We start from the raw sequence: 72089 nt of genomic DNA on the forward strand, positions 1-72089 counted from the left end.
GAGGAGGATGGGGAGAAGGAGGAGGAGGAGGAGGGGGAGGGGGAGGAGGAGGAGGAGGAGAAGGAGGAGGAGAGGGGGAGGAGGGGGAGGGGGAGGAGGAGGAGGAGGATGGGGGAGAAGGAGGGGGAGGGGGAGGAGGAGGAGGGGGAGGGGAGGGAGAGGGGGACGGGGAGGAGGAGGAGGAGTTGGAGGAGGAGGAGGATGGGGGAGAAGGAGGAGGAGGGGGAGGGGAGGAGGAGGAGGAGAGGGGGAGGGGGAGGAGGAGGAGGGGGAGGAGGAGGAGGAGGAGGAGGAGGAGAGGGGGAGGGGGAGGAGGAGGAGGGGGAGGAGGAGAGGGGGAGAGGGAATGGGGGAGTTGGAGGAGGAGGAGGAGGATGGGGAGAAGGAGGAGGAGGAGGAGGGGGAGGGGGAGGGGGAGGGGGAGGGGAAGGGGAGGAGGAGGGGGAGGAGGGGGAGGAGGAGGGGGAGGAGGAGGAGAGGGTGAGGGTGAGGGGGAGGAGGAGGAGGGGGGAGGGGGAGGAGGAGGAGGAGGTGGAGGAGGAGGGGGGAGAGGGGGAGGTCGTTGGGTTGCGTATATTAAGTACATTAGATGAATTATTACTGTGCTGCTAATTAGTTGTCCCTGTTTTCATATATTAGGTATATTATATGATTGATTATTGTGCTGCTAACTAATCGTTTTGTTTACATATATGTACTATACAGCAGATTAAGGTGTTAATTAGTCATTTGGTTTACATGTATTACACTACCCTTGTATTAGTATTCGACCATTAGAGGATTTTATGTCATTTTTCAGCAGCTGTCTGTCCACCTGGGAGATGTACGTGTGAATATTGATGTAATAAAGAAATTTTAGTTTTACTAACCTGGTCTGTGGTACGTGGGTTATCATCTGGGGGTCGGGGTGAGCAACACTGAATATAAAAGTATCTGTGGAGAGAGTGAGACCAAAGTTAAAGGAAGAGCCAAGTTGTTTGGTGTTTTGTTGTTGTCCCTGGTGGTTCTCGACCATTTCAGTGCATATCGGTGCGTGACACTTGCTCTTTGTTGGTCTCCTGGTAGTGGGGTGACCAGAATTTACATTTTGGACTATATAACCAGCCTTTTTTTGGCCTGTTTGATTGTTTTCATCACACTGGTCTCTGTAGAGAGCACCTGAATGCTTCTGCTCTTGTGTATATGAAAATGAATGGTGGTCTTAAACTATACTGGGTTATTTATTATTATTATTATTTTTATTATTTATTTCTTAGCAGACGCCCTTATCCAGGGCGACTTACAATTGTTACAAGATATCACATTATTTTTACATACAATTACCCATTTTACAGTTGGGTTTTTACTGGAGCAATCTAGGTAAAGTACCTTGCTCAAGGGTACAGCAGCAGTGTCCCCACTGGGGATTGAACCCACAACCCCTCCGGTCAAGAGTCCAGAGCCCTAACCACTACTCCCAGTTATATTAGAAATTCTAATTTGATGTAATTGGATCTGTCCAAGAATTCTGAAATTCTTCATAAGATCTTTGTCATTTATTCATGCTTCAGTGAATTTGGTTTGGTGTCAGTCAGAAGAGTCTAACTTCACTCGCTGTCATGAATCAAAGTTTCTCTTTTTTCATTTCTACATGATTATTTTGAGGCAGGGTAAGTTGTTTATTTTATATTATTCTATTGTCCCTTGAGAACACTGAAGGCTTTGGGGTAGCAGCAAAAAAGGTTTGTATTGATATGTAAGTGGCAGGAACAATACATTTGAGTGGGAAACGGAGAACAGCAGTCGCTTGTACAAACAGTTAAGAGCAATGTATACAATATAATATGATATCTTAATGGAGATCTCAAAGCATATGACGTTTAGGTCATTATTCAATATATCTTTAAAGGTTCTGGAGAGGGCCCTGTTGAATTTATATATTCTGCAGATCAGATCAATTGAATATACCTGATTATTTTACATTCAGAGCTTAGAAAGGGGTCCTTTAGTGGTAGATAATAATCAATTAGCAGCACCTCAATACAGAGGGAATATTTACACACAGCCAGCATTAGTAAACATCAGCTTTTGATTCATGTTTGTACTGGATAAGTGTATTCATTCCTAAGGTTACCAGGTGATGCTACTGGATTATTTCATTTCAGATACAGCCAAGGCAAATGTGTTTTCAGGAATATAGTGTTTTTTATTTACACAAATTTGAGTCCAAGAGAAGTTACACCTTTGTAAGAGGTGCAAACCAATTTATTCAATTTAGTCAATGCAATGCCCATAAGTTTCAACAAGGTAATACAGTACAAAGGAGACATTGACTGTACAACAGAGCTCCGATCACCACACTTGTTTTGTGGCAAATGGCTCCTATTCCGCGACTGCCCACTCCTTTTATCCTTTGGCAGTGGTCACATGACCTAAGAGGTCAGGTCAATGAATAATTATTAAAAATAAACATTTCTAAATATAAATGGATGTTAACATATTTCCCCTTTGAACAACAACAAAAAAAAAAAAAACATAACATTGTTTTTAAATAATAATAAAAAAATAACCTCAAACAATAATGCATTTTAAACAACAAACCATGGAAAACAAAACATCCATATCTAACAAAATATAAGCCGTTCATTTTTTTTTTCATTATCACCAAGAAAACATCTTTTATATTCAAAACATATCATTTCTATTTCATTATTGACAGGTATTTTAAATAAATATTTTCTCTTTGAGCCAGGTTTCATCATGTGACCAAGCCTGACCCTCCAGCACAGTTTGGTCATATGACCACCAAGCCTGAACCACAGTTTGTCATAGTAGCAAATATTCAAGTGCAAAATACAAAAGGTAAGTATCTTTTCTATGACTCTCCTTTAACAAAAGTAACACAAAATAACCTTTAATGAAAACAAAGTTTAAACTGAAGTCAAAATTACTGTTGTTTTTATGCATTTGGTGGGAAATGTGCACTGAAGTGGTGAGTGGATAATATTGTGCCGGTGTAGGGCCAGAAAGTGGTATATCATCAGAATGTGGTATCCGGTATCCGGTTGAGTGTGTACAGGTGCAGGAGTGATTAACATAATTAACAGACAGAGAATTGTAATCAAGTTAGAAAGGGTTTTTAATTATAATCCTGGTCTGGTAACCAAACAATAACTGCAGGCAATACACAACAATGCATAATGCACTGGAAGAACTGTCAGGCCAGTCTGTCCAAGGTAGTCTGTTCTTGCTGCTTAGCGCCCTCACAGGTCGGGAGGGAGTTTTACTATCAAGAATCATTGTATTTCTTTCACAGGATGTAATAGGCAGAAATTAGTCACAAATGCATTTCGGCTGCCTTCCATCTAGACCAAAGGTGCACAAGCAAACTTTTATCACAGGCCGCATATCCAAAAAACTAGTTTAACCTAATGTGCATAGCAGGCCGCCCCTTTACTAAAGAATAATCCTAGTTTAACCCTTAGCTGCAATATACATAGGCATATACATATAGGCAATTTCCCTTAGAATTACTGTTAATTTTATTTAGTACTGCACGATACATATCACAAACAAAAAAATACAAAACAATGAAAAACAAAGCATTAACATTGTACTATTACCATATACACACACATTGCACAATAATACAAAGCAAATTAAATATCTACTTGCTGAAGCGGTTTTTATTTTAGCCTGTGAGCTGCTCAGTTGTAGCAGGCAGCAATGTAACAAAAGGCACAGGGCAGTGATGTCACCAATCTAGCAACAAGCCTCCTATGTTGGGAATGGGTTCTTTCAATGCATTTGAGAAAGGAGAGGAAGACTCGTGAAATTAGTTGGAGACAAGCGATGAGAAGCAATTACCCTCCGCAGTATGAATTAAAATGGTGTGCTGCTTTTTATGCGAAAAATTAGAAAAAGCAAGTCAACAAAGTTTAAAAAAATATTTACGATATATTCATAAGTGAAATGTAATTAATACACTGGGCCGCAGTCAGATGATAAACGGGCCTCATGCGGCCCACGGGCCGTGGGTTGAGTGTCCCTGATCTATACTCATTGTGGTTAATTACCTGCCCTATAAAACATTCTACACTCCAGAAAAAGGAACACTGACAAGAGAGGGAGAGGCGCTGGAAGGATAAAGAGAGGCGGTGGAACGATAGAGAGGTGGTGGAATGAGAGAGAAGCGCTGGTACGAGAGAGAGAGGCGGTGGAACGATAAAGAGAGGCGTTGAAACGGGAAAGAGAGGCACTGGAACGAGAAAGAGGCACTGGAACGATAAAGAGAGGCGGTGGAATGAGAGAGAGGCAGTGGAACGATAAAGAGAGGAGGTGGAATGATAAAGAGACTCTGGAACGAGAAACAAGTTTGTAAGGAGAAACAATCCTGGAGCGAGACAGAAGCTGCAGCAGGACGAGAAGCCGGAGAAAGGAACTGGGAAGCCAGGCACAGCAGAAGACTTGGGATGAGACTCTGAGTGAAAGGAGAAATAGACTAATTGAGTAGCGGGAGCTATTGCTACGCAGAGGGAAGTAAATGTTTTATTAAATTTGTGTAAACAGTGATTTAAAACAAAGTTACTGTTAGAAGCATTTAACTTTCGTTTCTGTTGGACGTGCTGTTGGAAGGTGCGCTTATAAAGCAGGAGGTTACAGAGACAGTACAGCATTTGTTTATGCTCAAAGTATACATAGGATTGTACGAAAACCCTTTTAATTGAGATTCAATGAATGGCTTAACACTGTGCTTTAACGTTGCTGTTATGTGTATTCGATTCTCTACAGGCACCCAGGACAGGCCCACGGAGGAGTTAGAGAGACGATTCTACATTGGGAGATTTCATGGATTACGCTACTCTCTATGAGTGATGGCCCCCTGCTGGACTGAGAGCTCCGAGTGGTCCTTGGTTTTGCCTGGGTGTGAAGACCTCTGGTCCTGGAGGACGAAACGGATTTGTAACCACTTTCTTGGCAAAGGTAACAGGCAGGATTTTATTTTAACAAACAAAAAATAGAACAGTCCAGCATTGCAGAAAATAAACAAGAAAACCACCTGGAATACCAGCAATGGTAAACTCAGGTTTCAAATAAAAAGAATAAACAAAAACGTCTTGTTACAAAACAACAACAAAGGAAGCACTGGGTTTCTCCGTGCTACTGCAGTGGGTTTCCTCTCATCGCCTCTTGGCTCCCTTCCACGGATTACTGGCTTGTCCTGGGCTTTCCTCACTGCGGCAATCCACCAAAGTTTCCCAAAGTTTCAAGCTTCTGTGAATTACAGCAGTTTAATAAAAACAAAACAACAAAGCATAGCGCATGTTTTCAGTTCAGGACAGGGAGCCGAATGGCAAAACCATACTGCTTAAATACTGCCAAGTCCCACCCCTGCAATCAGCACGCTGCCTCACGTCAGCCAATTGACGAGAACAGCACAGCTGATTGCAATGATGGGACCTGACGGCCGCATGATTCCAACTTGGAATCTGTATGGTCAGAGTTCAGCCTCCTGACCCAATCACGGTCAACCCTACACAGCGCTGCCGGTGGTCGGGAGGGCGAATTACAACAGGGACTCCTTTCAATCCTGTCACAATGTCTAATAAAATATTTGAACTTGCTCACTCGGTTTGTGGCACCTGTCCATTCATCCCGGGGGTCAGAGATGGTGACGCAGAATCCGAAGTTCTGGTGCAGAGAGAGAAGGACAAGTTTTAAATTAAGCAGTTAAGTTGTCTCTCGACCAGCGGATGTGGCATTTATTTACATGGTTTGCTATTGCATCTTAATAAATAAATTGCTGAAGAAGACACGCCTTACCACACAGAAATAGGCAGCATTTCTGTTCTAGCAGACCCACTGTTGTACAGCAGGCAGTTTTTATTTTAAAAAGAAAAGCTATTGTCTCTTTCGTTCAATCTGTGTTTGGGCCTCTTGGTAACTCTCATACATAATATATGCTGTACTGAACAAAAGGAGTGAGAACATGAAAAAAATGACAGTTGTATTCCCAAGGGAGGTATGTTTAAAACTCTCCAGAATCATCTTGGATGACCCGCCTGCTGCTGTTGGCAACAAAACCAGACATCATACTGACAATAAAACACAAACAAGCTAGATTCACAAAATTAGTCAGTAATTGGGTGCACTGTTACTGTGAGACATTTCTACTTGGGGTGGAAGAGGGAAAGGTGTGCTTCATGAATAGGCCAAGTCTTAAAGGGACCACCCAATGTTAAATATTCCGCTGGTGACCTGGCCCTTTAAATCTTTTTACTCAGGCACTGTGAGTGGCACCATATTAGGAGATAGCCTTGAATGCAAGTGTTTTGGAAAGTTACTGCTGCGCTGAAGACAGACCTACCTCAGTGCAGTAAACAAACATTTTCACACAAAATCTTTACAAAATAAGAGAAACAGCGACATCAAAGGCACAGGACCTATTTTCCGATAAATATATATAGTTTTTTTCATGTTTGTGGATCAGATGCACGAGACAAGCACTGTTAGCGTTATGTAGCCCTGGTAACCACCTTCCTGGCCATTCAAGCCACAGTGAACAGCCCCATCTTGTGCCACATGATCAGGGTGCCTGGGATGAATAATATGAATGGGGTTTTGTTTCTTTTTTTTTCTTTTTGTTTTTTTTTGCACATTTTCAATAAATCAGTTTTTTGGTTGCTTTTGGTCCCTTTTGTATATATGGCCATAATTCCTTTATTTTGTATCCAATTTGTTCAATTTTGTTCATGTTCACTACATGTTGAAGTTCCATTGTGCACTGTCAGATTTGGGCTGGCCATGCTAAAATATTTTTTTTACAAACAATAAATGTTTTTTTTTTTTCTAAAAAGCGTCTCTCTTTTTCTGTGGTTTTTGTTACATGTATTGCACAGGGTGAGTTTGAGACTATTTCATTTTTTTTTTGTGAAAGCCTAGTGTGTGCACATTCATTTCATGTATGACATGTACCTGTAACTTTTATAGTTAAATAGTTCACAAATCTAACAGTAAAACACAGGCGAAAATAGCTGGGACCCTAAAGGGTTAAGGAACCCTAAGTGGTACAGTCAGTGCTTGTAAAACTTCCAAACCGGTGCATAATAACAGACTAACTACTTTTATCTTTTTACTTTGGCAGCATGATATAGTGCTGTTGGGCTTTGGTTTGCTTTGCTAGGCCCTTGGGTATACGCTTGCCGATGTGTGAGCAGAACACAAGAAAAATAGTCCAATAACGCTGTAATAATGTAGTGCTACAAACATAGTTCTGAAAAGTATTTGAAAATGTCAGTCTGATACTCAGTGATAGCCAACAACAGTTAAACATAGTATCAGTTCTTTGATAAGAAGACAAAAACCCCAAAGGAATTTAATCATATCTAAAGCAACCAAAGCAAGGCCATTCATTTTCTTCAGGCTCATAAGATGCAATTTTCCAGTAATATGAAACCTCTAGAAGGGCTACACATAACCTTTACAGTTCTGTCACACTACCAAGGATGACAATTATCTTGTGCTTAGCAAACAATGTAATCCCATTAATAGTAAAAATGTCACCATAAGAACATTTTTTACAGCTAACAGACATCATTAATGTAGATGACTGTCATTTTTCAGACAGTCACTGAGACAGAGATGACTACCCCTGGTCCATCATAACTATTAAAAAAAAAAATTTAGTCATATATTACTTCATTCATATAGAGCAGAGGTGTCCAATTACAGTCACAGAGGGCTATTCCACTCCATGTTTAACAGGTAAAATTAGATAATTGCTAAAGAATGCATAGGTCTTTCCAATTTTGTTTAGAAATATTTGAATGTCATTACTAAGGGCACTCTCTCTCTTAACCCTGTTTACATGATTTTTGTTTTCTAGTAAGTTCTCCCTATTGAACTTAACTTTTCTATTACTATTTCTCTGAATCCTCTTTATCGAAGATTTATTAGTTGTGCAGATGACATATGTGGGTCCTGGTGCCCATATTAGTGGGTTTCAACAAAGGTGTATTTCAATTGATCCTTGATAGTTTAACTAATAGTAATCATATTCATTGCCTCTTGTATTGGTATGATCATATACTTATCTCACTTCAGCTGGCAGCAAGCAGAAGCATGGTTTATTTTATATTTTTTTGGCAACAGATAACTAGTAGATTCATGAGTCAACGTTGCTTGGAAATCCCTAAATACTGAACGAAACCAGCTTGCATCCGTAATCCGTTTTTAAGGAATATGCTACAGTACTGTATTATTAGATTTTATATTATTTTATATCATCAGTTGCTCTTGTAAGCTGTGCATTGCAGGATTTAGAATTAGCAAGTACACACACCCGCTAATAACAATATGAGGCTGGGAAGTTTATGTGCTGGTACTGGATATGTTTGGAGGTTTTTAATTGCAGGTAACATTTATTCTTTGTTCATTTTTATTATTTATTTTGTGTTCGGTAAGTGATTAGGAACTTTGTTTTTGAGCACAATTTCTGTTACTTATGCAGAATAACTTTATTATTGCTTTGTGCATCACATTCCGAGTAACTTTGTATTTTTACTTCACAGATTCTTGGGTTTGCTAGTGACTTCACTAAAAAATAAACTGAGTGCGTGTGTATGTATATATGTTAAGATGCATGTTCATTATTTTGATATTACAGGGACTAGCAAGAGATTATTTAGTGGTTCATTTCCCCAGGTTACTATAGCTCTGTGGTCTTTGTTAATGATGATTTATTTGATCAGGTTTTTATGTTTGGTAAGTTTAATCTTCATCAAGTTGAAGTTTGGCACTGTCATTTATTGATAGTGTTGTGCATTACAACCCCAGCGAATATATTTTTCTGTTTTGATTTCACAGGTTTCTTGTTATTCCGGAGCCAATGCGACACACCCTTCGGAATCCCCAGCAAAGACCAGTGACGTCTCACAGCCAGAACACAAACCTGCGCTCTGATAACTGTACTACTCCCCCTGCACACCTTGCGACCATACCTTTACCAGTGGAGACAATCGGTGACTCCTATGCTCCCCTGAATGTATGACTCCCCCTGCACACCACGTGGCCCACCCCCAGTGTATGGTACCTATAGGACACAATGTCTGGTATTATTAACTATAATACTCAGGGTCAATTGCAGCATACCAAATTTGGTCCACTTTATGTGTCTAACTAGCGGATTAAGAAGGATTAGTCAAACTTGATTGGACTAAAGTTAGTACACCTGCTAATCCTGATTGCAGTGTACCAGAAGTTAATCATCTCAGGTGAGCCATCTGTTAAATCAGACTAAACAAGATCCTGGTTGCAGTGTACCAAATCATATTCATGATGATCCTGTTTAAGTGGATTAACTTAGTACTGTAAAGGATACAAACTTAGTATGCTTGCTCATGCAAAGCATTTACTGCTTAAAATGTTTTGCAGAGCTGCATTTTTTTGTGGTTGGTAAACCATGTTTTAATCCTTGTAAAAATCTTTAACTAAAAAGACTAAAAAATGTATTCTACTGTTGCTTTACTCATTAAAATAGTTCATTGTTTTCATCATTGATTTTAACTGTCGTAGTCTTTTTCCCCAAAACTAAACGTCCTTCTTCTGTTCCGCTGGCTCTCGTTCCCTCCCTATTTATTCTTGTATGCTACTGGTTCAGACTTTCATGTTGGAGTTCACTCTTCTTTATTATTGGCCTTGCTCCCTGAATATTTTTATAGTCTTTTGTTTATTCCTAATTGTTTTTCTTGATGCATTCTTATGACTTGTATCTTCCACTGAATTCATTACCTCCCTCTCTATAAAGGTGTTGCTCACTGTCAGGGGCTCCCTTCTAAAAATCTTCTAAAAATCATTGCAGTGGAAGGACACATCTACAAATAATTAATTCAAGTACTAGTTGTCATTTTATGGGGGTGTTATGCAGGTCTCTGGCTGGCTCAGTTGGTAGAGCATTGGACTGATTTGCAGGCGTTGGTGACCAAAGCAGAGAAATAACCTTGATTTGTTGGCTTTGTGAGTCAAGTGAGCTCTATTAACACTTTCCTTTCCGTTCTGCAGAAGTGAACCTGGAAGGAGATAAAGTGGATTGAGAAAGGGGGCTCAAGATTCAAGGAAGGAATGGAAGAGTATCATGGAAAGCTACCCCTTTAGAGGGCAGCCATTATGATCAAGGACAGATAGAGGACGATGAAAAGGCTTAAAATGGCTTAAAGTTGTAGTTTAAAGTTTGACAAAATAAATTATATAATATGTTTCTGTATGTGTACCTGTGATTATTGCTTGGTTATGCAGAATAAATAGAATAAGCATGTTTGTGTGTGTCATTTTTTAAATATATATATACCCTTTTAGGGCTTGTTATTGTTATTGTTGTTATTACTGTTAGTGTTATATTAAACATAAATATTTAAAGAAATAGAAAATGTGTTCATTGCCTTTTATAGTTCTTAGTATTTGTTGAGAAAGGATGTATCATGTGGTTTGTCTTATCAAACATATACAATGCTCCAGTCCAAACTATTGAAGAATAGTCAGTAAATATTTAGCGTTATTATGAAATGGCGCCCTATTATTATTTTATTTCTTAGCAGACGCCCTTATCCAGGGCGACTTACAATCGCAAGCAAATACATTTTGAGTGTTACAATACAAGTAATACAATAATTTTTGTTCAAGTGTGACAAACCACAATTCAATAATACAGCAGATAGTGATAGTTACATCAGGATATGATTAAGTACAAAATACTACAGGTTAAACACTTGGCAGATTACAATATTATGAAGTACAGGATTAAATGCAGTAAAATAGAGGGCAGATAAGAGCAAAATAAAGCACATTTAAATGAAGGGTGATAGTGTCCCAGGATACAACAGAGGAGTTCTACAGGTGCTGTTTGAAGAGGTGAGTCTTAAGGAGGCGCCGGAATGTGGTCAGGGACTGGGCAGTCCTGACATCTGTAGGAAGGTCGTTCCACCACTGCGGAGCAAGGGTGGAGAAGGAGCGGGCTCTGGAGGCAGGGGAGCGTAGCGGAGGTAGAGCCAGTCTTCTAGTGCAGGCGGAGCGGAGAGGTCAAGTGGGGGTGTGCCAGAGTGGAGATGTGCTGGGAATAAGAGAGGCTGGGGTCCAGGGTTACTCTGAGGTTCTTAGCGGAGGAAGAGGGAGAGAGTGTGGTACAGAGATAGAGAGATCAGAGGAGGGGGAGGAGGAGGGAAAGAAAAGGAGGTCAGATTTAGAGAGGTTGAGTTTGAGGTGATGCGAGTGCATCCAGGAGGAAATAGCAGACAGACAGGTAGAGATACGGGAGGAGATGGTGGAGTCAGAGGTGGGGAAGGAGAGGAAAATCTGAGCATCATCAGCATAGAAATGGTATGAGAAACCATAGGATGCGATGAGGGGGCCCAGGGAGAGAGAGGTGTTGAGGAGTGAGGAGATGAAGGGAAGTAGAGCAGGAGCAGCAGCTTGAAGAGGTGAGTGGGGAGGGGGTCCAAGGCACACGTGGTGGGTTTGTGACCCTGGAGCAGGGAGGAGAGGTCAGGCTCTGAGAGGGGCAAGAAGGTGGAGAAGGAGGGCGAGTTAGTAGGGGATGTAGTGGGTGTAGGGGTTGGAGCAGGAGGGGGTGCGGGGGGAGCGAGAGGTGTTAAAGAGTTTGCGGATATCTGAGATTTTAGAAGAGAAGAAGGAGGCAAAGTCGTCAGGGGAGATAAGGAGGGAGGAGGAGGGGGGGGGGGGTTAGGAGGGAGGAGGAGGGGGGGGGTTAGGAGGGAGGAGAAGGTAGAGAATAGTTTACGTGGGTTGTTAGTGGAGGCTTCGATTACAGATTGGAAATAAGCACATTTAGCAGAGGAGAGAGGAGAGGAGAAGGAGGAGAGGAGAGTGCGGTAAAGGTCTAGGGCAGCAGGGAGTTTGGTTCTCTTCCATTTCTTTTCAGCAGATCGCAGTGTGATTCTTGCCGAGCAGAGCGCAGAGGAGAGCCAGGGATGGGGAGGGGAGGGGCGAGCAGGTCAGGAGGTGAGAGGACAGAGGGAGTCGAGGGAGGAGGTGAGTGAGGAGAAGAGGGTGGAGGTAGCAGAGTCTACGGAGAGTTGTGAAAAGGAGTTGATAGGAGGGAGGTGAGAGAGAGAGGAGTGGAGGCAAGGACAGAGGGGGAGAGAGATCGGAGGTTACGGCGAGAGGTGACAGTGGGGGTAGGAGGAGCAGGGAGAGGGGGTAGAGACAGAGAAAAAGAGATGAAATAGTGATCAGAGAGGTCCAGGGGGGTGACAGAGAGGGTGGAGGGGCAGAAGGCCCTGGAGAAGGTGAGGTCCAGTTGACGGCTAGCTTTGTGGGTAGGAGGGGACAGAGAGAGACAGAAGTCGAAGGAGTGAAGGAGAGGGAGGAATCCAGCAGAGTTGCTGGGGTTGGAGAGATGGATGTTGAAGTCACCCAACAGGACAGTCGGGGTAGACAGAGAGGGGAGGGAGGAGAGTAGATAGTCGAGCTCATCCAGAAAGTGAGTGAGAGGCCCAGGGGGGCGGTACAGAACAATGAGCAGGAGTTGACAGGGAGAGGTTAGTTGGACTGCATGAAATTCATCTGGTTAGAATCTTGGGCTGTTAAATCCTTTGCTCAGTGGGGGTGATGCTGCTAATACATTATTGTATCTGTGTTGCTGTGCTGCAGTTGGTATTGTGTGTGTGTGAATGTCTGTGTCCTGTATATGTGACATGTTTTTTATTTTTTATTTTTTATTCCTTAGCAACTGTAGATGATAGTTTTTCATTAGGTCTGGACTACTCGCATGACCCACCCACATACACAGGAGAGAAGGTTTGTGTCGTGTAGGAAGTTGTGATGGGGGCTTGATTAGAGTGGGGTTTGATAATTTAGCACCAGTCTCTCTGGTACTAAACTTTCAAAACAGTTTAGCACCAATTTTCTAAACAAATTGTTACCTCTGTTAGTATCTGCTAATTTGGTTGTGTTTTATCAAGTTGTCATTTTACAGACTGTACATTTATACCATCATTGAACGCTGTGCATGATTCAGTAATATTTTGCTTTATTAGGAAATATATTCATGAAGGAAGGTTTTATTTTTGTCTTTTAATGTGCTTAGATAAAAAAATAAGTGATGAAAGAGTTAAAATCAGAACTTGCATTTTACCAAGTAAAGCTTTATAGATCTACAGATACTGAAGGTCTTCAAACTGGTGAAAATACATGTTTTGAATTCATTCTTGTTGGTTTTATGAAGAGTTGTTTCATTCCTTTCAGGCAGACTTGACCTTCACTTGGGCCTTACACTTTCAAGTCAGAATGGAAATTGATGTAATAGAAAAGAAGGGTTTCTTCAGCATCCTTCTAAAAGGAAAAACAAGCTGTCCATGTAGATGGAGCCCCTTAGTTAACATTAACTAGCTGTATAACTTTTACTGTAAACTGGGCAAAGCTTCAGGAATCAGACCATATAGCTCTTACGGTACAGCCTTCAATAGTCTATACAAGAGCCTGTAAATAGGGCAGGGGTACATACCACTAGATGGGAGTGTTGGTTATATATGGAGAGTAAGGCAGTCAGTATGGGATGCATATATTCTATTGTATTTATTACCCAGGGAAAAGGAAAATGGTTTATTGGTTTAGTACAGAACACCATCATGGTTTTGAATGTTAGTTATATGAAACAGAGGGTGGAACTTACAACAAATTCATCTAAGTCTTACATTACAATTGCAGTTTGATATTATTATGTTACACACCCACTACACAGTATGCGTATATTGTGACAAAGGAAAATACTCCATGTGATTTTATTGCATTTTTATTACTCTATTATTTGTATTGCATGTAATGTTATTATATATTTTTTGTATATGATACATACCTCAGTGCTCGTTATAAGATGGTTCTTTACAGTGCAGACACGGTTAGCAGGGTTCTTGGTCATGGCTCCCATTTTCCCCATAATGCCTCTCCACTATTACTTGTATTCTCATTATGAGACAGAACACAATAGCACAGGGGTCAATTTTAATATATAATTTGTGGTGGAGCTAAATACAGCACTCTGAATTAATCCCAGGGGTGTGTCCCGTCCTGTCCTGAGGGGCAGTTTATTGACCCACTCAATAACATTACTACACTCAATAAAAAATAAACATTCTCATAACTATGACTCATAACTATAGTTTATACCTTCAATCCTATAATACAGGGTTGAAGGCAATATATAGTATATGTTACAGTTAATATTACATTGGATACATTTGTTTTTACTTATCCCCATGATTTCTTTAAAGGTCTGCATTTTAGCATTCCCAAGCTTGAAAATAAATAGCTTGGTGGCTCTTAGTGTCTCATTGTATCCTGACACTGACTGTACCAAGCTTTTCTCCACTGGTGATGTTGAAAAATGTTTTAATTTTCCTAGTCCTGTGAATTCGTAATACAATTTTCTCCGGCAGAGACTACTGTGGCACACACGTCAAGAACATGCTGCTAACCTCTTGAAACAAACAGAGGTCAATGGGAGAAGTAGCTTCCAACCTAATGATCTGAAACCTCAGTTAAATGAAGCATATTACTATTCAACAAAGTGTCCATTAATGACAGGGCATTAATGACCCACTACGTTTCCTCTTCTATGTGGCTCTCCTCTGCAACAGTCTCCCCCTCTTAGGGGTAAGTGAAGCTCACTTCCCAACCTTAGAAGCCCAGCCGCCGCTGGTTTCGTCCTCCGCGAGTCAAGGTGGAATCCTGGCCAAATTTAACTGTCACTGTCATCTTTCCATTCTCTCCTCTAGATCCCCCTTGGGGGAAGTATCGGTTCTTCCCAGCCTTGGAGACCGATCAGTTCGCTCTCACCTCCGCGAGGGTGGCTCTCTGCGAGCCAAGGGGAATCTCCTTACTCTTCTCTAAGTTATAAGCACATATCTTCTATTATCAATTCCTGAGGTCTCTTCCTCTATGCAGCCCTCGATCATGTTCAGTGAATCAAACAATGAAACAAACATTGTCAAAAGAACACAAAACTGAAGTTGGTATGTTTTATCAACCAGCTAAACTTTTTTTTTTTTTTTAAATATTAATCATTCTCTTAATAATAGATGTTTATTATTTTAATATACCAAGGGTCAGAAAAGGAAAAAAAAGTAACCAAACCAGAAATAACATTTAGCAGTCTTTGTCTCATTCATTTTATTATTGTAATTGCTGTTTTTTTCCTTTCTTAAATAAATCGGGACAAATTGGAGTAAAGAGCTAGAGATCCATTGTGTGCAGTACTCTTCTACTTTGTTGTCATATAGAAAATGCACTAAACCAGCCCTCAGGGATCAAATTATTTGTAGTTTTTTTTTATTTTTTAGTTTTTTCAGTAACTATGTCCGGTTTTAAGAACAAAGGCAGTTAGGAACAATAAATCATGCCTGCTGTGGTCTTGAATGAAACTGCCAGCATTTATTGCCATGTTATCTGTAACAGCTATCATTGATATGTTTAGTTTAGGACCCATCACTGAATTGATAACATAATAGGCCTCTAAAAGGAGGGAAGATGGCTACACCCTATAGATCACTGTCAGGTCCTGCAGTGTCGTCCTGTGATTATGCTTTTTGATCGCTGTTAGGTTTGCAGACTCATTTATATGTAATAATATCATGGGGCTGGCACAATCTTATAACATGAGAGAAGTTGCTCATCTTTCTTTCTTTATTTCATTTACACTAGGTAGCACAAGTATCGCAGATATTATTTTAATATAACTGACTGCCCAATCCACAATTTGACTTCAACAATACTGGTATGGTGCATTTGAATATCCCTGTTGTATAGCATCTCTCAATACACATTACACAAAATGGGCCAAACGATTTTTTAAATACATTCTGATTAATTTGAATGTTGCCTCACCCCTGCAACACACTCACCTATTAAAAGGACTGAAGATTGGCGGACACCCTCTGTTTCCACAGTCAAGCCAATCGCGTCTGTTCATCAACCAAACCAAAGCAATGAATGTTACCATGCTTCTCAACCCTGGAGGTAACATTTCCTGGACTCATCAGGTGCCTGACCAGTAGAGTCAGTGAACCATGATGAGAGGAACTAGTCCCAGCGGACTCAAGAGCAAAGGACAATGCAGCTCTGTCTGTGTGCCCCCTGCCAAGACTGACAAGTGAGATTTAAATGACTGCATTCATCTCACCCAAACGACAGTACCTGTTTGTGAAAACAATATGGTGGGAATCTCTAAAGTTTACTGCTCTTAAGTCATTTATATACTGTGAATAAACTCTGTGGTGCAATGCATGTCCTTAAAGTAAAGGGTAGTGCAAGACCTTACCGAAATTACTAGAGCACTGTAAGCTAATTTCAGTATTTTATATTTGATCATAAATAATTTATAATATTCAGCCTTAAAAGAGTTGTAAGAAAAAATAATATTGTAATGCATTGCCTGAGTAAATGACAAAACCCATTTTTGCCGCTAGACCAATCAGTGATAGTCAGAATGGGGCTTTTAGACCTTAGGAATCTTATTAACCTGTCTTTAATTGTCATAGGAGAGCTGGTTTTGATAGATGTGAAAATATCCACATTTTGAAGCAGTCTCCATCAGTACAAACTAAAAAAGGCATCCATACAAGAAAAAATTCTGCAGTAAACGTAAAGATACTGATAATAGAGAACACTGGTAACTTGAAACGAGAGGCATGCCATATATATACAGTATATATATATATATATATATATATATATATATATATTATACAGTGCCTTGCATAAGTATTCACCCCCCCTGGACTTTTCCACATTTTGTAGAGTTACAACCTTGAATTAAAATGGATTTAATTGGGATTTTTACCATTTGATTTACACATCCTTAACACTTTGAAGGTGCAAAATATTTTTCATTGTGACACAAAAGATAATTAAACAAAAAAAAGACATTTGGTGGTTGCATAAGTATTCACCCCCCTGAGACAATACTTGGTAGAAGCACCTTTGGCAGCAATTACAGCTGTGAGTCTTTTTGGTTAAGTCTCTACCAGCTTTGCACATCTGGGTCCTGCAAATTTTGCCCATTCTTCTTGGCAAAATTGCTCAAGCTCTGTCAAGTTGGATGGGGACCGTTGGTGAACAGCAATTTTCAAGTCTTGCCACAGATTCTCAATCGGATTGAGGTCTGGGCTTTGACTGGGCCATTCTAAGACATTCAGGTTCTTGTTTTTAAAACACTCCAGTGTAGCTTTGGCTGTGTGTTTAGGGTCATTGTCCTGCTGGAAGGTGAACCTCTGCCCCAGTCCCAGGTCTCTTACAGACTGAAACAGGTTTTCCTCTAGAATTTCCCTGTATTTGGCTCCATCCATCTTGCCCTCAATCCTGACCAGTTTCCCAGTCCCTGCCGATGAAAAGCATCCCCATAACATGATGCTGCCACCACCATGCTTCACCTTGGGGATGGTGTTCTCAGGGTGATGGGCAGTGTTGGCTTTGCGCCACACATAGCGTTTTGCGCTGCCAAAAAGTTCAATTTTGGTCTCATCAAACCAGAGAACCTTTTTCCCCATGTTTGCTGTGTCTCCCACATGCCTTTTGGCAAAATCCAAACAGGATTTGATATGGGTTTTTTTCAGCAATGGCTTTCTTCTCGCCACTCTTCCATAAAGCCCAGCTTTATGGAGCGTCCGGGTTATAGTTGTCCCATGGACGGTTTCTCCCATCTCAGCTGTGGATCTCTCCAGCTGCTTCAGAGTTACCATTGGCCTCTTGGTTGCTTCTCTGACTAATGCCCTCCTTACCTGGTCACTGAGTTTTGGTGGACGGCCTTCTCTAGGCAGAGTCGCGGTTGTGCCATATTCTTTCCATTTTTTAATAATGAATTTAACGGTTCTCCGGGGGATGTTCAAAGTTTGGGATATTTTTTTATAACCCAACCCTGATTGGTGCTTCTCCAGAACTTTATCCCAGACTTGTTTGATAGCTCCTTGGTCTTCATGATGCTGTTTGTTTAGATATGCTCTCTAACAAATTCTGGGGCCTTCCAGAAACAGGTGCATTTAATCTGAGATCTTGTGACACTTTAATTGCACACAGGTGGACTCCATTCAACTAATTATGTGACTTCTGAAGGCAATTGGTTGCACCAGAGCTTATTTAGGGGTGTCACAGCAAAGGGGGTGAATACTTATGCAATCAAGACTTTTCAGTTTTTTATTTGTAAATAATTTTGAAAAATATGTAGATTTTTTTCCCCACTTCGACATTATGGACTATTGTGTGGAGATCAGTGACAAAAAACCCTAATTAAATCCATTTTAATTCCAGGTTGTAACACTACAAAATGTGGAAAAGTCCAATGGGGGTGAATACTTATGCAAGGCACTGTATGTATTATAACCATGCTGGCTTCCATAGGAAAAGCTGTTTTTTATACTGTTGCCCTGGAATCTGAAGCTGTGCAGCAGACATAATTCCACATCTAGCAGGGCTGACTTTTTGCAACATTTCTTCGTGCTGAAACAGTAACCTTCATAACCCCTACTACCTCCACTTTTAATTCAGTATTACTGATGAAACAAAATGAGCGCCAATCCTTCATAAATAGGCAACATGCCTTAGCATTACCAGCAACCACTGGCGTTGGTAGCCAGAAGCAGAAAAATAACCTTTATTTGCTTTGCGTGAGTGAAGTGAGCTCTAGTAACACTTTCCTTTTTTTCTGCATAAGTGGACCAGGAAGGAGACAAAGGGGACAAAGGGGTCTCAATATTTGGGGAAAGGAAAAGGAAGATCATGGAAAGCTACCCCTTTAGAGGAAGTACAGCTGTTATGTTCATGGACAGGTGGAGGACCATGAAAATGCTTTCGATGGCTTAAAGTTGTAGTTTAAAGTTTGAAAAAAATGCAGCACCATAAATGCAACACTAATGTCTTTGTCGAGGCACAATGTGCTCCCTGCGAGTGTATATGGTGTAATTATAATGAAGCCAGGCGCAATACATGTGTCCTAGCCTTTTTGCCTTGTGACAGTTTTTCTATTATGCTTGAAGAACATGCCTGCTGTAATAGTAAATCTCAAAGACTGGTATTGGAATTTCATTGAATAACACCGGGTTGCGCCAGTTAGTAAATCAGCCACATATGTTTATTTTTTTTTGTGATGCGCTGTTGTGTAGATGTGACATTATGTTGTTCTTGTCTGGTATGTATGTGTCATTGTAGTGTGTGTGTGTGTTTGACAAGCCCTACATGGCGTATGTGCGACAGTGGTGAGACACTTTCCAAGTGAACTGGAGTATGTTTGGTTTCACATTGCAAAAAGTTGAAAAGAAATAAAAGTGGCAAACATACCAAGTCCACTTCCAACAGAACCGAGATCACCATTTCAAGCGATCTCGGTTAATTTGGTTTGATTTAACTTTAAGCAAATCAAATAGACTTTAATCCGCATCAAACGGTCAAACGAACTAGGTGTGAAAGTACCATAAAAGTATCCCTGTTTTGATAGTGTAATATACTTGGCATGAGTGGGGTCTATTATATTACCTCAGTGGTATACTGGTATTCTTTTCCATACATGTCTTTTATAAAGCTTCGTTCAGGGGCTGCTGATGTCAACATGTATTCTAAAATCCCACTCTACATTCTAACATTTGCTTAGAGATATACACTCCTAATCTACAGCACATCTTGCTCTGTGCTACACAACCCAAGCAGAAAACATCCACCTGGTGTCAAACAAACAAACAAAAGTTCAGTGTTTATAAATACTGTTGGTGAGAGAGAGAGAGAGAGAGAGAGAGAGAGAGAGAGAGAGAGAGAGAGAGAGAGAGAGAGAGAGAGATGGTAAGAGGTACTGATTTAAAACTAAAAAGAGAAAAAGGAAGACTTAAATACTGTGTATGACCATTATTTGCAGAAGATGAATAAACAAGATGATGTGGAAGCCTAATTGACAACCTTTGAAAGAACAGCAGAAAGGGAAAAATGGCCGAAAGCACAATGGGCTGGGTTGCTCGCACCATACTTGACAGGCGACGCTCAGAAAGCTTATTTTGATCTAGAGTTGATCGAATCCAATGACTGATAAATTGAAAAATGAAATTCTGACTAGACTTGGTGTTACTCCAACCGTGAGGGTTCATCGCTTGCACAACTGGATGTACCAACCCAGATTGCCACCCCAGACCCAGATGTTCGATCTGATCCACCTTGCCCGGAAGTGGCTACAACCAGAGACCAACACTGCTGCTGGTATTGTGGAGACAGTAGTACTGGACGTAGTCTATCCCAAGAAGTACGATGCTGGTAGGCCAGAATGAAGCACTCACCGCAGACAGCTTGGTCGGCATTGTGGAGCGATACTTCACAGCGAAATCAGGCGATCAACTACAAGGCGAAAGACCCCAGTTCCCCATGGCTTGGTGAACCAGCGGGCAGGGTAAGACTGTTCATAAGAATATTGGGGTAATCGAGCAGCCTAGGGCTGTAAAAACATCAAGAGACTGGGAATTTGATAAAAAGACGGCAGTAGAAAGTACAGGACAATGGCAGAGATATAACTCCCCCCCCCCCGACCACTCATTTGCTATAACTGTGATAAACCGGGACATATTGCTGCTCACTGTACGCTCAAAGAAGAGCCTATGCAGTGCAATGTGGGGAAGGTTGATACTGACAATGCTGTTCTGTATTCCTGTCCTGTAATAACTGCTCTTTCAGTGGGGGAAACTCCTGAAAACAAACATATGTGTAAAGGTTGATGAGACTGAGGTAATGGCTCTACTTGATTTGGGTAGCATGATCACTCTGCAAAATTAGTGCCAACCTCCAAGTTGGATGAGTCTCCGGGAATCAATATTACGTACATCCACGGTGCCACACGCCAGTACCCGACCTCTGTGGTAAACATACATACAGAAGTGGGAACACTTAATTACCAAGTTGCTGTTGTGTCAACGTTACCATATGATGTAATATTGGGACTCTCAAAGTTAGGCGCAAAATTGGGTTGTTTGGAACCACCCATTCAAATGTTAGAGGGAGGAGTCGTCCATCTCATCATCAGGTGTAAAACAGGGTGGGATTATTGTTGAATCACTTCTGAAGGTTTTACTGGGTGAGGATAATGAAGAACAAATGGAAGAGGTGAGGGAGTATCCCCAACCCAGTGTCAGTCAAGAACCAGAGTTAGAAAACGGTAACCAGTGAGGAACCCAGACCTAGTATTAGTACCGAATGGATTGAACCAGCTGAGTCTGTAAACCCAGAATTAGACTTGCCTGATTTAGAGGTTTCCCCCACTAATTTTGAACAGCACAAGTCCAAGACCCCACATTGTATCGCTCATGAGAAAACGGAAAAATGATTAACGGGAACCCTGTTCATAATGATAACATGCCAGTAGGTGTTCCCTGCTTCATGATGAAAAATGATTTACTTTATCAGGTTGATAAGTTGGGGGTAGACGTGATAGAGCAGTTGTTGGTGCCCACCAGTTTTAAACAGACAGTATTGGACTTGGCTCACAGTCACATTTTAGGGGGCCATCTAGGCAAGGAAAAGACTCGAGAGAGGGTGCTATGGAGGATTTACTGGCCAGGTGTATATGCTGATATTACTAACCATAGTAATTCATGTCTTGAATGCCAACACACTGCCCCCAAACCAGCCTTTAGAAAGGATTGCAATGGATTTGGTGGGACCCCTACCTAAGTCTGCAAGGGGGCATCAATCCATTTTAGTAGTGCTTGATTATGCCAGAAGATATCCTGAAGCTGTTCCACTATGGACCATGGCATCCAAGGGATTTGCAAAGGAACTTATGCTTATGTTTAGCCTGGTTGGATTCCCAAAATAAATACTCACTGACCAGGGAACCCCTTTTATGTCCAGGGTAACGGTAGACTTATGTCGCCATTTGAAAATTAAACATTTACGAACCTCTGTATACCACCGTGTGACAAAGATGGCTGCAGGGAGGAACTCAGACCAGAGAGAGAAACACACAGACAGAGACGGTGGTGATGCTGAGCTGAGTGCAATGGCTGCACTCAGCGTTTATTAACAAAATAAAAAGGTTTACCAAACAGAACACAAAACAGGACACGGCACTACACGCCAAAATAAACAGACAGACAAAACGAACTACACAGACAAACACGGTGAGCTTCTTTTACTATTATTACTTTTAAATACCCTCCGTCTCCTAACCCGTTCTCCACTCACCGAACACCAACCCCCAGTGAGTGAAAACATGCAGCTTTTATGCAGTTGTACCGAGATTCGATTGCTAGTCAATCATTCAATTGGAATCTCGGTACAACTGCACGTGAATTAATTACAGTGCAATTCCCCGTGCTCACATATTACTTTTTACTTGCACGTGATGTGATGTGCCATCCCCATGCCTAAATACAAATATACAATTTACACACACGTGAAACACAGACCGCTTATATCCCGTGTACCAATGCCTATACACCAACATTTACACACAACACGTAACATAACATACACAGGGGGGGCACTTTGCCACACACCCTCAGAATGACAGTCTTGTTGAGAGGTTCAACAAGACGCTCAAATCTATGCTTAGGAAAGCCATCGACAAAGATGCAAAAAATTGGAACTTTATGCTACCTTATCTAATGTTTGCCGTATGTGAGGTACCACAGACATCACTTGGTTTGTCACCTTTTGAATTACTGTATGGTAGGCACCCCCGGGGAATCCTTGACATTGCACGTGAATCCTGGGAACATGAAGCCACCCCTTTCAAAAGTGTAATTGAACATATCACCCAGATGCACGATAGGATAGTGGCAGAAATTCCCATAGTGACGGAGCACCTAAGAAAGGCACAAGAACACCAAAGGTTTACTTATAACAGGTCAGCCACTCTACAAATCTTTCAGCCTGGGGATAGGGTGTTGGTGTTAGTACCCACGGTGGAATGTAAACTACTAGCTACGTGGAAAGGCCCGTAGTAATAGAAAGGTAATAGAAAGGGTTGGTGAGGTGAATTACAGAATAAGACAACCAGGTCGCAGAAGGTTGGAACAAATATGTCATGTCAATTTATTGAAAGCATGGCGAGATAGAGAAGCCTTAGTATCCATTGAAACCTACTCTACTCTCCAATAGAGGCTCCAGAGGTGCACGTTCCAGACATACTGTCACCCATACAAAAACACGAAGTGACCGAGTTTGTACAGAAGAATAAGAAGGTATTTTCAGGTATACCGGGTAGGACACAGATGATAACACAAGGCATTGTCACAGCACCAGGAAAGAGGGTAAACATAAGACCGTATAGGATCCCTGAGGCACGTAGGGCAGCCATTAAGGAAGAGGTTGAGAAGATGTTGAGACTAGGGGTCATAGAAGAGTCCTCAAGTGAGTGGTCCAGACTTGATGGGTCTTGGATATTTTGCAATAGCTGCTCCTCTAACAGACATGACCAAGGGTAGAGGGCCAAATATGGTCAGGTGGACTGAAAGTGCTGAGGACGCTTTCACGATCTTACAAGGGATGCTGTGTAGTGACCCTGTTCTAGTGGTCCCAGATTTGGATAAGGAATTTATAGTGCAAATGGTTGCCTCCGAGGATGGGCTAGGGGCCGTTTTGTCCCAACGAGTGGATGGTGTCGAACACCAGGTTTTGTTTTTGAGCAGGAAGCTGGAAGACAGAGAAAATAATTATGCAATTGTGGAGAAAGAGTGCCTTGCGATACGTGAATGGGCACTTGAATCTTTGAAATATTATTTGTTGGGTAGATCTTTCACCCTGGTGAGTGATCACGCCCCACTCACGTGGATGCATCATGAAAAATATACTGATTTAAAAATAGTAAATTATACTGATTTAAATATAGTTATATATAACTTATTAGTGTGGTGAGCTATTCCAAAATTTCAATTTCTTTGAACCATCTGTTTTTTTAATAATACAAGTACAAAAAGGGATGTGCACAGTATTGACATGCTAATTTAAAAACAGTATTATTATGATATATAACATTCAATGAGGCTAAGCAGCAATCATTATAATTATAACCTTTGACATGACTGCAGTCTTTACAACACTGGGAGAAATAATACTGCACTGCTAATTATACTGCCCAAGTTAGCCTCAGGATAAATAGTAATGAAGCAGGCAACTACTAATATTATATTTTACCTGAGAAAGTAACCTGCAAAGTTCATTGTATAAACACCAGCAATACTAATTAGCTGTGCTTCCTGTGAGTACAATTTCAAATGCTCAGTGTGTAATTTAAACATGTAAGAAAAAAACAACTAAAAAGTAAAACATAAAAGTTTAAACAAATGTATAAACAAAGACAAGCAGACTGGATATGAATATTGTTTGATGACTTTAATTAAAATAATAGTTGAGTGTTTTTGATACCGCTACCATTTCACCTAGAAAGGTAACTGACACTTAAAACAGAACTCATGTGGAGGCTGTGTGGTCCAGTGGTTAAAGAAAAGGGCTTGTAACCAGGAGATTCCTAGTTCAAATCCCACCTCAGCCACTGACTTATTGTGTGACCCTGAGCAAGTCACTTATTCTCCTTGTGCTCCGTCTTTCGGGTGAGACGTAATTGTAAGTGACTCTACAGCTGATGCATAGTTCACACACCCTAGTCTCTGTAAGTCACCTTGGATAAAGGTGTCTGCTAAATAAACAAATAATAATAATAATGTGCAGAATAACAAGGCCTCAGGTTTTCCATATATAGTGAAACCCCTCTATAAATGCCAGTCAAGAGAACAACAAAATAGGGGCTAGACCTTATGACAAAAGCCTATTTCTTGTAACAAATTAATCATAGGATTTTCACTATTGAAAAAGTTTAGCCTGTTTATTTAACACTTTATTGAACAGTTTAACCATCGATCTAATTCACTGTGTTCTAATTTAGTTTGAAAAATATATGTTAAACTACCCAAAAGGTTGGTAGGTTACACCATGATAGTCTCATAAGAGAGTTAATTTAAAAGATGCTTGGTATGTTGGGAATGAAAATGGTGGCCTTAATGTTGGAAGTGTCTTTGGTGCCTTAATTGGTGTATTATTGGTTGGTTGATAAAGCAGGTTTCAGGATTAAATGTTCACAACCTTTTTAATTATTCTGGAAGGCTGAACACATTCCTTGTGTGGTTGCCTGCTTCTAATTCTTTGCACTAACTATTAATTACCAAATTGATTTTTATCCCTCAAAACACCTTCCAGAACCTTGTGGAGCCACATTGTGTCAATGCTGTGATCAGGGTAGACCAAGGGTGTCCAATCACAGACCTGGATGGAGGTTTAATTGATTCAATTAGAACAGGGCTGGAACAAAGACCAGGAGTGGAAGGGCTAATTTTGGCCACCCCTTGGGTAGACGGTGATCCAACTGGATATTACGTACAGGTCCTAAAAAGTAGTCTGGCAAAGTAGTTTTAAAAAACTGTAGTGTTTGAAAAACATATAGTCTTTTGAAAAGTAAGTACAGCCCTGCTAGTGCAAATTGAGCTTTCTGGGTGGTGGATGGTTTATAACAAAAGATTGCAGAAATTTAGAAAAACAGAGGTTAGAATCCATTGACATATACTTATAGTCTCAGCGGTCCCATTCGAGCTGCATAAAAGAACAGAGTAAGAACTGAATGACAATGAGCAGCAGGATGTCGGGTTGTGCGTTCATGCATGGCTGTGACTGGCTTTGTGGGTTTTTCTGCACATAAATAACCAACCAGACTGTGCAGCACATTACAGCATCAATTAAAAATAACTCAATTGATTTTCAAAGGCAGTGCATTAAACATGTTTTTTTTTATTGTCACATTAAATAAAACCGGTATTAAGAAACAATATACATTTTATAAATAAGAGAAAGTAACCTAAAATATCATTTTAATTGCCTTTTTTTAAATGGGTCTTATAATTTTCCTTTTATTCTGAGCGGTTTGGGTTTTTTCCTACAATATTAAAGTTGTATTATTGTTTCTCAAAATAATAATAATAATAATAATAATAATAAAGTATATTGGAACAGCAACATGCATAACCACCATGAATGGTTGCAAACAGTATAAGATAGTAAAGGAAACAACTAAAATTAATTTAAATCCAGCACATTTGCAATACAATGTAATCCTTACTGATAAACACATACATCAAACCACTAGATTTATATAAATTACTTAAATATTTTTAAATATATTTATACTATACTTACAATAATTCAATATGTATTTAAATTGTATTTAATTATACCTATTAGACCTATTGAATCTGAAAGAACTCAAATGTCTAAACATTAGCCTAATTTTAGTACTACATTTTGAAATTTAAAAAGTGTTTTCTGTCCATATTGCCACACTATTAAATGTGTTCCGAAAGCAGAACCAAGATGTACATTTTGTCCTATCATACACCAGTTTATAATTGAGTTCTTCTTTCAAGTTCTGTAACAGTCTGTTGATGGGGTGGGTAGCTTCCATCAGCGTGCTCGGCCACTCTTGGGACAGTATCATCACCATTCTCCCTTGACCAATGCACATGGCCATGTCTGTCCTCTATATGAGGGATGGACTGGGGGTTCTCTGGAAGAGTTAGGATATTTGGAGTATCAACAAACCTGTTGAAGGAAACATCATTGCGGAGGTGCTGCTTTATGTACCTGCAGGCGACTCTTAAGATGCAAAACAGTATGATAAGAAAAATGATGCATATTAAGACTACTGCTGTCCACAGCAATACCCGTAGACTCTTGCTGATTGTAGGGGTCTGAGGAGTAGGAGCGGTGACAGGTCGGGTGGTGATGAAGGGTGGCTTGGGAGTGGGTGACACCACAATGTTAAGCAAGCTAACAGCTGTCCCTTCCACATTTGTAGCCATGCAAGCGTAAAGTCCAGCAAACTTAGCTTCCACTACTTGTACATGCAAGGTTCCATCTTCATTATAAAATGGAGGAAATGACTTGTTAAATAATTGTAATCCACTGGGAAGTATCCAACTAACCCTTGGGCGAGGAAACCCACTGAGTAGGCAAGACAGAGTTAGAGGCTGCAGATCCCTCACAGTCACTTCTTTATAGACCTCTTCAACCTGGGGTGGGCTGCATTCTTCAACAGCTTGGTTCACCATACATGAGGATTTGGTTAAAATCACAGATCTGCTGAACCACTGGTATTCAGGTAGGGCCATTCCTCTGTACTTGCACTGACATGTCAATGTATTTCCAATGAGACTCACCACAGGAAAGGAGTTATTCCTGAACATTACGCCAAACCAGTAAGGGGTAATCGTGACAAAGTGGTTGTTGTCCAGATTGAGGAAGCGAAGGCTCACTAAGTTCGCTAATGCTTTTTCCTCAATTGACCTGAGGCCGTTGCCGGAAAGGTCAAGATGCTCCAGATTCATCAGACCAGCAAACATCCCACGTCGGATCTGATCCAGTCGGTTGTTCGCGAGGAACAATCTTCTTATCGGCAGGCCGGCAAAGGCGTTTTGATGCATTGCTGCATTACTCAGGTTGACTTCTGTTAGGTTTAAAGTCTGCAGCATGGGAAGGCCATGGAATGCATGAGCATCAAGGTAAAGGAGGTTGGTTCTCTTAACTGTCAGTTCCTTCAGCGAGATGAAGTTCTGCAACGTTTTATTATCCATGGGAAAGCTTCCACAGGAATCCAAAACTAATTCAGTGGCATTTTGATTTCCAATTATTGGGAGATGTTGAGTTTTCTGAGGTCCACAGCATGAGCTGGTGAAGTTTGTGCATTTACAGCTTACTGTGCAATTCCAAGCCTCCAGGCTTTTACACATGATCAGCAGGAGCAGCAGAGGAAGATGATGGCCCATATTCCTGCTGAGTAAAATTACATATTACAGTATCTTAATATTATGATATGTCAATATACCAATTGATACATTTACCACCGTTACAAGTATTTCAGAAAAGTTAAGAAAAGTATTGTAAATGTGAAGCATATAATGGATCCCTAAACTCAAGTACTACCCAATATAGGGCCATTAAAGTCGGATTCTAATAACAATTTCTAGAATTGTGTTAATTATATTTACATTCATGTGGAAGATGTGCATGAAAAATGCTAAAGAAAATGTATATACTGTAAAACAAAGGGAAGCGTAACAATCTAAAAATATTGCCAGTTGTTACTGTACGAAACACAAATGAAAGGCTAAGAGGAATGAACTATTGTGGTTGGAAAAAGTGAAAACAAAGTTTGTGTAATGGGCAGTGTTGTGTGATGCACTGCTGTTACAGATTCTGTCCTCTGTCAGTGAAATGACATGAGGTTAAAATCTCTATAACCATGAATGCAGACAATTGAGGCTGTGTGGTCCGGTGGTTAAAGAAAAGGGCTTGTAACCAGGAGGTCCCAGGTTCAAATCCCACCTCAGCCACTGACTTATTGTGTGACCCTGAGCAAGTCACTTAACCTCCCTGTGCTCCGTCTTTCGGGGGAGACGTAGTTGTAAGTGACTCAGCAGCTGATGCATAGTTCACACACCCTGTCTCCACCCTGTTACATATCGAAAACCAAAAGAAAACCTTGGTTTGGAAAATGTTTACAAAGCTTTAATTAGAACACCTTTGCAAACTCTATAATCAGTCATACAATGGGTATATGAAGAATGTACAGTCAATTGTGCTACTGTATTGAAATATCAGTTGCCACAGCCTAAAGCCCATATTCTCAACAAGTGCGCTGTTAATTTCAACTGTACACATTACATGGATGTTTATGAACCCAGTGCTATGCCTCTAGAGAAACTGGCAACAGCATTCTTCACTTCAAGGACATCCCAAGGTAACTGGATGGCACATTTACTTTTACGTCACAGTGCTATTTCATTTTTAACACAATGGATTTATTTGAACTGAAACAGACTCCATTCAGTGTGACGAATACTTTCAAATGCCACCCATAGGGACCACAAATTACAGTGAAATAAAACATATCAAATGCATAACTGACTCTCCAAACCATACTGGTTGCTAAGGAGCAGCGGGCTCCCTTGTGCTTGCGAATTAAACATTAGGTAGCAGGCTGATGTGTATTGGAAAATGACTGTGATATCTGTGTTTTGGCACCAAATAAAATTTCTATAAATTCATTTTTTTATTGGTTGTTCATGGCAGAAGGTCAACATCTCTGAGACTTCATGCATTGACCTTTTAAATGTAAACTTGAAATACTGTCATACTTAAATACTGCTTTATCACTAAACCATCATAGACTACAATATGAGTCTATCACAGCTGCAAGCAGCATAGGGTCAGTTATCGAGCTATCTTACTTTCTAGTATTATTATCAGCAAATGTTCATACAGTACCGTATGTTCACTGTAAAGGAGAAGCATGCCTAATAGGACCAAGGGCTTGTGAGGAAATGCTAGATAAATAATTGATTAGATGTCATTAATACAAACCAGAAAATAAATATTTTATAACACATTTTATGGAAACAACCCATCTGTTTTTATATAATCAATCTTCTGTGTTAAAGAACTGACCCATGTATCACACTAACAATAAGTGATATAAATGTATCAAACGACCATTACAAAGTACATGTTCTAGGGATAACATCTGGCTTCCCTATGCTGGAACTGTGTTTAACCTTTTCAGTGCCTCAGTAAAAAAGGTTTTAATAAGAGTATCTCTTCCCGTTTTGGACTCATTTGTTAATTACTGTCCAATAATCTACTTACCTAAAACAATAAGTAAAACCTGCATTTCAAAAAAATGTTCTTACATTATAGTTTTTATAAACATAAGTGAAAGAGATCAGGATTCAGCAGCACTGTTTCTGAAACTGACAACACACACAGTTAAAAACTCCACAGTTGCTACAGATTTCTGATTTTCCTTAAGTAGATATCTATCTGTGGAAACATTTTCCCATTTTTCCTATAAACATGGGTGATAAAACACAACTGCTAACACTGTCGATTTAGTGGGTAGACCAAGAAAAAATGCTTGCAGTGTCTTGTACACCACAGGCAACCTCTCATGAAGTATTGTAATGCCTTCATCCTTACATTTTAAAGTTCAGAATCTAAAACTCATTTTCCATAGCGCTATTTTATATTTATCTAAGTACAACTATAGCCAAAAGTTTTGCATCACCTAAAATTTTAGGATTGAGACAAGAAAAAATTATATGAACATAATTTAGATCATCATGTAATCAAATAAACTACAAAATTATATTACCAAAGTCTACCGGAAGCCATAATAATAGTACAGTATTATGTTAGATTTTGAAATGTGACATTAAGTATATGGAAAACTACGAAGCGGTTTGTAATTCAATATTAACATATCATTATTCAGCAGGTTTCATTTGACTTCATGAAGCAAAATTAGTGAATTCTTTATATGATGATGCAAAACTTTTGGCCATAGCTGTAGAAGCAAGTAAAGATTTATTTTGAACCTAATCTGGATATGTAAATGATTTAAATGTAATATTAGGCTTTGCTCTTTTGAAATACAAGAGTAATATCAGAAAATATAAAAATAATTATATGCAAATGATATGTGACATACTAATTTACATATGGAAATAGATTAAACAGTGCATACAAATCTTAATGTAAACTTGGCAGATTGATTGTATATGAGATTTGGTTGGTGACATTGCAGGGCTGCAACCAAAGTGAAAGTCTATGTTTTGGTTTACTGCATAATAGGAATATGGGCCCCAATATGGAGCCTATTACACAGAGATTTCAATGCAAATGCAGACAGCAGTGTCAGAACTCGTATCTATGCTAGATTAACTCCATCAAAATAGTTTTTATGCAAATGTAGAACTAAATAATTGAACATCACAGCTGAACTAATAAATCAACAGTAATTTATTTTATCACTATGGAAACTATTTATCACTACATCTCCCTTATTGAAAAGTTGTGCTAATCATATCTTCCTTGAAGAATAATAAAAATAGATCTTCAAATACCCATTCCTATCGGAACAATAAAAAGTATATGGAGAATTTTAAGCCAGTTAATAAAAACACAACACAAAAACAGATATCCAAATGCAATTAAATTAGATTTTGATTTAAAAATTATTTAATGGAAGTTAATTTTTAAAGTCTGTTTGTAGCTGTATGCACTTATGCACACAAAATGAATGATTATAGGTTAGAGTTGGACGATGCAAACATATTATTGACAACTCTCCAGCATAATTCACATCACTCCATCACTCCTTGTAAAAGCAATATAGATATAAAAATACATTTTGCTTTTGCTGTTATAGTTAATAAAAATTACTCAATATCAAAATATATATTTTTGCTGTGTTAATCAAGGCAATCGTGATCATAGATCTGAGTGGATGCTGTTTGCTAGCTTAGCTGTGACACACTCTGTGTCATAGCAGCTAATCTAATAAACAATATCAACTCTTCAAATCTATCATTGGAATTATTTCAAAGCCTCTTCAAGCTGATTAATTACAGCAGTCACCTGGTTTCAGTGATTTAAACAGTGTCAGATCTCAATAACACTGCTCTTTACGGTTAATTCTTAGCATTACTACACACAATAAAAATACAGTAAAGGTTTATACACTTCATTAAAACAGATCCCCAGCTAGGTTTTATTCTAGTATTACTCTTAAAGTATGCATGTGATTGCTAATTGTATGCCTGCAAACGAAACTGTAGCTGATCTAAACAGTGACACGATCATTATAATTTATGAAAATCCAACGCCTGACAGTGCATACAGGTCTACTAACAAAGAGGGTTTAATTGAAGACTGAATTGTCTCTTAGTATTGTATATGAAAAAAAAATCTGTAATATTCTGTACGTTATACTGTAACTATATTCTAAATGAGAGATAAGGGACCCTGAAGTTCACAAATGAACTCGAGAGAAACTACTGTGTTTCAGGGTATTGGAAAAAAGAAAGGCTTCCTCTGATAGATAGATAGCGACACAAGGGAAGTGGAAACTTAAAGGTTGTAGCTAATGACTTGTATATATAGTTGCCAACAGGTAACTGATAAACTGGGAATTCACAACGTCAATTAGTGTTCCAGCTTCCACCCTCCTCATGTGGTAAAGGTGATATTGAACTGAACTGGGGAGATCAATCAATATCGTGCTTTACCTGATGGAATGTCTGCTCACATCCTGTTCCTTGCTTGGTAATTCATTAACCCTTTAAGGATGCTCTTATGTTGTACAGTGGCACCAAAAATGACTACTACTAAATAGAAATATTAAAAATATGTATAAGACAGTGAATTATTGTAATACCTAAAAAAATCCTAAAAAACAAACAAAAAACATTTGGACAAAAATTAAATACAGTACAGACATGGCACGAGAAACAAAAAAATATTAGTACTGCTGTTTACTGTATGCATACCCAAACAGAAATTTAAAATGTGTTTTCTTTTCATATGGGAACATAGACGGTTACCGCTTGAGTAATAAAACAGCGCCTGCATTGCTATTTTAAATCTCTAATTCACAGATTTATTTACCTTTTCATTGTTTTGCTTTCCTTCTGTTTCGCTGTTTGAAATCTTGAAGTTCTATCTGAAAGTTTGGCAGTCGAATACCGTGTTGTAGTGTCCTGCAAACGAGCTTGCTGATTGGTGGATGAATGTCCTAAACCTAATTATAAAATCAAACTGAAGCTTGGGTATTTTTGTTGTCACTACAAAGCATGTCACAAGAATGATAACACAACTACAGCTATGGCCAAAGCTTTTGCATCACCCTATAGAATTAACAAATTTTGCTTCGTAAAGTTGAATGAAACCTGCTGAATAATGTTACGTTAACATTATTCAGTATACATTATGTATACATAACGTTAAAGGGAATGTGCCTCCATTGGAATTAGACGCACATTTGGTCTCCAAGTAACCAATGCCCTACAATTTTTTATTAATCCAGCAGGGCTCTCTTTCTCAAGTAATGAATGGAAATATTGACCAATGATGCTGACACCGCAACTTTCATCTTTCCTGGGACACTGTAAACAAATGAAAAGGAACACAATTTGGTTTTATTAACTTTTTTTAAATTTGTATTGTGTGCGTTTATGGGAGACGTGAAAATAATATTGATTCCTCAGCTGATATAATTGTTTGAAGCCATACTCCCTTACACAGCAGGCCATTTTTTCTTAGGTTTTTTTCCCCCAAACAAACTTAGCAGCTCAGGCATCCCAAAAGAACATTAAAAGGGCAAACACTGTGGATTGTACACAGTATTTGATTTTTCAGATAACACATTTGAACAAAATCATTTAATTATGGAAGAATTCAGACACTTTATTAAGACCAGTCTACCCGACTGGATTTGGCATTGCCCTGGTGTGGGGAAAGTTCTCCTGGTATAATTTGATTCCCTTAATTACTCTGGAAGGCTGAACAAATGCCATAGTTTACTAAAGCAATACATAGTTTTCACGTGTAGTGAAGAAGGAGGTAAACATTCAGAATTCAAATTTTAGAATTTGGACTGTTTACCTTCTACTTCGCTGCACTTTGCACTTAAAAACAAGTAATTGCTATTATACGTTATTACTTTATATATATATACGTGTTCCATTTACTTTATTTTGGTTTCATTTCTGGGATACTCGAATAAATGTAGACATTTTTGCTTTTTACTTTGCTTTCTTCTACGGTAATCTGCACTGTTACCATAGTGATGGATTTTTTTTTTTTTCAATTTAAACTAATTCCATTTCATAAACAGAAATCAAAAGCTGTAGTATATCGTGACATATCCTATGGCAATGGAGCGATCTGATTGATTGTAAAGTTTGGTGTATAATTAAGCATGGTTGCAGATTAAGTCAACAATAGTCATGCCTACTTTCAAGATGATAATGCACCCCTCCACCTTCCCTGGCCACCACAATCCCCAACTCTCAGTCAAATTAGGCATGTTGGGGATGAACTTGAACAACAAATTCGTCTTCACGTTTCTCTACCTACCTTTCTATAATATCTCAGGGCAGATGGTGGGCCAACACAGTATAGGGTACACATTCTGATATAGCGGCCAGTAAGCTTTAAAATCGCAGTCCAAAAAAGTAATAGGTTCTGTGCTTAGCTACTGTACACTCCCTCACTTCACCAGAAAAGCATATCTAAAGTAAGGACAATATTTGTCGAGCCCGAACTGCAGCTTCTAGCCAGTTCTATCTAATAGCTAACCCCATGTCCATTACTAGGTGATAATGGACTTCTATGAGGTTCGTTATCACACACATGCTCAATATATTATCCCGAGGTCTCAGGTCACCATCTGCAATGTTTCAAATTTTCAGCAGAATTTGCTCTGATGCCAGATAGGCATACCAGGACATTTACATGTTTATATTACAAATAGTTTTTTCTTATAGTCCTTTTCATACTGAATTTATATTGATATATCATGTAAACAAAACCCTGTGCTGGCTGTTAATTCATGATAATGATCACATTCAAGTTGATACATGAAAGTAATTTGTTTCTTCATTAAGTCACTTTACACATTTATGTCACAATAGTGTCAAACATTGATCCTATAATAAAAATACACTATTTTATTCAGTCTGTACCCTTTATTGAAAAGGTTACATATTCCTAGCTAACCAGCAGTGACATAAGTGCATGAGCCCATCAACAAAGAATAAAAAGCTCTAATTGGCTTCTGGGGGTTAAATCCCTGGCTCAAATTCCCAGAAGGTGGAAGAGTGTGCAATGTTTACCATGCAGCTCTATGGAGCTATACTAGAAAACAAGGGGTCTAATACTATGTACCAAGAGATTTTAGGGTTAACTATTTTTTATCCAGGATGCTCCAACTGCTGTTGGATTTATATCTAATGTTCACTCAAACAATGCAAAAAGAAGTCACTATGATCTGCAGCAGGTATTGTACAATCAATGCATTGATACTTATAAAATAGATGATGATTTCCTAAATATAGCAATCAATACCATTGGCAATCATCATTGTGACCCACTTTAAAATGCGGAAGAACTAACACATGTTCAAAGTTCAAGCAAACCATTTGATTTCCATGGTTTAGTTCTTAGTCAGTCAATTGTCAGCTGAAAATTTCACAAAGCTAAAACTTTATTTGCCTAATTAAAAGGACACAGTAGAACGAAGTGTCTGTAACTCCACTGTAATATTATTTGTTTATTTAGCAGACGCCTTTATCCAAGGCGACTTACAGAGACTAGGGTGTGTGAACTATGCATCAGCTGCAGAGTCACGTACAACTACGTCTCACCGGAAAAACAGAGCACAAGGAGGTTAAGTGACTTGCTCAGGGACACACAATGAGTCAGTAGCTGAGCCGGGATTTGAACCAGGGATCTTCTGGTTACAAGCCCTTTTCTTTAACCACCGGACCACACAGCCTCCTGTAATTACACACATGGTTGTGTAGTTACAATGCAACAACATGTTCAACAAAATAAAAAAGGTTAGTAGCGTCTTGTAATGACACTGAATTTAAACACGTGATTGTATTTTGACAATGTAATTCCTATGCAACAACACAAGCAATTACAGTCTAAAAACACATTAAAAGAAACAAACTAGATAAAAAAATCTGTACATTTCTGTACTTTTGAATAATATAAACCGCTCTAGCTAATAGGCAGTTTTTACAATTAATCTAATGCATAACCTGTAATCGGCAATCACTGCTGTTGCTGGGTAGAGATGTGAGCTTCAGTGATTACAAATATAAGGATTTTGAGAGTTAATCTCAGGGGCCCTAGGAGGATGGTTGGGAACTTTAAATTTCAGTGATTTAAACAGTGTCAGATCTCAATAACACTGCTCTTTACGGTTTTTCGGGTATTCATTAAAAAAAAAAAAAAAAACATAAATCTGTTGTTTTGGATTTCAGAAGGCATGTAAACACAAGGGTCCCCAGTGGCTCACCTGATAAAAACACTGCCATCGGACACGAAGAGCGGCAAGCAACTGGATTATAAAATGGAATATGTTCCACCTACTTAACATTAATTTACCATGAACAGGGCCACACCTTATGTATTTAGCATGAATAAAAAAAAAATACATCTATGTATTTGCTTACGATTGTAAGTCACCCTGGATAAGGGCGTCTGCTAAGAAATAAATAATAATAATAATAATAATAATAATAATAATAATAATAATATGTGAAAATGTGTAGTTGTTCATATGGAAATGCATGGTATATGCTATTTGGATGCTAAAATGAAGTGTTACAACATTTCTCAACAAGCAGAAAAAATACGTTCTGCTTCTAAAAACAATAACAATACATCTCAGCTGCTAGATAACCTTATTTAACTGCTCTAAATGGCAGCACATCTAAATACTGCCTATTTTTATATAGACAGAAATCCAGAGACTCACAATAACTATTGGGTGTTTGACTTTCATAACCTTGGTACACAAAGAGCAATTTTGATTCATCACTGTTTGACCAGTTAAATACCCTCTCTACTCCTTAGTAGTGTTCAACAGTCTTTAACTGTACAAGGGCCCACAATCGTAATTAAGAAAAGGATTCAGATCATACTCTAAGGAAAAAGAAGCAGGCATAATTAGACAATTTTGTTTTTTAATATACCTGTTCGTAATACAGTATGTAGCCTATAATGCACTCAGAAGACCTACTCAGATACCATTCAGCCTTCAAATTTACATGTATAATACTACAATATAACAATTTCACAGAGCCCATTAGGGGAGCGTGGAATAAAAATGTCTATATCAGCATATTCATACATCCATTAGCCCTATTTTCTTCATATTTCAGAAATGTACACCCTGTATCAATGTATATCACTTAATTTCATTTTTTTTACGCACATTCCCCTAAATTGCTTGACAAAAGCTGCAGCTGCAAAATAATAAAACCGACCTGCCATTAAAATGCAAATTAAAACTAATATGCACTAGGCTTTCAAAATGGAAAGCACAGATAAAGCCGTCAAGTCAAACATCTGTGCATATTTGAAATCAACATGCACACCCACAGTAAAGCCCAGTAATCAGTCATGTAAGTTTATGTGCATATATGTAAATTATAGCTGTTGTTTCTCTATTTCTGGCAATTTGCTCAAATGAGTAAAATATTTGTATTACATTAAAATATTACTTACAAGTTATTTATCTTGAAATAAAACCTTCCGCTGGTTTCTGTGTAGATCAGCATAATGTTAATGAAGAACTCAGTGGAGAATTCTTTATATCCACCTGTAAGCTGTACCACTGCTGTACGTAAAAAACAAATCAAAACATGAATCATTTAACTCCTAGCAACTTGTATGACTTGTATAATCACAGAGTGCTATGTTTCCCACAATTTAGATATACTGTAAGTAATGTCAAATGTGCATGTAGTGTTGCACACTCCTGTATCTTATATATATTAGATTCATCCAATTAGTCAGGGAGTCATGAGGTCATGAGGAGGTGATGCTAATCTTCAACCACCTGGGAATACAACATAGTGAGACAGGTGTTCTTGTTTCCTTCTCCTTTTGAGTTTACTAGAAGCTGTTTATTAAACTTTGTGGCACAACATAGATGTATTAAATGTTAAACAACAGGCTTGTTTAATTTAACAGTGGCAGATACAGCACTTTATCGATCATGTGATTAGAGTCAGAGTGTGTTGCACAGTGCCAAGCAATATACTATATATCAAACAAGCTTTAACACACACAGTGTTGGCCTTGTGTTTAAAAAATAATCAAGATACTCTTTGATATCCTTACCTCTGTTATTATGAGTGGTTGTGAGTTCCAAATCGTCATTAGGCCACTTTCTTGTGAAAGGAAAAAAAACAAACAAACAAAAAACACCAGTATCTATTCTAAAACTACTTACACATTTCTCTTTTTTCTCCTACTTGGCAACTTTACTGGGTGCTTTCTTTTTAAATGGTGCTATGAAGAGAATAAATAGGGTTGATAATCTAGCACAGCGTGTTCTAGCCCAACAGCTTTTTTGATGGAATTCAGGGTGATTCCCCAGTGCTGTAAAATGGATTATCCTGTCAGGGTGAAGCAAATTGACCCCTAAACAACTTAATGGCTAAAAAAGCAAACATCTTATTAAAAAACAGTTTTCTTAATTACCATGCAGACTCTTTGATTGTATTTCTGGAAGACCTCTCTTCATTGTTCAGGTAATTATTTAAAGATTCTACAGAATGATGCTTCTCGCTGTTGTATTTTTACATTAATTTTCTATTAAATAAGAAACCCATCAAGATTTCACAAAAAATTGGAGACCGAGATAATGATTCACCAGTACTTCAAAGTTGCTAGATATCCTAGTTATTCCAGTTTTGTGTTTTGGCATAAAGGCAGGCAGATAAAATGACTAAACAAAGATTAAAGAAGTATTTCAGGGGAAAATATTGCCATACACTTTTTTCAAATCCAGGATTATGGTATTATTATTTACTGCTTTACACAGATGCCATCTAACTAATCGTGAATATTTATATCTAACATATTTTTCCTGAGATGCCCTCCCCATTTGTTGTTATTAGGAAAGCAAGAGCATTGTTGTGAAATGTAAAGCTGATCAAAGTTTCTGACAGAAACTCAGTAGCTCATTAAGAAGAGTAAAAAAAAAAAAAATCAATCAATGGTTGATTTGTACATTGAAGCCTGAGCATCATAGATATGCTTCTCTCACAATGAGTATGGAGGAGTCTTCTGAAACAATAATTCCTAGAATAATCAGTAAGCATGTAGTAGCTTGTTTCCTACCCTAAACCAGGTAATTAAAACAATTAATCGCTTCAGATTTCCTCCTGTTCCTTTCTTTAAAATCAGATATTTGTTTACTGAGGGAACCAGTATTAAGTTACAACACAGTTCGGTAGTCGTGGAGACAACATAGATCTTGCTACCATGGTAACTGAACCTCCAGATGACAGTAGCAATGCAGTTTGCTGCTCAGTGGTAAAGACTGCTTTGGGTGGTCCATTATTATAAGAGTCTAAAACACACTAATTGAATGGTCTTGTTTCAGAACATATCCTTCAATACCAATGGTTCTGCTCATTTAGAAATGTGTGAACAAATGCAATGAAGTAATATATCTCTTGTGTTGATACAGGCATAATACTGATTGTAGCTGAAGGCTCCTGTATGTAAATTAAATAACACTCCAAATACTCTTGTTCATTTAAAATCTGTTTCATGATTTCGAATTCTAAGGTTTCAAAATGAGTTATCCTAGAGTGTTGGAAGCAGTTATTGCATAAATATGCATAGCAATTATAATAATATCAAGTTTTTACACAATGTAGGAAACTCCAAACATTTACCTGGCTAAATAGCAATGGTTCTGTACTAAGGGGCAATAGTAGTACAACTGCAACTACTCTGTGGTAGTGGATGTATGTTCTTAACATACTTCTTGAAATTGTGGTTTGTTGTTAAAGATCTTTAGCAACTTAGCGTTATTAAGTCAATACATCAGTAACTTTCTAGTTTTGCTCATCTGCGCAAGATTAGACAGGACAAAAATGTTCCCCTAGAAAGAAAGTCACACACACCCAAACCCTGTTACAAGGATTTTAATGGTTAAAACAGAGCAACCCTCCTTAGTCATTAACAGCACACCGTAGTGATTAGAAATCAGAAGGGAAGCGTTTTCTATCTGCTTCAAGTGCCAAGCAAATGATTCCAAAGTACTACAGAGCACCTTGATTTTACAGTTTGCATCAAATACATAACCATCTGTTCCCCCTTTTTCCTCCTCCAACAATGAGACAGAATGCTGTCAATGTCAAATGCAAATATCAAAGGGGGCTGCACCATGCCATGTAAAATAATTTTTGGTAAGAAACTATATCTGCACAAGCACTGTCGATAAAGCATTGGAAGCCACACGGTTATTATAAATGGATCACACAGTTATCACTGACATACACCAACTGGATGTTGATATGTTGTTTTGTTTCCGATTTAGTTCCTGAGAAGAATAGTCTCCACAGTTATTATTGAGGAGCAGTTGCTGCTCGCTGTGTGTTAATGTTGTCTGTAAAACATTGATATCCAGTCAGTTAGAAAAAGGCTTAATGCAAAAGCTTGTTTTAACTCTATGTAGCATATAAAGGGTTAAGTTAGATCAAGAGGCAGGAAAAGGAATCAATTCTTTCTGAATATAAATAGAGTTATAGCCTGACTATGCCAGTTTCAGTCAAGCTGGGACAACTAAATAGAAGGTCAATTTAACTTGGTCCACACACAGGTTCTTTATATTTGAAAAATTGGTGAGGGGGTTGCACACACAGTTTATCATCCCAAAATAGCACAATACACACTGTGACCATGTAATAATAATATTTATTAATACAGAATAAAAGAAGAAGGTTTAAAACAATAAAACTATTCAATACACTACGGTGCCTGCAAATCTTAGTGTTGATGCCCCAGGGGGAAATCTTAATGCACTAGCTTTGTACTGACTCTAAACAGCCAGCATAAGACACCACCCTTTCCTCGTTTAAAGAGGCACCAATCCTCAACTATACTTTTGGCACGTGTATTGTAAATGCCCAATTCAATGTGCGTACTTTGACTACAGAGTACGCTCGTGCACGACAGACAGCCCTCTCCCACTATGAGCAGCTGCACCAAGCACAACGTGTTATTTACAATGAGCTGCACCCACTAATGTAGACCCCGGTTAAAGTACTAACAATCACACAGTAAACACGGTTGCTTTTGTGCAGGAGAATCCACGCTGTCAAGCGCTGGGAGGCCAAAACAGGAGTTGACCGCTTAGAGCCTGGAGGAAGGGCTACCCTTAGCCACGGATTCCCTGAGGTTTCTCCCTAAAAATTAAAAATATATGAGTAAGGTTTTTTTTTTACCTGAGTGCTGAGCGGTTCTTATTTATTTCTGCAGGATGGGTGGTCGGGCTGGAGAGGCTGGGCTCTTTCCTCCAGCACAGTCATGCTCTGGGTGACAGGCCGTGTCTCAGTTTTCATTTTCATTCATTTTTCAATATTTCGGGTAGGTGGCTTGCGCCACTGTGGGGTGCGTTAATCATTAATATTTTTCCATTCATGGTTTGGCGGCCTCGTCTTTTGGGGGGAGGTGGCTCATAGCCACTTCCTAGCTGCGGCACTGGGATGCATGTAACCGTTCATGTTTTTCCAGCCGGCCTTACGTAGGTAACTTTTGTCCACCCACGGACGAGGCCTCCGGCCAAATTTATTATTCAGTCGGGCCCTGAGCGCCCCTCACAGTTCATTAAACCATCTGGAATTGCAATCAATAAATCTTCATCCATGGTGGATTCTCCATGCTGAATACACAGTTTAACCCAGAGGCAATCCACTTCAGCAAGCGCCTTTTGCAAGCTCGGCAAAGGCCAGGTACAGCGTCCAAACAAGGTACGGAAAACCCTGCTTCAAAAATACTTATCTGCTGTAACGTTTCATTAAAACCATTATTTAAAACCTGTACTTGGTTTCGTATTTTCATACATTTCCTCCCCTCCCACTGTATGCTTCGGTGTATGTATCGGAGCGCCCTGCTGCTTGGGTGTATTGGAGCTCATCTTTTAAACCCAACCTGTCATTACATTATTCATTAGTAAATTGTAAAGCAAATGGCTGGCAACATTCTACCCTTGAATATAAATGAAATTCCAACCATAAAATGAAAAAAAACAAAGAAAAAATACATCTACAAAACATGAAAAATAGAATTGCATTAAATAATCGTACCAGTACAAATAAGTGCTTGTTGGTAGTTCCAACCAACTGGTGCTGGTTCAACCAATGAATCGACATTCTTTGAATAATGGATGAGGGCAGTAAGAACAATACAATCTGGTAAAATGTATTATACCTACATAAACACACACACAAAAAGACCATTTTGATTTATACGGTCAAGGCTACAGCGTATCAAGCAGTCGGTAAAGTGAATGTTTTAAACATTATAGACATTATATAAGTTATTGGTGTGTGTGCAATCCCAGCACTGTGCTTAGCAGCACTCAATTCTAATTTAAATGGGCTCAACCAATTTCTTGATCCATAGATAGGAGGGTATAATGCTAACTTTCACGTAGGCTTTAAAGTTAAGAGTCTTTTGTCTCAATAACAACCAAGTGGTAGAATGAATAGATAAGCTTGTCCATTTAAAGTCTTAACTTTTGTTAGAACCTTTATTACAAAGGGGATTTAGAAACCATATAAAATGCTGCAGATTGTATGAGTTTCTTTATACTTTGTCATTGAATATTGTATATGTTGTGTACCCCACCCTCCCGAGCAGCAAGTATTGGTCTTTATTAACTAAACTTAGGCGTGCTGTGTTTGATGGCATATAAATCACGACAAACTGAATTGTAATGTAAGTTTGAACCGGGGCTGTAGTATAACTGCATGGCTATAATTACACATTGAGCAATAAAACTGCATGAATGAGGATACATTTACATTGTCTGGGTTGGAATTGTGCTGCTGCTGTGTAATAAATGAATGGCTATCTGTGTTTTAATTGGCTCTACATATTTTGTTTTAAAATATAGTATGTAGTAGAATATAAATATATTTATTATACCCACACATTTGAGAACACATTCACATTTTGGATAATAAAAGCATTAATTTTTCCAAGTTTAAAAACCGTATTGAAAACATCAGTCATTGTATCATAACTGAATCAAAACACCCTGCAAAAAATAAGTAAATGAATGTGTTCTGAGAAATGGGGTTCATCTACACATTATCTCAGATTTTTACTCTTAGAACTCTGGTCACAAAAGACACTTTATATAGTTGTTTTTAAGTACTGGGCAGTTAACATTTTGAAGGTCATGCTGGGTCAGCATTTTAAGGTCAAATAATTATAGATTAAGGACCTTATTAAGACTTGATTGCAATGTTTGATATTAACTCTCATGATACATAATTTGAACCCTGAAAAATAATAGCCAGGGGGCTTAATATATAGTACAAGTAAGATAAATGAAAAGTCATAAGTCACTTATATGATTGCACAAGCCTACAGTATAGCCAGTACCTTCAACAACTCCCTCGTGAAAAAGACTGCTGATTTCTATTAAAGTAAAATTTTGAAAAATGTTTGTCATGGATTTTATGTTATATGTAATTGTAAGACATGTAACTTGCTGCATATTGCCCCAGCACCTAAAAACAGGACCATGGTCTCAGTGACTACCCTTTGTTCCAGGAAAGTTCCAAGAAAAATATAGACATCATAATGGTATAGCAAAAGATCCCTGATATGGTAACACACTGGTACTGATATGGTACCTTGGTACTGCAATTAATTGTATTGTTATGGGTATGGAATGGGTCATCAAGCCATGGTGTTGATGCTGAATCATTGGGATCCTTTAAGAATCGACTTTGTAAAGTCTTGAGATCAATCAGCTACTAAGAACCAGATGAGCATTAATGTGCTTGTGTGGAAATGTGTTACTATGGGTGGGTTGGTGGAGATTGAAAGATAGTGGGTGGGGGGTTATTTTCTGATATTAAATAATGATTCTGTTGTGTTTGGGTTTTGCAAATGTAAAACTAATAGCTAGCATTAACTACCATAAATTACACGTATAGTATTGCATTTACCATGTCAAACATATATGGTTTTGCTTTTTCTTCACCATTAGTCTAATATTTATTAAAATAAATACTGCGAATTCGTAGCCTCCGTCCATAGCATAATTTTTGCGTGCAATGTACTAAACAGCCCTTTTTCTTGAAAAACTACCGTAATATCACCACAGGTTTATGAACAGTATAAATTACTGCTCATTATACAGGAGAATTATAAATAGATTTGCAACGCCAAAAGTCTAGAGTTAGAACTTGCTTCTGGCAAAGATATGAAGGGAGGTATAGAGAAAAGAAAGAAGTAGGCAAATATAATAGGATCGAGTTATGGCTTCTGCAGACTCCGACCTTGATGAAACTAAGGCACCGGTCGAAAAGAAAAGGAAAACAAATTTCCACAAAGATGAAATGGAAAACAATCAGGAAATATTATTCAACACTTCACAGAGCCAAAAAACATTAAGAAACAAAACATGGAAAGAAATAACTAACAAAAGAAATTCACTGGGACAGTGTAAGCGACAGACACTTGATATTTAAAAAAAAAATGGCATGACCAAAACAAACAGGACAAACTGAATGTAATGTTAAATGTAGCGCAGACCCTACGACGACAACCAAAAAGTAAATCTAAAAGAAAGGGTCCCCAAAAACGGAAAGCATAAATAAAACTAAGCTTGTTTCTATACATGGAAGTTTACCATGGTACATTTGCACGGTAATTCTCCAGTTTACCATGTTTGTACTTGTCTGTACCCTAACCATGCTTTCAGTGCTTTCATTTAAGAATATCGCAGAAAATGTTTGTTTGAGTCGGTGTATATTTTAGTTGTGTAAAGGAATAAAGTACAGTACATACAGTAGGCTACGCAAGTAAATACTGTTCGTCTTATTTTACTACATAATTAATTACTAAGAAAATATTTCAGTTTGTGTTTAATTAAAGAACTGCAATGATTTGTTTCCGTGTTTCCCTTCCATTGTTAATGTGAAGTTTAAAATAAAAGCACCTTAAAATATAAAAGAAACCAAAACAAAATGCATTTACTGCCATTGTTATTTAATATAGACTATTAATAGATACATTTTTTGTATATTTTATATTTTAAGGTACTTTATTTTAAAGTAACTAAAAGCCGGTAAATGTTTAAACAGGAGGCTTCACATACAAACAGCTTGTTGAATCTACACCAGTGAGAGGCACGCATAAAATAACAGACAAACCGAAGTCGTAAATCAGGAAAAAATAATACATCAATGGTAAGTGTGAAACTTTGATATTATAATGAGATTTGTACATTTGCATATGAAAGTAGTTTGAAATGAACAGTCATAAATAAGGCTCTGTCCACACTACATAACCACAAATACATAACTGTACTCAAAAATGTTTTAATGAATCCAGCTCAAAGCGTCCACACTGAAGTACCATTTCATGTTTAGTCTGGTTTAATGCGTCCACACACCATTAGAATAGTTTGGTTACAGTTCCAAGCAACACAATGAACAGTGGAAATGAATATGATAGCATCCCACAATGCACGGTATTTTATTTTAAAGAGATCCATGTTACTAAAAAGAAATAAAACAAGTACTTTGGAAAAAGTAAATGCAAACACACACATAGGGCTTGAAGTTTTCAGGTTTTTTAATCAGGTGACTAAACAAATTGAGCTAATTCTGTTTTCATAATTAAACTCAGAAAAAGCTGTTAATTACAAAACAATCTTTGTTTTTACCTTCATATCTTGCTTGAACCTAATTCTGGTCCCCTTAATTTTATTTTATTACAGAGCTGACAAATTATGTTATATTATTATATTATTGTTCATCTCCGATCCTACTTTTAAATCGCATTTCATTTTTGCAGTTGTCTAATTTAACATTGTGCTTTTGTTATTTTCCCCACTAGTTTAATAGATGTCCTGACAGATTTTTTTTTAATAAGAATAAAATTAAATACCCATTGCGGAGTGTACACTGATAGCAAATCCTTCAAGCGCCTGTTCTGAGTATTTCGCCAAACATATCAGAAAGCATTTTGGGATATTGGAGGATACACAAAAAATGCAGTTCGGTATTACAGCGTCCACACTTCTGATAAACCGCACTACCTCATGCGATCTACTTTAGAACCGGACTCGAGACTACCCCCAGAGGTGGTCTCAAGTCTGGTTCACGAGTACGGTATTAAACGCTGCGGAGTGTGGATGCTAACCGTATTTAGAGAGTTTAAGCCAGTTTAAAGGCAACTAATTCGGTCTAAAGGCATAGTGTGGACAGGGCCTAAACTACCGAAGCAGGGATACAGGAGTGAAAATAACTATGAAAAGTCAAAATACAAAAGAAAAATCAATGATACATAGAGCCCCATGTATATACAGTACATTTCATTATACACTGTATTCCTTCGATTTTAAGACACCCTTGAATTTAAGCCACAGCCCTAATTTACCACCCTGAATTTGAGGAAAAAATAAAACATCAAATAAATATGCATTTACAAAGATACAACCTCAATTACGCTGTTGTATCATACAAAACCGACACGAAACAGTGTTGCATACTATAGTACTTAAAATGGCGTCTCTGTCGTACACACACCCCTCACTCATGTATGGCATCACGCATCCCGGCAACAGCAAGCACGACACAACACTCCACTACATCAGGCAATATGTAACCCAGCAACCACAACAGCATTAATTGCATTGCAAACACAACAGACAGAAAGGTATTCACAATACCAACAGTACATAACACACACATATGGAGATAACTCATACCTGTTTTTCTCCCACATTTGTGAACTGTGGTATTGCTTGGCATGTTGAAAAACACGGGGGTTTGATCAGCATTTCCGATCTGTCCAAGCTGGTACTGTTTGTTAGAAACGCTGAAATTTTAAAAGCTTCTTTGAATTCCTCATGAAGCTAATGATTCTTCTTTGAAAATGACTTTTCTCGGCAGTAAGTCACGTTGCTGCTTGTCTATTCAGGCAGACGTCTTTGTTCGTCTTTTCTCGGCAGTCAATCACGCTGCTGTTTGTGTACTCGGGTAGTGACGTCTTTTGTTACCGATTTTAATACACACGTCACTATACTGTACTCGAATTTAAAAAATGGTTGAAAAAGTGTGTCTTAAATTTGAAGGAATACTGTACTTTACCCTTTTTAGTATCCCTATGACAGAGTGCAATGAAAATATATTACTGTGTATGAATGACCTACACTGCTACTTTTATGAAAATCAGACAGTAAAATAATTTATTGAATACATGTTTGACATCCCCACCAGCGGTAATGTGGAACAGTACTATTAAAGTGGTTGCTGCTTATTCATCCTGGTGTTATCATAAATCTTGAATTAATGCAATGCATTTAAAAGGCAAATTGCTCATTGTCTGCTTTTTACTGTGAACTGTTGGCATGATTCAGAATTTTCACTTTCAGACTCTTTCCACGAATTTCAAGCTATTCAAAAACAGCAGTGTGATGTTGACAAAGTGCATTAAATACATATGGTTTCTTGGTCATTTCCTATGTTTCTTAAGCGCATTTCCATTCAAATGGAACTTTACGAGACATGGCTCCTTTCAAATACATTTTGTCAATTGTTACCTTTTCTCTTTAGCATGTAATGCAAAGTCTGCTATCTAATCTGGCAGTCTGATTTTTACTAGTACTACTACGACGACAAGTACAACTACAACAACAACAACAACAACAATAATAATACTTAATCCAACCCTTATGGGCTGTGTGGCAGGATAGCGGCAGAGGGAAGACTCAGAGACAGAAAGTGCAGTGAAACCAAAATATTTTAATTGACAAAACACAAATAAAAAGGCACGGTGGCCAACCAAAAAGACGAACACAAAAACAGGCTTTAAACATAAACTATACAGAAAGAATCACTCACTCTCTCACTCTCTCTCACTCTCTCTCTCTCTCTCTCTCTCTCTCTCTCTCTCTCTCTCTCTCTCTCTCTCTCTCTCTCTCTCTCTCTCACGTCTTTTCACTGTTCCAACACTCACCTCCTAACCAACACTCACCTCCTAACCAACACTCACCTCCTAACATACCCAATCACTCCCTTTTATACAGGTGCCTGGGCTAATTGGGCAATTCGCACCTCATTAGCCCAGGCACATTCCGCACATTCCGCACATTCCTCACACATAAATTCACTGAACCACACCCCAAACTCACTCACATCCACTCTAAACAATACAAAAAACACAGAACCACCACAAAATAGGCTGCACCCCATCACAGGCTGTTACATGCTTCAGGAACATGTCCACGAATAGGAAAGAGATTAACTGCTCATTCACACAAGGCTCATTTCCAGGGACAAAGCTAAGACTGGCATGAGGACAACACTGGATGTTTTTTTTTTGGTTCAAAACTATGACAGTTTGCAGTTTGGATAATTGTCTTCTGGCAATAAATAAGTCAGGCCATATTTTTGAAGTCCTGATTTGCTCCTGTCAATACAAAGCCACCATCTTCAAGCAGTAAAGTGACAATCTTCTTGTTTAGGAAACAAAACAAAAAACATAGTACTGTCAGAATATAATACACACCTTCATAATAATGCACATGACAGAAGAGCTTTGGGTTACATCCCCCTATAAAAAATCATCCATAACTATAAAATACTCAACAGCAGTACATGACAAATGTATAAAGTATAAGTGTGTTGGAATGAGTTTTGGTTCACATTGTTATATCCATACGTAGTGTGTTCTCCATCCCAAATGGATAAAGTGTGAAAATCTCTTAATGGTCCTATTAAGAGGAATGTGAGCATGCAGGTTTTGCTCATATTAGATATTAACTTTTCATAGGTGCGGATGGGCTAACTGTAGTTTAAGTAGGCACAGTTTGTCAAATAATATGAAACAAAAACTGTATAGGTAAGTGTGGCAAAGTGGTTTGCAATGCGCAAGTGTAGAGGTGATGCAGTGCTTAAGAGAATGACAACAACAATGTTAGGGTGAAATGATGGTTTATTTTGTAATCCAAAGTCACTTGACAACAGTAAATAATAAACTTAACTGGCAATACACAACAATGCGTATTGCTCTGTCCTGAAATAATAAACACAGTCTTTAATACACACACAATATACAAACACGGTCACAAGTCACATCATCACATCAGTCTGGGTTTGAGCTGGCCTGTAGCAACAGCTCCGGATCGTGTTAGCCGTCTAATAACAACACACAAGTATATAATTAGACATGACAAAACAAACAAATCACTCACGATATATAACATGGTTCTCCATCCATGTTAGCGTTAACCATAACAAAGGAACAGATCACTTCGCTACGTCCCCTTAAGTACCGTCAATCACGCCCCTTTGGTAAAAGACTGCAACCGCTCCTCCAATCAGCGGCTGCCACATCGCTTCCCTTCCGTGTCAATGACTTGGTGTACCATAGCTCCGCCCCCTTTCTAGATGGCCGACTTCCACCTAACAAACAACCAAACAAACAGAAAACCCCCTAAAACACTGTAATATCTAGAATATTAGAATCTGAGTATACTGCACACTATATAGCATGAAATCTGTATCTAAAACACAAATTCTTCCACAAAGTAAATGCGTTATACTTACCTCTGGAAACTCATTTATGCATTTGATTGAGAATAACAAAAGCATGCATTGCAAACTAAAACCCATTTTTAAAAATACATTTTCATCTGAAAGAATGTTTTGTTGTTTTGTTTTTACATAACATTTAGATCTACATTACAATACTTGTTAGGGATAATAAAATAAGGATGCTTGTAAATTTGAGAGGACTATTTCTAAGCACTTAGGTATTTCTGCTGAGAGGCTGACTTTTAATTCCAGTCGAACACCATCACTACAGCCCCCTGGTATTCCTAATGAGCTTTTCACCTTTGATAAATGATAATTTATCATTTAGCTATTACACTGATATTATGGGGTACAGAGTTTAATCAATTTGTATTTATTGTTCAATAATAAGCACCTGTCGCTGAAATTATACAGTCATTCATTTAGGCTCAATGCTGCAAGTTTGCTAAATTTTATACTGAAATCAGTGCTTGTTGACTACATAGTTTAATACTGTGCTCTCTACTTGATTGGAAACTATCTTGCTTAGGAAACTATAAATTACTGTAATAAACAGTATGGGGGTCAATTAACAAGTATGCATTAATTAAAATCTGGGTGTTTGCATGGCAACATTTCAAGCAACATCATCTCTTTTGATGTAAGAAACAACTGCTGGACCATTTTCAGCTGGCTGCTTCAACAGCTGCCAGAAAATGAAATCCTTGTCCTAAACCCACCTCCAAATTAGAAAAACAACGTTTTCAATGCCTTTATAGAAGGTGCAGTATACTAAAGAAAAACATAGCAAAGTGAAGCGTAATGAAAGCATGGTAAATGGCATGAAAAAAACACACTTAACAATGGCAAAGTGTGGGATTTATATGGCAGCTAGTGCAAACTTGGCAGTAGACTGACTCAGCTCCAGTTTTGAGGTCTGAAAAAAAATGTATCCTGGCTTTTAGCCTCTAGTCCCCAACAAAAGAGAAAGGAAATTTGATGACAAAGGGAGGTACGTAGTAAATAATAAATAACATGAGTCTGAGGGAAAAAGAAAAACAGTATACACCAGGGCAATGCATTATATTTGTATCCAGGGAGATGGGCCGTGCCAGATTCATCACCTTTTTGTTGAGATTTGTTTTCCCCTTTTCTAGTCCCAGTGTCATTTTTTATTTCACAGAGCCCCGGTCGCTTTGTGTCAATTACACTGGATTGCATGTCTGGAGTTACACAAACTGCACATGCTATATAGAATTGATAGGTCTGTTAGTACTCCACTTTTCTGGTACTACAGCTCCGCTGAGCTGACTAAGCTTTCTTAAAAGTGAATTGCTCACAACTGGGTTCACCCCAGTTACGCTGAAGGTAATTTTAAGGCTGTGAACTACTGCAAGTGTTTCAATGGAAAGTTTTCATTGATGACAAATTGCATTTGTGGTAAAATGGTTGTTCTACTTTTGTAGGCATTTTTGTTTCAAATCCCTACAAATAGCATTTAAATATCCTCATAATAACAAAACACAACAGTGAGAAACACATAGAGATGTATTGTGTTGTCCAATTGCAGCTTACAAAACAGTGGGGATATACTACAGCTAAAATGTCATTTTTATAGCAACTGAACTACTTTCTATATATAACATTCCAGCTACTTTGTAGAAAATCTTGGTTCCAAAGCACATTTTTCTATCTCCACTGAATGTCCATCAGTATACCATCTGCTACCTTATTCTCACATGCCTGAGCTAACATACTGAAACGGTGATGATAAATTGAGGTTGCTGTATATACTGTAATGTTAGGACTGCACCTGCATTCTATGCTTCAGGAATGACTGGATAGTTGTGCTGCTGCATTAAGCAACCAGGCAACATTCACAACACCACCTTGGAGTACATTTACTGAGTAAAATGAAAATATACAGTGCATTGACACAATAAACTCAGAATCCAGAATTTTATTTAAAATATATCTCTATCCTGCTAGTTGATTCTCCTCACCCCAGTGAGAACCTATGGGAGACTGCAAGAAAATAATAATAATAATAATAATAATAATAATAATAATAATAATAATAATAATAATAACAATAATAATAATAATATAGACACACACACACAATATATACTGTATATACCATTTCACAGAAGCGATTGAGCCTAAAGTAGTATTTCTGGTAAAAGCATACCAGAACAAAAAGCTACAATCACTAAGCTTTGCACATTCACCCTTAACTTGCTCTGCTGATATTAAGAGTCCAACATAAAAGTGCTGTACATTGAGATATTTTGAGAGAACACTGGCTTCTCTGTTATAAGGACAATTACTCTTCACTAGTTCCCTAGACTCCTAGAGTTTTCTTTCAAAATACAATCTATTAGGGTTACACATGTCAGAGACAGATTCACTTGACATGATATACGGTGTCATAGCTGTATGAGTCCTATAATATGTAAGCAATTGTGTTTGGTTGGAGATGAAACAGTCAGCTTGACATCAAACTGTCAATGCTGGTGTATATGTTTTTCCTATCCTTATTTATTTGTTCCTGTATTTCTTTTAAGAAAAAGATTTAGAAAGGATTCTTGTTTTACTCGGTGTTAGTGATCAATTATTCACTATTTTTATTTTAGCATGTTGTCTGTAAATAATGAATATGTTTTTAATTGCGTGTCCATTTGGAGTCCACTAAAAATAGTAGACCAGTTTGTTATATTATTTTGTATTTAAATACTGGATTTATTTGTAGCAAGGCAGAGGCTGGGTGCAAAGCGCAGGCCAGCATCTTTACCACAATGGAGAACATCTGCAGCCAGCCTAAGAGATCAGGGTCCCAGCACCAGCAGGGGGAAGCTGGGTGCAAACCACCAACCACACACACCACAAACTAACACCTTAACCCCTATGAAAAAGCCAGGCCTGTCCACCATCTTGGTTATAGAACTTTTAACCACATCTCACTGACAGGGGTTAGAATCTGTAATGCAGGTGCATAACACAGCACTGCCCATTACATTTTCACTGGTTCCATGCATCAGTGAATGACCATGAACTTCATGCAACAGCAAAGAAAAAAGGGGTCACTTAACTTTAGAGTTTGGTCTGGATTTATTGCTATTACAAGTTGTATATTCTGCATATTTAACTCATTTTCATTCATTATCCTCCATTTAATCAAAAAAAAATATTTGGTTCAATGGATCTGATTCTTTTGAACATGGGTTAAGACCAGCCACAGACAGTCACACAAACAAATTAGTTTTGCTATAGAGTATGTTCCCCTGCTGTAGACATACAATATGTTATTATTATTATTTATTTCTTAGCAGATGCCCTTATCCAGGACAACTTACAATTGTTACAAGATATCACATTATACATTATTTCACATTATACAGATATCACATTATTTTTTTTACATACAAGTACCCATTTATACAGTTTTTACTGGAGCAATCTAGGTAAAGTACCTTGCTGAAGGGTACAGCAGCAGTGTCCCCTACCTGGGATTGAACCCACGACCCTCCGGTCAAGAGTCCAGAGCCCTAACCACTACTCCATACTGCTGCCCATGTTGCAAGTGATGCACACTTTCTATTCAAAGCATACATGCCAACACATATACAAAGCCATTCCCAGTTACAAGTTACACTTGCAGGCTGCATGACATGAAAACGCCCAGGGCATGCCAGTAAACAGTAGCAGAAGCAGTTATCTACTATCTGCCTGTCCTATGGGCAGTAGTAGCCCTGTAATATATGCTTCAGTTACCATGGAAAGCATAATATTCACACAGCCTTGAGCTCAATAGATGCTTTGCATGAGGATCGGCAGAAATGCTTTATATTTGTGCACCAGACTTGAGCTGAAAGGGAGGAAAAAAATCACAAGAGCCTTTAGTATATCAGCCAAGGTTACAGGTCTGCACAATTTAAAACTATGAATATATTAAACCTTGGGATAATGCATAACATTAGCTTTAGGTTCACTTTACAAAAATACCTATTTGAGATTATTTTTCTTTATAATGCATACATAACTTCTAATTGTATCCAGGCAAAGATAAAGCTGGATTTGACCTTGGATTGAATGACAAAACGGTCAAAATCATCAATATTAATCTAGATTTGTATTTTTTACAGACAGTAATGCAATAAAGTCATGTTTCATGTTTGCTTTCCGTACATGACGGGCCTTATATCTAAACCATAGTGCTATATGTTATTTAGCTCCCCGCATATTTAGATCAATTGCATATACCTCACAGAAACATGTGCAGTGCATATGTTATATTAACACAACTATTTGTGCGTGCAATAATACTAGCATTTGAAATCCACCTAGTATTATACCCCTAAAAACCTTCAAATACTTGTTTCTCACCCTGAAAAAAACCCAAGCAGAACCACTTTCAGCCCACAGCTTTGCCAGCAATGTTAAACAATGAATTTGGAACAAATGCTTCACGGTGATTCTTATACTATAAGACGATGATACTGATGAGGTACCATGGCACTGCAATGGATTACCAGCATGTATTAGTTTACACAATTGTAATGTTGTTGGTATGATAAAATATGAAAATGTAGTACCATTGTACCTGACTATTACAATTTATTTGGAGAACAAAGGTGTGTGAGAAATACTGTAAGACCAGAACATGTACAGTATCACAAGGATATACTTTTAGTCTTGTAACATTATATTTTTCTGATACACCAGCAACAATCTTGCAAGCTCTTTATACCCACTACAGGGATTGATTTGACAACATACAGTACTTGTATTTGACTTGCATACGTTTTAGATATTATGGTGGGCAAACCATGCAATTTAAATCTGGAAAATTGAACTTGAAATAAAAATGTAATTAAATTGGAAAGAACAGAAGCACTATCTACACCTCTATCATTCTGGGCTCACACAAGAGACATGTATAAGGTTAACGGCATATGAGGGACAAGCTATGATGGATGAAAACAATACAGTGTAATTTAGAACGAGATGAGTTTCATAAACAACAAAGGACGTATACAGCTGAAAGAGTGAGAACACTGGATTTAATTAGAATCCATGGTATTGCAAGTAATATGTACACTTGTGTTATACAGTATTTTCTTTATATGATCCATAATTTACAGTGAAACAATGAAAGCAAGTATTCAGTTGGAATTATGTTTATTGTATTTGATGTTGAAAAAGGTTTCTTCTTTTTTTGAATACTCACCATGTTTCACCCTTTGTATTTTAAACTTTAATAAATTGCTAATTTATTTTTACTATTTATTTTTTAATAATACTGTCACTAAAATTAGCCTGAGTGCTGTCCCATAACGTGTAGAAACACAACAAACTAGTTAGGAGGGCGTGATGAGGCTTTTTGGAGAAATCCCTGCAGTGTAGATGAACTGAATAATGAACTGAATGGCCTTCTCTCATTACTCCATGTTCTTGTGTTGTTCTTGTACACACCAAATGGATTCATTTAGCAAAGGTCCCTCCCTAATTATGAATACCTCCAGCTGGCCATGAATAACATTGCGATCCAGTCAGAAATTATGTTTTGAGTGTTGCAACTTTAAGCCATGAGGGTGCGTTAAGTAACAAAGAGGCTCAGAGCGAGAATTTTCCTCTCACTCAGATAACCGATGGAATGTGCCCTGTAGTGCTCTGAGCTGCTCAGTAGGAGCATGTATAACTCATGAGGTAATACAAGTCTTAAGTTGAATTTCCTAAAATGCTGAGTGTCTGTGTGTTTGTGGCCTCTCATCGAACCTGCAGCCAAACTTCCCGCTGATGCACGACCGCCAAGGACCCTTGCAGCGTCCCCCGAGCGGCGATTACCACAAGTCCTATGGCCATCCAATTGGAGTAGTGGAGTAGTTGTGGAGTAGTGGTTAGGGCTCTGGACTCTTGACCGGAGGGTTGTGGGTTCAATCCCCGATGGGGACACTGCTGCTGTACCCTTGAGCAAGGTACTTTACCTACATTGCTCCAGTAAAAACCCAACTGTATAAATGGGTAATTGTATGTAAAAATAATGTGATATCTTGTAACAATTGTAAGTCGCCCTGGATAAGGGCGTCTGCTAAGAAATTAATAATAATAATAATAATAATAATCCGCAAAGGAAAAATATTTAACAGAGACTGTACATATAAGATATGATACATAAATGATGCTCCGACAATATTCTGCACTCTATGAAAGGTCAGTGTATATGTTAGGATCCCAAGCCGAAATACGACCCCGTTGTCTTGCATTGTCTTGCGAGTTAAATTATGGTTTTAGACAGCCAAAATCTTGTCGTTCGGCTTGGAGTTGTCTTGCGAATGATACCATTGAGGTGCAGAAAATTCACTTTACCCGAAGCCAGTCTGGAGAAGATCCGATCATCCCTTCATATAAAAGTGAGACTGAATTATTTTCCAGGGAAATATATATAATTAAAACTTTAAAAAATACTTTTAATGCTGTATTAAATACATTGCAGACATTTTGCTTTCTAAGTGTGAACGTGTCAATTATAGTCATCAAATGTATTTTTGACAGAAATTTATGTTTTTAATAATCCGTTTTATCAAAAACATAATAGTACTCACCGGAACAGGATCCCTGATATTTGGATCCAGTTTGTCGGTTCCAAAGCAGGAACCGGGTACCCAGTTTCAAAGGAACCGGTCCACACATCTCTACCTAGAGGTAGTATATGAGGCATCTGTCCCCCTAAACTGTACTATTCTAAAACCCATTGTAGGCTTTGGTGTGTTATACAAGAGTTCAGTTTTACTGCGATGACTGCATTAAACTGACAGGTAGCTCCAGTTGGGTTAGAATATGACTTTTAGATTCAAATTGAGCTGAACAGGGATTTGATCTCCCTGAGTCCCTTTTTACCTTAGACCACTGTATTGTCAGCTGTAGGCATGCTGCTGCTGAGGAAAAGACAAGTATTTTATGCCAGTATTTTACAGCAGGAGTCCCTTCAGGTAATATAACCTACTAAGAAAAATAATTGGTTTATGTTTGAAAATCTGTGCTCAGGGGTACAATGTGTATGGCACAGGCCAAACCACTGCCCTTCAAGTTCAAGAAAGAATTAACGGTTTGAGTCTTTTCTGAACTCACTGACTAAAACCTATTGAGATTAGTGTATAAAGACTAGTATTGTTTTTGTTGAAAACTGTCCATGGGATTGGAAGTTGTAAGTGTTGGTTTGATCTGCTTTTCAGTACAGAAAATATCAGGATACCATTACAATTACTTTGAAGAACTTAATCAGACTATGGTATTACCGTTCATGGCAAGTTTAATGGTGTAAACATTGCACATTAGTCAATGCATGAATAAATGGAAAGCAAGCTGCCCCTAGCAACAGCATTCTGAAAGAAAAACAAAAATGTTTATATACAACTGCTGGGTTTAAAGAAAAAAAAATTAAGGTAATTAAATAAAAAAAAGTTTAATTGTATAGCACTTTTTACTAGCTAGCTGCAGCAAACAAAATCAAGGTAAGTACAGCGAGTTAGTAGTATAGTTGGTACTATTGTAGTATAGTTATAATTGTATAGGTATAATCGTTTTCAGAGTGATGTATCAATGTTATGTAAAAGAAACACTATGGGCCCAATTTAACAATGTTCTCAAACACCTAAGGCAATCACAAAACACAGTTAGCGCATCATAATCAGACGCACACGTGGGCAAACAGACTTTGCCCACCTATGTGATTTAACAACCGTGTTTTAGTTCCCACTCGGCAAGTCAGCGTTAGCACTGGGCTGAACTTTAGGGGAGTGTCCTCATTTACAGACAAATGTAGTGATTTAGCAAACCATCAACAGTGTTAGCGTTTGCGTTTCAGTTGACATGTGAAAACCAGGTCTAAACTGTGCACAAATTACATGGTCGACTATAAATACCAGTGAAACTACCAGTGAAGCAGGCAAAGAAAAGAGAGAGAAAAAGAGAATAAATATGGAGAGCGCACTGGATTTCTACATGGCGAAACAAAGAGAGAGGAGGAGGAGTAGGAGGAGGAAGAGGAGACGTCCCCAAATATATATAAGTATTCTAAATAGTAGTCTTTTCTGAGCCTGTCTGACACACAATTGCAGCAATTTCAACTCAATAGACAAACAATCACTGACATCTGCAAACTGCTTCAGGCAGACCTGGAAGGAGACATGCGCAGAGCACACTGTTTGCCTGTAGCACTGAGGGTATCGGCTGCATTAACATTTTATGCCACTGGCTCACCCCATTATGGGTTAAACTGCAGGCATGAGTCAGTTGGCTGTATTATGTGCAGGGCGAGATGTAAATTCATCCATTTCCCTGTCTCTCATGAGCTGCAACAAAATACAAAGCGGGGTTTTTTTGGGAGGTATGGGTTTCCTGGTGTCCTGGGAGCTCGCATTTGCAGCTACATGCACCAGCACGGAATAGGCACCTCTACATAAATTGTAAGGTGACTGTGACAAGCTGACTTTAGTGGTTATGTCAGACCAGAAAGGAGTACACAGACAGTTGTTGCAGTGAATCTGAGACGCTGCGGCGCTCAACGTTTTATTACCACACAGAAAATAAAAAGGTTGAACAAAACAGAAGACAGGACATGGCACTTTACGCCAAAATAAATAGACAAACAAAACGTACTAACACTTAACAAACGGTGGACGGACAGACACACAAACACAGTGAGTAAAAATAAACAAACAAGTATCGTGCTACCAGAACCTACCAGAATGCGATAGCAATTGGTAATCTTTTATATTTCTTCTCCTCCTCCTCCTCTCTCTCCCGTTCACTACTCACCGAATACCCAACCCCGAGTAAGTAAAACATGCATCTATATATACTGTTGTGCCGGGATTCAATTACTAATTAATTAATCACTTGAATCCCAGCACGTGAACTAATCTGTGAAAACCCCGAGCTCACATATTAAGTACTTTAAATGCACGTGAAGTGAAGTGCAATCCCTGTGCCTAAATACAATTATACATTTTAAATACTCGTGCTCATTACCCACATTATATCCCGTGTACCAACTACAATACACCAACATTAACACACGCAACATACAACATAAAACACAAAAATACACACGGAGCGTGACACATTGCCACAGTGACCTATTCTGTCAATTTGCAAATAGTGTGTGATGTCAACAACTACATCACAAATGTGTATGCATTAACTATCCTGGTTCCACTCATGCCTCGTTTATCCTCGCTAATTTGCAGGTGGCAGGTGCGTTTCAGCAGGATGACATATTTCTTTTATATGTTGAAAATATATGGTGCACCATATATTTTCATTAGTCTGTAATCCATATAAAATAAATATATGGATTACAGACTAAAATATATCCCATATATTTTAAATATAGAAAAAAGGGGCCAATTTCTATATATGAAAAATATAAGGATCATACTTTTCTACCATATATTAAAAATATATGTTTGTTCCATAAGGGTTATTGTGTTTTAAATAACATAGCTCTCCATAATGGATGTAATGTTGAATTTAGAGGAAAGATTACAGGGTCTGAGGGAAGCAGATGCTGAATTTGAAGCCCCAGTGGTTGAGGTTGCAGATGCTGCAAGTGCCAGGCAGGTCAGACAAAGCCTTATAGATTACTTTTTTTATTTTGTAGCCTTGCTTGAGGGGCTTGGTCATCCTCCTCACTTGTGCTACTGGACATTTTAATTTCTTTGCGCTTTTGTCTCTGTCCTAAGAGAAATTCAAAGTCAGGATCATGACTGCTTGTATGGGTATGGTGAAGTAGTGATTATGGACTATTTGGCCGCTGGTCCCACCTGTTAACCCTTTTAGGACCAAGCATTTTTCAGTGGGATGCTCCCCAAGGACCAGGCATTTTTTGGCTGTAGTTGACTCTCTTCCTATAACAATTCACGAAAAATGTATTTTTTACAGTAGCATCTTTGAAATTGTTGTCCTTTTTTTCAGAACACTCTCGGGAACATTATAAAGTACTTCAGAAACCATACAAACTTTTCAACACAAGAATGAAGGATTTTTTATTATGTATTCTGCATAGAGATACATGAATAAAATGCATTATTCTATGACCAGAGGGACCTTACAATACTTCCTGAAAGTTTTGTTGAAAAATATTCATGTTTGGGCAAATTATAAGACATTGTTTCACCTGAGTGATTGCAATGCCACGATACACGTGTATTCTCAGGATCTTATAGGCAATAATGGACACTACTCTCGATTTATTTTCTCTAAATAAATATTTATAAATAAAATAACAGTTATTCATTCCATTATTATCAGTAATAAGGAAAAAATAAACATACCATAACTACCAGGAAGTGAACGTTAGTCCCTCCCCATTGATATGTGTTTCAAGCCTGTACTGCAAAGTACGGTGGTCCTGTAAGTCATAAAAATGAGGTGCTTTTTTATCGTGTTTACACGATCGCGGTCCTGGGAGCCCACTTCAGTATGATCGTGTTAACACGATCCTGGTCCTTAAAGGGTTAAGGAAAGAAGAAGCCACCACCATCTGACAGAGGAACTGACCTGACGATGCCAGGATCAGCAGTGTGGGCCGTAACGAAGCCACGCCCTTCCCCTGCCCCATCAAGGGGACTGCCTACATTAAGGTGGAAGTTGGGGAGGTGGAGGGTAGGATTACAACTGGGATTGCGACAGCAACGCCAGGTGAGTTTACCTGAAAATGCTATAGTAAGTGATCTAATTGGCAATTATTCAATAATCAGAGAGAGAGAGAGAGAGCAATCATTCAATAATACCTCCCCCGAAAATCAGCCTAAGCTTCCAACTATTATGCAATTCTGCCAGTTCAAGTATACTAGTTTCACTAAGGGTTTCTCTGCTAAATTAAACTATAAATGGAATGGGCCTGATGGAGGGAAGCATACAGAAAGAAAAATATCTATTTTTTTTTTTATGATTGACTACACAGAACAGAATGATGTATTTCAAACCAGAATTAATGTGATAAGAAAAAAATCAATACATTTAATACATTGTTGAGTTCAGGGAAATCAATCTTCCAATGTAGAACCTTTGTGAGTTACTCTATGCTAATCTTTATGTTATTTGAACCTTTAGAAATAAGTCGATTTTAGTTAGGGCAGATAATTAGTCTTCCTAATATCACCTTCTGATAAGATGCTCTGGAGGTTAGGCTGTAAATACAGAATGAAGGATGGCTTTGGGTGTATTGCAAATCATGGCTCAAGACTGGAGGATTACTCTGAAATGTACAACACCATAACATGAAATAATATGTATTTACAATTCAGATACACTGGAGCAGAAGTTGATAATTGGTCCATTTTAATTATCGAAACATCAGGAAATCTTATACACCTTTCTATTGTATTTTCCATCGACAAAAAAAACAGAAGTATTGATATAGAGGTGAATGACGGTTATATTTAGACCCCATTGACCCCTGTTTATATATTAATCACAAAGTAATAGGCATGTTATATCCTTTTGCATATGAATAAATATGAATACACTGTGAAAAATATGCGCAAAATTACCTTTAATGTTGTTTTAGAATTCTGATGACATGAAAAAATATAACAGATATTTATCTTTGTTTTTAAATTCATTAGAAAAATAATTATCTGTTTATATCAGCTACTAATCTTCATACTCCTACAGCACACATGACTAATTGCTATTACTGGGTCTCGAGTGAGGTGAGTAACTTTGGCATTAAAAATGATTAAACTGTTTAATATTATAAGGCACATTATTGCATTCATTCACGTTATTGATAGTCCCTTTTGACCTCTGATGCATTTTAGATTTCATACGTTTCTAATAGATACAATTACGGGTTTACAGATTTTGCAAATGATTTTCAGAGTAATTGTAACAGAAATAATTCAGTCAAATAAAAAAAGCAGGTAAGCAGCAAGCTGTCATCTGCACCTTGAAAAATGTAATTTTATGTTTGAGATGTTGTAACAGTTTTCATAATTTGCCTTTCAAATAAAAGCTGCATTTTTAAGAATACCACAGTGACCACTTAAAGTAACAACGTGTTAATTAAATGTGGAAACTTCTCTGATACATTATTCATCTTTGCTACTGTGATTACTGAGAATGAGTTAAGAGTTTATGTTAAAAAGGTAGTGCAAGGCAACAATCATTTGTTTTGTTGCAACCTGGCTGGGTAAACACGTTTTAATGTAAAATCGGCAAATATATATTTTAATTGCTCTTGTTTTGCTAGTTTCTTAAGGAAAATGATTTGTAAAGTAACTAGTGTAAACCCTATTCAAAAGAAGAAACATTAGTTATATGGCTTTGTCCATCAGGTAAACCACCTAATGTCTTTCAGTTGCAAAGTGAAACTCAGCAATGAATAAAGTTCATATTCATTTATTAAAACAAATAACAAAAATGCTTGTATGCAAAAGCAGTATTGTCAGGCAAATTTTTAAAAAAAAGTTTTTGGTAACACTTTATATTAATTATTTATTTACTTAGTAAATACATGCGTACTTACACATAATTACAATGCCATTATGCACAGGTAAAATGTACTTAAGGTGTAAACTTTTTTGTATGATATAACCCTGACCCCTTTCCGATACACTTGTGTACTTAAATATATTGTGCAAAAAGATTTACATGTTAAGTACATTTTAACTATGCATAATAACTTTGTAATTATGTGTAAGTGCACACATATTTACTATGCAATTATTATGTGAATGCATATTAATTAGAGACAAAAAGTGTTACCCTTTTGTTTTAGCTGGAATCTCTCATAGATTGTGTTTAAATGTTCTGCAAGAAAACTAAAACACTGTTATGGTGGGCTGCCTACCACCTACCTTAATGCTGTTCTTCAGTTGGAACAGCAAGTCCCGAACCTGTGACAAACTCGTACTCACCTTCCAGATCAATCAGTGATACTGCCGCTGAACAAAGTGCCATGTGCCAATGAGAATCGGAGGAGGTCTTTCGACAAAGAAATATCCTTGATAAATAAGATGTTGTTAAGAGAGCAAAACACAGAATTGAAAGTAAGATATATGATACTGTATGACTACAAAATAATGTAATTTATTTTAAACATTCCCTTTAGTGATAATGAATGGCAATGCTGTGGCACTACAAAAGCAATTCAATGGTTTGGTACTATTGAAGGGCAAATGTAGCACAAGGGTGGTCACATTGATAGAATGGTACCTTGGTGGTTACTATAGAAATAGCATCACAATGGGATGGATCAATACATACAATTATACCAAAACCAGTCTGCTACTGTATCAATATCTTTCAAATTCCCATTATTGGTATTACTGTGTCCTGTTTATTTCTTCAGGGTAATACGGAATTATATTGATATCCCAAAGGTCCTTTCTTTTTGCCTGTCTTTAATGACATAACCAGGTCACACGAGTTGAGAACATCTTATTTTTACAAGTGCCATGGGGAGAACTTGGTTTTCAGAAACTGAAACTTTAATGACATCTTCAACTAACATGTTAAGTGCCTGTGTGATTCATAGCACTGTTGTGGGAGGGTGTGGGGAATTCACTGACACAGGAGACAGAATTTATTTGAAACACCACGGGGGTGCACCGTTTTATTTATTTCACCAGGTGGCGCTCTTGTTCGGCTGCCCAAATACCGACAACTGTAAGTGGGTAGAGCTCACAGGTTACTCACAGGTGCTGCAAATAATAATACATAAACAAAAGGTGAAAGCAAAAAGGCAAGACCAAGGGAACAGCAAAGCATCACTTTTATTGGTCGAGCGACCCCCCAAGACCCTCCTCTCGACCACTCAGAGAGAGACCACACACCCTCACCCAACCTCTCTGTGTCAGTGCCATGATTGACAGGTGGATCCCACGGGGCACCCAACACGACCCCCCCCCCCCCCCACCTCTGCAGGATCATGCATGCATCAGATAGCCAGCACAGACCTTGCCCTACTACAGCTATATATTGAATGAGTTATGAAGGAAGAAGAAAGCCTTTGTTATAAATGTGACTCACTAACTAACGCATGTTGAGAGTCTCACAGATTGACAGTTAAATGCATACATGAATTTTGAGTTTGAGTTGCCACTCTCCGGAGAGGATGTGCTGGCAGGGTACTTTGAGAACATCATCCCATTCTTCGGAGGTAAAGCTAAGACAACAATCCCCTGAGGATTGACGTGGCGTAGGAACAGAGGGAAGAGAAAGAAAACTGTGGATAGAGAATCTAAAGGTTGCATTTATAAAAGCCAGCAAGGGGTTTAACTGCATGCTACCATTTTTTAGGAAAGGGTTGTATTTGTCAACAACTGTATTTCAGAGTTAATAGTTAATAATAAGGATACACATCAAAATACAGGTACAATAACTACAGTACGTTGTATCTCCTCTGCTCTTCTGTTACACAACACAATACAAATACTTACAGTGGTGTGCACATTTATTAGAACACCTCAAGATTTGTCATGTACATCCTTTATATACTTACAAACATTGCATCACAATGACTACTTTGCTTTGATTGGCTAAAGCCTGCAACATTTTCTCTATAGCCTATTTGTGCTAAACTTGAGCTTTCGCCTTTGTGGTACACAATTTTGAAAATAAATAAATAAATAAATAAATAAATAAATTATACATTTACTTAAACTTGGCATTCACATATGCACACATTTTGGTGGTCCTGTGTGCTATCTGGGTGGGCCATGGCTACGCCCTTGCATCACGCCCATCTGGTCTTGAGCCTGTCTTGATTTTGAGCTGTGCTACAAATATGAAAACATCTAAAGGCTAAATAATGCAGAAATAAAAAGCATAACATAACACTCCATGGAGTTAGACAATGCTCAAGTTTAACTCCATTTAAAAGATTAAAGGCAAATAAATGAATTTAGAAAATCCTACCTCAAATTCAAGGCTAAATACACTGGCCTCTATTAAGGCCAGTCAAAGGACCAACATAATGTTGCCTTAACAGTGTGGTGGCCTTACTACTTAAAGTACATCGAATTTCTTATAACAAATAAATATGGGTGGCGGTTTACAGAGAGATCACTTAACAGAATCTTTGATACTGCATATGTATCACAATAGCATGAACCTATACACACAGTTTGTGGTTTCCACCCTATGGTGTTTATAGTTAAATGTGTGGGGCAGTATGGCTGTATCCAGCTGTGGACTAGGTTCTCTGATCGGTGTAGGAATAGATTCGATACTTAGGGAGTGTATAGTATGTGTGAGGTTTGAGCTGGAGGCATGTTGTCTACAGATGACATGTACATGGGAGTGGTGTGACTATCTGTGTCTGAAGCTGGCCGGAGGTACTATCATTTGCTTCACTGCCATAGGGACAGATTTGTTACAATACAAAACAAGCTTTTGTATTAGGACAATATATAGCATTTAACACTTACAATTTAACTGGAAACATTTCTGTAGCTCATGCGTCGGCTTTGCAAGTTAAACAACTGCTGATTAAAATATACCGGAATACAAATGATATGCCTGCGGTAAAAATACGCATGACAATGCCCCATACTCAGCCTGTCAAGAGTTGCTGACGTGTGGTATTGCACTTCAATAGGCTAGACTGGATCATTTCATTTAAATTTGTTAATTCAATGATTCTAGTTGCAGGCAACAAACCCAACTTGACATTTGCCAAATTGAATTTCATAGACTACAGAGGAAGTACCACTGTATGAAAACATAATTACCTTAGTGACAGGCAAGTAAGAATGCATCGCATTTACCCAGTCAAATGCAGCTTTTTTATTTTGTTTTGTGTTGACTGAGGTTAATGTGCGTAACTGAAGCCCAAACCACCCTTCTGGCATTGTGACGGACAGGCACAGCTAGAACCGTGCCTTGTGTTATTAATATTCCGTGCCTTGTGTTATTAATATTTATGAGTTTTATTTATGGATCCAAAGTCCTGTGGAAATGCAGTCAGGTTCAATTTGTTGTTTATTTTGTGTTAATTTCTGATCTGCTGAAATTGGGAATTACAACAAATATTTACTGGCATTTTACTGGACACCCAGCAGGTACATAAAATCCCTGACCAAGTTAGATAGATTATTTTAGGAGAGTAAACATGAAACTTCTGAATTTTACAGTTGAACCAGCACAACCAGTTGAAAACCAGTGAACTATCTACTCTGACCAGCTTAGACCAGTGTTGGTCATTGCGGGAAGGTCCCTCAGGGTTAATTGCTAGAGCAGGCTGCAATGTTGAGTATCTGCCATTGACCTGTATATAGACCTGACCTGTATTTTTGAAAGAGTTAAAATTTATGAGTGAAAAAAGGTATGTAAAAATAACATTTAAATGAAAAAACACACAGTAATCTGGTAGTATGTAAACATACTACCAGACAATGGATAATTGCAAGGCATACGACATGGTTTATTTAGATTTCCAGAAAGCTTTTAACAAAGTCCCGCATAAAAGATTAATTCTCAAACTGAACGCAGTAGGGATTCAAGGAAATGCATGCACATGTATTAGGGAGTGGTTAACATATAGAAAACAGAAAGTACTGATTAGAGGAGAAACCTCAATATGGAGCGAGGTAACTAGTGGTGTACCACAGGGATCAGTATTTGGTCCTCTGCTATTCCTAATCTACATTAATGATTTAGATTCTGGTATAGTAAGCAAACTCTTAAATTTGCAGACGACACAAAAATAGGAGGAGTGGCAAACACTGTTGCAGCAGCAAAGGTCATTCAAAATGATCTAGACAGCATTCAGAACTGAGCAAACACATGGCAAATGACATTTAATAGAGAAAAGTGTAAAGTACTGTATGCAGGCAATAAAAATGTGCATTATACATATCATATGGGAGATACTGAAATTGAAGAAGGGAACTATGAAAAAGACCTAGGAGTTTATGTTGACTCAGAAATGTCTTCATCTAGACAAAAAAGGCCAACAAGATGCTCAGATATATTGTGAGAAGTGTTAAATTTAAATCAAGGGAAGTAATGTTAAAACTTTACAATGCATTAGTAAGACCTCACCTAGAATATTGTGTTCAGTTCTGGTCACCTCGTTACAAAAAGGATATTGCTGCTCTAGAAAGAGTGCAAAGAAGAGCAACCAGAATTATCCCTTGTTTAAAAGGCATGTCGTATGCAGACAGGCTAAAAGAATTGAATCTATTCAGTCTTGAACAAAGACGACTACCCAGCGATCTGATTCAAACATTCAAAATCCTAAAAGGTATAGACAATGTCGACACGGGACTTTTTTGACCTGAAAAAAGAAACAAGGACCAGGGGTCACAAATGGAGATTAGATAAAGGAGCATTCAGAACAGAAAATAGGAGGCACTTTTTTACACAGAGAATTGTGAGGGTCTGGAACCAACTCCCCAGTAATGTTGTTGAAGCCGACACCCTGGGATCATTCAAGAAGCTGCTTAATGGGATTCTGGGATCAATAAGCTACTAACAACCAAACGAGCAAGATGGGCTGAATGGCTTCTTCTCAATTGTAAACCTCTCATTTTCTTATGTTCTTATGTAAAGTAAACACAGGAGAATCCAAGGGGAGGTAGACAAATTCCTAGTTTATTTCACAGAACTAGAAAAGGCAATACTTTCAATATATATATATATATATATATATATATATATATATATATATATATATATACACACACACATACATACAGTGCCTTGCATAAGTATTCACCCCCCTTGGACTTTTCCACATTTTGTAGTGTTACAACCTGGAATTAAAATGGATTTAATTAGGAATGTCGAAGTGGGGAAAAAAAAATCTACATATTTTTCAAAATTATTTACAAATAAAAAACTGAAAAGTCTTGATTGCATAAGTATTCACCCCCTTTGCTGTGACACCCCTAAATAAGTTCTGGTGCAACCAATTGCCTTCAGAAGTCACATAATTAGTTGAATGGAGTCCACCTGTGTGCAATTAAAGTGTCACATGATCTCAGATTAAATACACCTGTTTCCACCTGGCCCCAGAGTTTATTAGAGAGCATAACTAAACAAACAGCATCATGAAGACCAAGGAGCTGTCAAAACAAGTCCACGATAAAGTTCTGGAGAAGCACTAATCAGGGTTGGGTTGGGACACACACACACACACACACACACACACACACACACACACACACACACACACACCACAGCTTGTGGACTTAAATTAGAACTTTTATTCAGGCCAACTATTCTATCCAGTCATGGATTAGTGCAATGGTAAAAAAGTGCATTTGTAATAATTTTTGATTACCTTACCTGAGGTAATATTAGGTAGTTCAGTGTTAGCGCTAACCTGGTCTCTGAAAGCAGCAGTTTGTTTGAAAAAAGGAAGTAGCTCAAACCTAATGAGACTGCTGCTCAGTTCCCTAACAGCTTTATTTGTAAGACTTTTTGTATAAAAATACAGCTGCATCACTTTTAATACACTTGTTTCTTTTCAAAGTTTGTTAAGTTTCATGTTATTATATTTAGCAAATATGAGAAACCGAGAATTACCAACACATTTCTTAATCCTCTTTGCTAAATTAAATTTACTGCTAGTATAAAGGATATTGTGCTCCAAACAAAAGATACAAAGGGGATCTAGAGACCTTATTCCAGGACTGCAGCTAAATCTTTTGGGGAGCCTTCAGCTTCTCTTGATAAATGGTACAATCTAGCCAATCTATTCTTGTTTATTTTCTCACATTCTAGTGTTTTCAGTTACTTTTCACATAGCCTCAATTGTTTGCCAATATATGTTACAATATATAATGGAATTTAAACAGGTTGCAGTAGCTCAGAGTGACACTATCTGTTAGTGTGGCTGGTATATTCTTCATACTAACAATTTCAAATTGTCTCAGCGAGTCTTTGTCTGTAAAGTTTATGGCCTTTGTTGAAGATTTATTACTTTCCTGAATTCCACTACTTCCCCATCCTACTGAAATTTGTTACTCTGTTAATCTTAAGATTGTTATTATATTTTATTCATAAAAGCATGTCTCCCCCAAAGCATTTGTTTTTCTGCGTATTTAACTACGTCTAATACACACTGAACTTCCCAACATCTATTTAAAGTATTTAATGAGCACATTTGATCCTACCTTTCACAGTTTCTTAATCGTATAAAAAAAAACATACCGTAACACTGTCAAATGCCATTGTCTGTCAGAACGACACTCAAACCACAAACAAACAAAAGGTTTAAGCAAAACACTATTACAAAAGAAAAGGCTAACTATGAACCACACACTTCTCACACAATACCATACATACCTTCCTTTCTTTTTTTCTTTCTTTCTTGTCTGATGACACCAGTCCCTGTTCCCCCCACCACCCCCACCCCCAACCCCAACCCCAACCCCAACCCCAACCCCAACCCCAACCCCACGGGTTTGGATATTAGGATAGATATATCCAAGAGTAAGTGCAGAGATGTAAGAGAGACAGCAGAGAAGAACAATTAATGGCTGCGGGATTTGGCCCAACCAATCCTCTGTGGGAAGTTCAGGCTGGATCTTGAGGAACGTCGGTGGCCAGTTTCATCTGATAAATGTTTTCTTCTTCCAATTTAACAGCCAACTAACTAATTGCTATCACTATAGGCCATGAACTACACAGCTGGTCTTGGAACACATCACATAGAACAGCTTGTTTGCATAAAATTGCCTCACAATAAACATGCCTTTATTTACAGATAGTTCCAAATAAAGTGGTGTGATAAAGTATGGGGAAACGTTATAGAGGGGAGGTATAAAGAACCCCAAATAATGCGTAGTTTGTACCCTTTAAAATTGAATTGAGTCTATGAGAAAGGAGAAATATAGTCCTTGCAGTTGAATATGCAATGAAAACGACATATCCCAGGATGCCTCAGCTGGAGGTGAGCACTGATTGAATTGCGATCAGCTAAACTGACACACCTGTCAGTAGCTTATTGAGCTCAGGCCTGTAGAAAAAAAATAGGCTACACAGACCGTATGGACCCGGTGACTATAGGTCCTGAATGAATTTCTTCTGTGTTTTGATAAATCAGTAAACGCCTTAGCCATATGATTACTAGTCAGGGTCTGTTTAAAGTTTAGCGCTCCAGCACGGAATTAGGTTTTGTTTTATTTGTAACACGGCTAACCTTCTGAGAAGGGACGCTGCTAACATAAATAAACATACAGGTACTGTCCTGATTAAACCTACTTGCTGTTGTCCAGATTACTGTTTACACAAAAGACAGTATCAACGATCCCTGGAAAAGTGACAGAGTCACAGAGAGAAAACATGCTTTGTAACAGTGGCCACATACCATAGAAGTCTACATTACTGGTGCTTCCAAATACGATACTATTTGTTGAAAGCTGTCAAGGATAATGTAGATGCATTCAGTGGTGTTTTTGTTATCACAAAATGAAGCACCTTTTTTCTGAAGTGCAGTACATACTTAATAATCATTTGCTACCAAAGTTAAATATCAGACAAACAAGAGCTAATGCTGATGCACTGTGGAGACCGCACTTTGGTTGATCCCCGGAGCCAGCATCGCAGCCGTTGTGTGTGCTGATGCGCTAGGGAGGCAATAAGCTGATCCCTGGAGCCAGCATTACACTTCAGCCATCAACACCAGACAGAAGGATATCTACATCATCATATAGAAAAAAGCGCAAATGGATGGAGACACACATGGATCACATTAGTTTATTGTAAAGCTACGTCTTAGTTGGTGCTTATCTTGGCGAGAGCCGAGTCAAATCAGCATGAAGTTTTAACATCTACTCTTGTGTAATGGAAATCATTATTTAGCTTTTCCATACCACAAGTGTTCTTTCTGTTATCTGTATCCAGCAATTGAGATGATTTATTGATCCCTTTTAAATGTACTTGAAGTTTTACCAAATAACTTAAGATAGTGCTCAAATCAGGACATACTCATACAAAAGGTTTTGGTTCTTGACTAGACAGAAGTTACATTCCAACATTTACAGTGCTGGCTTTAAATGTCTGCTATAATTATTCAAAATAAATTCATACCATGTATTATTTCACTGCATTCAAATATATTCCTACTCTGAAGATGTCTTTAGAAACAAATAACACTGGCTGTGCCTGCCCTCCTTATTAAAATCTGCCAACTATCCCAGAATGCATTGTTCAGTGAAATGCAGCCAAGGTATAAAATGAAACATGAATCAAATATTACTTCTAAAAGGTGAACATGGGCCAGATAGGGGTTGACAGATACATGCTGACAGAGGATGAACATTGAACTTTCTCAGGTATATATGATAACACGAAATTCCAAAGCGTTTAAGGACACAAACGCCTGCCGGGTTACAAGTCATGAGCAAGTTATTCAGTGAGAGAGGACCTTATTTTGAAATGCAGAGGCAAATGTTTTGTATGAAATGAAAACAATTCTCAGTAGTTAACTAGTTTTATTGCTTTCAAATGATTTTATTTCTTTCTAAAAAAATACTTTATTAATGTGAGAGACTCATTTTCAAACAACAAAGAAGACCAATACCTGGAAGAAAAAAACTATTGTGCTAGGAAATGTGCTAGGAAATTGTGCTAGGAAATTGTGCTAGGAAATTAGCAATAGAAAGTTAAAGGGTGGCCATAGGACAATGATCGAAAGCAATGGGGCTTATGTTTTGCAGTTCTTTTTTCTGATTCTTCCCTAGGCAAGTTTTGAACTTGTCTTAGATGTGCAAGTTAAGACGATTGTTAAAAGGCGTATAGAGCATTATGATAGTGATTAATGATGCTAACATAGACAATTATACTTAAAAAACAATTGCATTTTTACTCATGCAGAACAATGTTGTAAAATGTACAGTACCCACCACCAATATTACAGACAGTGTCACACAGCTTCTTTTTGGACTACAAAGCATCTTTGCACACGCTGCATAGAGCATTTACAACTTCCTGTTCTAGAGAATGCACATTTAGTGTAGTGATTCAACTAGCTATTGCATCTTTTGTTATTGCATCTACAGTGTGGCTCTAAAAACAAATTGCTGTGTATATTAAACAAGTTATAATTTACAACTTAGTCAACTGTCTCGAAAAGAAGACACAATTACAGACCTACAGCACAGGAAGTGATAATGTACCAGGAAGCAGGGATCAACAACCTTTTTATGCAAGAGAGCCAAACTGAATGGAAATTTAGAGCAAGCAGTCTACAAAGAGCCAATCATAAACACACAATTTATGTACTGTAAAGTGCAAAAATATATATATATATATAATTTAAATGGATTATTGCACTTACAGTGCGGTTCTTTAATGTGGCTTCTGCTGCTGCATCGTTTTGCTCATTTCTTTGAAGTCCGTTTCATTGCTGGTCAAGGTTAGCTTCATGCAAGCATTCAGGCTTTCTTCTGTTAATCTTGCGCGCACATAGTTTTTGATGTGATTCAAGCCAAACATCATTAAGACAGCAAAACTGTCATTCTACATTGTGCCGTATGTAAGTGAAGGTTCATTCCAAGTTTGCAGAATGATTTCTCCAATTTCTTCAAATCAGTCAATTTGTGCAGTTTTGCTGGTTATGCACGTTGCCGAGCAAGGCTTTCCAGATTTGAATTTAGAAGGCAAAACTTTTCAACCCAAATGTCTGACTCTTTGAAGTTGGCAACTTCCAGCTCCAAATCGCCGATTGAAATTCCCGGAATCACCGCCAAGTCCAGTGCTTTCACACAATTTTCTTGGGGACAAATCATAAACGTCGCAAAGTGCCGTGTCTGTGAAAGTCCACAAAAGGAGACTTGAAAGACATTCGCAGATCAGATGTAAACGCCACAAGTTGCTGCAGATCTAGATTGCTGCTAGGATCCTCTACCATGCATGAATCTCGAAACATTCGTA

General features: G+C 38.1%; 1 protein-coding gene across 1 annotated transcript; it reads right to left on the reverse strand.

Moving 5' to 3' along the window:
* Window positions 1–25811: 25811 nt before the first annotated feature.
* Window positions 25812–37347, reverse strand: LOC131698724 (leucine-rich repeat and fibronectin type III domain-containing protein 1-like protein). Its single transcript, XM_058992203.1, has 2 exons — window positions 37135–37347; window positions 25812–27825 (listed from the first exon to the last, which is right to left on the reverse strand). The coding sequence occupies exons 1-2, from the start codon at window positions 37278–37280 to the stop codon at window positions 26400–26402; spliced, it is 1572 nt and encodes a 523-aa protein (XP_058848186.1). The 5' UTR covers window positions 37281–37347; the 3' UTR covers window positions 25812–26399.
* Window positions 37348–72089: the final 34742 nt, after the last annotated feature.

This window comes from Acipenser ruthenus, chromosome 19, assembly GCF_902713425.1.
Source record: "Acipenser ruthenus chromosome 19, fAciRut3.2 maternal haplotype, whole genome shotgun sequence".
NCBI lineage: Eukaryota > Metazoa > Chordata > Actinopteri > Acipenseriformes > Acipenseridae > Acipenser > Acipenser ruthenus.

What these genes read in the sequence shown, in the direction of transcription:
- LOC131698724 (XM_058992203.1), bottom strand. Translation starts at nt 37,280, where the DNA reads ATGATTCATGTTTTGATTTGTTTTTTACGTACAGCAGTGGTACAGCTT. An exon ending in TATTTCAAGATAAATAACTT is followed by an intron (nt 27,826 to 37,134) that starts GTAAGTAATATT and finishes TTTACTCAGCAG; the next exon opens with GAATATGGGCCATCATCTTC.